Source organism: Arvicanthis niloticus, chromosome 4 (genome assembly GCF_011762505.2).
Source record: "Arvicanthis niloticus isolate mArvNil1 chromosome 4, mArvNil1.pat.X, whole genome shotgun sequence".
Lineage (NCBI taxonomy): Eukaryota > Metazoa > Chordata > Mammalia > Rodentia > Muridae > Arvicanthis > Arvicanthis niloticus.
The window spans coordinates 25409394-25470341 of NC_047661.1; the positions used below are offsets into that span (position 1 = coordinate 25409394).

At 42.2% G+C, this 60948-nt stretch overlaps 1 protein-coding gene across 1 annotated transcript; it reads left to right on the plus strand.

Moving 5' to 3' along the window:
* The first annotated feature begins 572 nt into the window (after positions 1-572).
* Intu (inturned planar cell polarity protein) lies at positions 573-60499 on the plus strand. The gene is made up of 16 exons (XM_034499357.2): positions 573-805; positions 10241-10788; positions 20869-20954; positions 29463-29666; positions 31870-31988; positions 33960-34049; positions 34522-34599; positions 38252-38441; positions 42815-42868; positions 46650-46712; positions 47626-47847; positions 48517-48987; positions 50153-50250; positions 53509-53698; positions 55687-55844; positions 57417-60499. The coding sequence occupies exons 1-16, from the start codon at positions 660-662 to the stop codon at positions 57526-57528; spliced, it is 2829 nt and encodes a 942-aa protein (XP_034355248.1). The 5' UTR covers positions 573-659; the 3' UTR covers positions 57529-60499.
* The last annotated feature ends 449 nt before the right edge of the window (positions 60500-60948 follow it).

Consider the following 60948-nt stretch of genomic DNA (forward strand, 5'->3'; position numbering starts at 1 on the left):
TGTAACCCATTCTTAATTCACTGAGCCCCAGTTTTTTAATTTAAATACAGAGAACTATTTACTTCTTTGTATGCAAATATTTAGAATGGTATTTGAAAAGAGACGGAATGTAATCGAGTTAGCAACGGATGACTCAATGATAGCTATTATGTACCTTAAACATACTTTATGTAACTATTCACAAATCACAAATACACTTAACAAAAAAGAATTGAGGGATTTGCATTAGCACCTAGAGGTGCATGGATGCAGAGGGTCTTTACCACTGTTTGTCAAAATAAAACAAATAAAAAACTAGCCAAATGGAACCTATCCTTTTGGATCACGATTTTAAAACATAATAGAAAAAAGAAAACAAGACAGTGTACAAACTGTCAATACGGGAAAAAAAGGAAAAGGGAAAAAAATCTCTGCCTGACTCGTTGCGTGGAAGAGCGTAGGGAAATGCCAAATAGCGAAGTCTGCACAGCCTCTCAAAAAAATACTCCGCGTCTGCACCGGGAAGCTTCCCCATCTCCCAGGCAACCTGCGCCCCAGCCAATCGCAGCTGAGTACCGGGGTCACGTGGCCCGGCCTGGCAAAATGGCGGCGCTGCTGGAGGCGGGGCTGGCGGGCTCTGGAGTCTGAGTTTTTCCCCAGGAGCTCTCGCGACAGAGAGGATGGCGGACCCTGCGAGGGGAGACTCGCGTGGGCGCCCGCCCGAGCTCCCTGAAGACCTGTCCTCACAGGAAGAGGAAGAGGAGGAAGGCGACTCCGACGCCGGGGCCAGCAGCTTGGGCTCCTACTCCTCAGCCGGCAGTGACACGTAAGGCTCCAGGAGATTGCGGGTCCTGTGTCCTGAGCACGCACGCACGGGGAGCGGGGCGCTGGCCCGCTTGCTGCGGTTTCTGGATAAGAGAGTCCCTGCCTTCTGATGGATTCTGTGCCGGTGAAGGATCTCTTTGGTGCTCCTGAACCTTACCCTGTAGCACTACCTTCTTACGTCACCTGTGTCTTAGACTCCAGAGCATTCTTTAACATTTATTCTTACTATTTTTTTATTATATGTATCTGTGTGTCTTTGTGTGGGTATCTGCACATGAGTGCAGGTGCCCACAGAGGCCAGCAGAGGGCATTGGATCCCTGGAACTAGAGTTTCCTGGGTTGTGAGCCACCTTGTTGGTGCCTGGAACTGAACTCCAGTCTTCTCCAAGAGCAGCAAAGGCACCTAACCTATGAAGCCCCTCTGCACCCTCAGACTCCTAAGTATTTACTGGGGAAAGATACCATACACACACTTTATAAGGCAACTATTTTATATTGAGGAGATTTTTTTTCTCTCTCTCTTGTGGAAATGATAGCAGAAAGAGGAGCCTCACTATCAAGACATCTTCTCTGGCTTTAGGATATTCATGCTGTATTTTTCTATTGAGCCCCAGAGTTTTTTATTTCAAGCCAGAATCATTGGTAATACTATAAATGAGTTATTTCAAGTCACAATATTTCAATTCTTAAGGAATCTATCCCTGTTGCTATGGATTAAGGACTTCTTGGAAAAGCTACTGGTAACTTACAGTGAATGATTGCCAGTGAAAGGGTTCAGGCCACTGTGTACCCAAAGGCCATCCATAGATTTAGGAGAACATTTTATGTGCAGTTAGAACTAGCAGTTATGAATAATTGTGACCATCTTCAACCAACAGTATGTAACATGTTCTTTGGTTTTGTCACTAAAAGTAAGGGAAAACCCTGCTTAAATGCACTCTAGAAGCTTACTACAGAGGGATTGTATTCTTAAAACTTTGAACAGATGTAAGAATATCAACTTTGTAAGCTGTTGTTGTCATCTTAAAAAATGATGTAAAAATTTGTCGTTTATTCTAGATTCACGTCCACTGCTGTAATAAGAAATTATGAGCAAAGGCAACTTAGATCCCAGGTCAGGGTCCATTATGAGTGAAGGACTTCAAGGCAGGATCTTGAAGCAGGCCTGCTTTGCCATTCTACATAGCAGTACTTCCAATCAGAGGACTCACTTCACAGCCAAAGCTGCAAGGCAGAAAACATGGAGGGCAATGCAGGCTGGCAGACAGGCAAGCTTAAGCCCAGCTGGCTTTTTTAAGTAGTTTCAGGACCACAGTGGCTTGGGACCTACACCAATTATCAATCAAGACAATCCCTTATATGCCCACAGATCCATCTGACTTAGGGCACTTCCTCAATTGAGATTGTCTTCCTAGCTAATTCTAGGTTGTATCAAGTTGACAGCTAGTGCTAACCAGGACATGGCTGTTTCACCAGTTTCCTGGAGGGAAATGGACATTACAGAACATTATTGTGCTATGGAAGCCTTAGACTGAGGTTCTCATGCTTGATTTCTCCACGTCTTAGTCACACACTTTTATTCTAGAAATGATTTGTACTGTTACCATGGACACAGAAACACCAACCTAACTCCTGACAGAGCATCCAGCATCCAGTGGCATTTTCTTGAGAAGCTTGTAGGAAAACCTGTATTTCATGGCCTAGAATACATGTGTCTATGTCTTTATCAGTCATTTACCAATCACTCCAAATATTGACGTGTTCTTGTCCTGATAATACACCCTTATTGCAAAGTGTTCAGCTGGTTGGTTGTTTCCTTCGAAAATTCAGATTTTTTTTTTTTTTTTTTTTGGTCTGTTTCTCATTGGTATGTGTAACTTGAAGGGGAGATTGCGGACCTGCCTTGGGAAAGTTTTGTTCAAATATTTTGTTATAATATTAGATATTTACTACCATAAGCTACAGTTACAGTGCAAGCTGGGTCATCCCGCTTTGGGAAGAACCACTCTGGTGGAAGGCTTCGGACTGAATCTGAACCTTTCAAATCAGAGATATGCGAATTGCCTGTTACCCCTGTGATCTCCATGAAGTGTAGAGAGAAAGGCATATTCCATATCCTGGACTTTCAAGATTCTTGTTACTGAGTCTTCTTTTTTTGCAAGTTATTATTTCATGCATGTTTGTAATCAAAATGTAGTTTGTCCTGCATATGATCGTGTTAGTAAGTTTATTATTTTTGAGATGAAATTGCCTTAGGATAACATTCTGGTAAGGTTTTAAAAATGTTTAATGTGTGCCTATATGAGTCTGTGTGTATATTTACATGTATGTGTGTATGTGTGCACATGTGTATATGTGCTTGCTTACAGTTGCCATAACAAAAGTTTGGAGGTCAGAAGACAACTTGGAAGAGTTTATTCTCTCCTCCCTACCATGTGGGTTCAGGGCATCACATACAGGTCATACAACAGCAAATGCCCTGACTTGCTGAGGCATTTCTCTGTCCCTGGGTCATTCTCTTAGTAGATTTATTTTTGGCTTGTTTTAGAGGGAAGTTTTAGATGGGAGATACCGTTATGTCTAAACCTGGTACATGGGCTTCAGAGACAAAACTGGCGAGAGAACTGAGTTAAGGGATTCACTGATTGCTTCAGGACTAAGATAATAAACCAGGCATTTCCTTGTGTGCAGTTACCAGTTCATTGACACTACATTGATTATCAATTTAATGATATCGATTTTTAATTTTTTAAGTGTTTTTTTTCCCTGTCATTGTTAGTTTTATAACTAGGACTGAGGGGCAAGAAGAGGGGTGGCTGTAAAATAGATTCTAGCTGAGAAACTTCTATTTAAACTAAAGTTGGCTAGAGAAGAAAGGAAATACTGCCTTGACATGCCTGAGGCTTTCAGTCAGTTTATGGAGGCATATGTGGAAACCTGCACTTCCATCCATCAGCCTAGCACACTGTATCTCACCCAGATGTTTCTCCACGTGTCTGAGACCATGCATTCCCTCTCTCCCTGTGACCACTCGCTTTCTGCCACTGCAGGTGGCTTTGTATTTTCCAGAGTTTTGAAAAAAAACAAAAACAAAAAACGCCGTTTAGTCTCTGTTTTATCTTTTTTATTTTGTTACTATAGTAGTTCTCTCCCCCTCCCCCCCCCCCCCGCACCCTCTGAATAGGATTCCATTCATTGCCCATCCAGATAAGTATTTACCTTTTTCTTGGGTTTTGACATGGACATGAGTGACTTGAGTGACTTATGGGATCATATTCATGGTGCCATATTTTCTCCTGTTCTGAACCCTGGCTTTTCTTTTAATTAGTTCTTTTATAAACTCATGTAGTTTAATACAGAAAGGAACATGGAAGTGGGCCAATGCTAAGAAGGGTAATTCCCAGCTGCCACCTCACACCACTGGTAGTTCAGTGTGTTAAAGGGAATTCTCTTCCTTTCCTTTCTTCATCCTCTCTCCACCATCTTGGTTTACATCTTTAGACTTGGTTGTTGTGCTCACACCCTGGGCTCTCCCCTCTCCACACTGCCTCACTGCAGGGGCTTGCCTCTCCTCTCTCACACACTCCATGGGCCTCACCTCTAACAGATCCAGATACTCTGCCTCTATTTCCAGTCATTTGGCTGCAAGAACTTACTTTCTCAAACACAGTTCTAAAAACTGGAGAGATGAGCCAGGTATGATGGTGCACACTTTGATTTCCGAACTTAAAAGGCAGAGATAGGAGGATCTCTGTGAGTTTGAGGCCAGCCTGGTCTACAAAGAGAGTCCCAGGATATCTGGGCTACCCAGGGAGACCCTATCTTAAAAACCAAAAACAATAACAAAAAAGATTGAAGAAATGGTTCAATAATTAAGAGCATAGCATGTACTGTTTTAGGGGAAGACCTGGATTTCTAGTACACAAGAACACACACACAAACACACAAATTCTCCTCCCCATCAATGACCTCTTTCTGGTTTTCTGGATTCTATGGTCACTCCAAATTAAGCACACGGATTTAAGATTTGTCACTAAGATCCATAAGATCAAGCAAGTTAACGTTCCAGTCTGGAGGGGAAGAGGTTCATGAATTCCTACCTTTAACTGAGGTACTATGGACGGTTGGTGGTTTCTGAGAAAGGGTGTGGTTCCTAATAAGTGTACTATGCTTCAGTATGTCACCCCATATCCAGGAATGTGTAGTAGCACTACTGGTCTTGATGAATTCTTTAAATAATAATAAGACAAAGTTGTAGGTGGGGGTGAATCTGGAAGTTGTTAGTGGGAGAAGTTGGGTGAATATGATCAAAATACAGTTATGTGAAATTATCAAAGAATTAATAAAAGTATTTAAAATAAATCTTTAAAAGACAACACAGTTCTAAATCATGTTTCCTGTTCTTCTCAAAAGCTCAGTGGCTCCCCATCTTTAGGTTCCTTAGATAGCTTTGAAAGTTCTTTTCCTGGCTTAGCTCATCTTTGTTAGGTGTGTAATATATATATATATATATACATATATATATATATATGTATATATGTGTGTGTGTGTGTGTGTGTGTGTGTGTGTGTGTGTGTGTGTGCGTGCGTGCCCGTGTACTCATTGAGACCAGTGGTGGATGTTTGCTGTCCTCACCTATCAGAAAGGGTCTCTCACTGAACCTGGAGGTAGGCTGACAGTCAAGAAACTCCAGTAATTCTCCTGTTTATTCCTTATGGTGCTGAGATTCTGTGGTGGGTTGAAAAGAAATGGCCCATATAGCCTAGTGTGTTTGAATTCTTGGCCCATAGAGAGGGGCACTGTTAGGAGGTGTGGCCTTGTTGGAGGAAATATGTCAGTGTGAGGTGGGCTTTGAGTTCCTTTATGCTCAAGCTACACCCAGTGTAGCCCAGTTTCCTTCTGCTGCCTTCAGATCCAGATGTAGAACCCTCAGTTCCTTCTCCAGCACCATGTCTGCCTGTACTCTGACATGCTTCCTGCCATAATGATAAAGAATAAAAGTGCAATAAAGCCTAGCATACATGTGCGGCTGATCTATGATTTTTATTCTGCCCATATTGGGTTATAATCTAATTTAGCAATATATAGGTGTGCCCGTCGGCTGCAGGGTGAGCGGTGACAATGGGATCCTTAGGAGCATAGCTGCAGTTCTGGTACAGAAATTAGACTACATGTTGTGAGTACTTAGTCGTGGGTTCAGCCGCTCCCTCTGTCTTCTCTCACATGCTTTCTCTGACATGGTTTCTGTTGTTCCCATGGTGACTGAGGCTAGTAGAGCATCAGGCCACAGTATACCTGATACCATAAAGAAGGAAGGGTGTGTTTGGTTTATAGTTTGAAGGTGTAGTCCGTCATAAACAGGAAGTCACTGTAGCACACACTTGGGGCAGCTGGGCTCATTGCACACAGGGCCAAGGATCAGAGATCAGTGAATGTTCATCTGACTTCCTCCGATTTGTTCAGTCCTAGACCCCAGTTCATGGCATGGGGCCACCCACATTTACAGTAGACAGTTACTCAGAGGCATGCCCAGAGGCTAGTCCAATATAGTCAGTCACAGCCATGACAGAGACTTGTCCCCTATATGATTCTAGTTCCTGTTGTGTTTTGTATATGAAATGTCCCCTACAGGCTCATAGCTTTAAACACTTGATGCCCTGCTGGTGATGCTGTCTGGGGTGGTCAGAGAACCTTTAGGAAATGGAGCCCTGCTAGAGGAAGTACATCATTTGAGGTGGGATCCTGAGGGTTTATGGCATGACCCTGTTTGCTGTTCTCTCTCTGCTTCCTGTGTGCAAATGAAGTATGATCAACCAGCTCCCTGCTCCTGCCTCCATGCCTTCCTTCCTGTTGCCATGGCATCCTGTCTGATGGACTCTGTCCCTCTGGAACTGTGACCTTTATCCCCCTATGTTGTTTTTTGTCAGGGTGCTTTATCACAGCAACAGACTGAATCTAAGACTGACCCGCATCAAGCTGACAACTGAGATTAGCCATCACCCCATATCACCCCATCACTGTTTCGTTTTCTGCTGTGTGTAGTTTTTTTTTCTGTGCCTAAAATTATCCTACTGTTATACCTGTTAGTGTCACATAACTATTTGGTGACCACTTTGGTAAAATGCATTGTACTTTTTTCAAGAGGAGGAGGAGGATGTGATTACTTGGGGGTGGTGCAAATGTCTGTTTTCCTTAAATGAGGAAGTGTGATGGTCAGGCTACTGTGTGGCTCTTGCAGTGGTTGAGGAAATTGTCATGCTGTTTCCAATGAAACAAAAAAAATAATTCTGGCATTAATGCAAATGAAGACCTAAGAGAGTGATATAACTTTCAGAAAGGGAAAGTAAAAGGTTTCCTATGAACCTAAGGATTTTAGAACACATTTAAGAGTTGAGAGCTACTAACATTATCTTGCTACTAATATGTCCTTTTCCTTTGACATATTATGGTACAACTGTAAGTAAATGTGCTGATTTCCACATTGGCAACTCTTCCCCTGGGCAGGATGCTGCTCCCGGAGACATTATCACCGAGGGTCTTGGAAACCAATCAAAGCACCTTCAGACCTGTAAGCAGCTTGTAAACCTGAGGCTGTTTCTGATTAGAAAAAAAGGAAAATAAACAGCGGTGACTTTCACGGAAAACATTACACAGTGAGAACTTCCTGGCTTGTACCATGGAGTCTCAGAGGTGTTAAAAGTACACTACTGCTGACTCTTGAGATCCATGTGCTACAAAAATGTGAATTGAAACAGCTAGACTTCATTCCTTTTCTAAAAGAATTTTTTTAAAATTTGACTTAAGCTTTGACTTACAGAAAGATGCAAAGGTGCTGCTGTGCTCTGACATAAACATCCTGCACAGTTGTTAGTCGCTCACCAGGAGAAGTTAACGGTGCTCTGAGCTGACTCCACACTTGGTTTGGATGTTACCACTCGTCTATTACGGTCTGTTTTGGTTCCAGGATTCCACCCGGCATATCATGTTGCCACCCGTCATCAGTTCGTCTTAATCTCCTGTGGTTTGTGACAGTTTCTTAGCCCATGCCTGGTCTCCTAGCATCCATCTCTGTGTAAAGACGGTGTCTGCCCTGTACCCTGTTCTGTGCCCACCAATTGTGAAGTCCTCCTTTTCTTTTGCTCCCCAACCCTCTCCTGCCATTTATCCTTTATGCCTCTGTCTTGTACCTACCACATGCATCATCCTGGGTTCTCTCTCAGCTTCTCTTCCTCACAAAGCAAAGATACTTATTTTTTAACCTTGATTTTGTTTTGTTTATCACAGCATTGTGTGTATTTGCAAGTATGTGTCTGCAACTACATATGGGCAATAATAGGATATTGTATTTTGGGGACTCATTTTTATGGTATTCAGAAATCAGTGTTTGACAAAAATTTAAGTTAGAGAACCAGAGTTGCTAATAAATACTTAAGAAAGCAGAGAAGACTTTTCTATTTGGTTGAATGATTAGAACACAGATTACATGGCCGCTCTCAACCTGTGGCTTATGACCCTATCACAGGGGTCACTGAAAAAACCATTGAAAATCACAAATATTTACATTATAATTCATAACAGTAGCAACATTACAGTTATGAAGTAACAATGGAAATAATTTTATGGCTGAGGCGAGGACTCACAGCATGAGGAACTGTATTAAAGGGCCCCGGTACTAGAAGGTTGAGAACCCCTTTCTCATGGAGCTTTACAAGGAAACAATTGTCACTTTACAGAATGACAGCTCAGAAGGCAGACTATAACTCCAAACAGGATGGAGTGTGATCAGTTATTGCCCAGTATGGATGTTTTTGCGCTTTAATGCTGTTTCAATAGTTTTAATGGCCATAATTTGGGTTTTTAATAGTCAGCTTCCCTTCTGTGCTCTTCTATGGCCGCAGGATGAGTTATGTAAAGTGTTGGCTTTACTTTTCTTACTATTACTGCTAATGAGGAGCTGTGCAGAAATTATAGGTTACAGCTAGGCTCATTATGAACTATGATTATAGATGGTTTGATTCAGCCATGGTTGCAGTTATGAAAAAAGCAGCAGTTACTGCTGCTTTTTCTGAAAATTGTTATCTGGACAAAGTACATGATGCTTAGCCTCATTGTAGCCCGAAGCCGTCCTAAGTACTCACTGTGCAAATAGGCCGTTTTCCACACACCTGGCTACTATGCAGGTGATCACACTTCTAGTCGCTAATGTGAATTCTGAGATATCCAAAGTGAGCTATAACTACACAGGGGATGGATTTGTGATTTGTGGTATGAGAGAGAGGGGGAGAGAGAGAGAGAGAATTTGGACGTTTGTGAATGTGGGTGTGCACGGATTTGCACAGGGGAGGCTAGAGGTTAATGATGGTATTGTCCTTTATTGTATTCTACCTTATTTTGTGAGTCAGTGTCTTTCACCGAGCCTGGAGCTTACCCTTTGACTTAGATATGTGCTACCATGTTGTCGTGTGAGGCATTTTTCTGAGAAGACACACATGTACATCTCTACTCACCCCAGAAGGGGAACCCATGGTAGACTGGACAGCAGCATGTGACTTGGTGAATCAGTGAGGTTTTGTTGGGGTCACTAACAGGACTTAGGAAGGGGTTGATTACAAGGGGCAGGGACAACTCAAAAGCAAGTATGTCACCCCAGCACTCGTGAAGCTTCAAAGCCTTAGAACCCTCTGTACAGCTTGTGGGTGGTTCCACATGCCCAAGTGTCTGCTCTCTGCAGCTGCTGCTGAGGGTCCCTCCCCAGCAGCTCCTGCCTTTTCTGTAAATCTGGGCCTTCTAGAGTTTTCAGGTTTTTACTTCCCCAGACATGTGGCATTTTCTTTATCTCCGGTGAGATAGAAATCTTGTGAGCCTCCCCTTCCCTCCTAGAGGGAACATATCAGTTCAGAGGTCACTGCTCTATAGCTTACTCCCTCAGCCTGGCTTTCCTGCCTGTGCTCGGGATCTGAACCCACTTCTTCATGGTTCTGTGGCAAGTACTCTCCCACCTCTGAATGCAGCAAGCATCTTCCCAGACTCTGAAGCAGTGTTGGGGTTGTGGTTTTGCTTTATTTTTGTCTTTCAAGACAGCCTCACTCTGTAGCCTGGAACTCACTGTGTAGCCCAGGTTGGCCTTGAATTAATTCATGGCAGTCCCCCTGCCTTAGTCTCCTAAGTGCTAGAATTATAGGTTTGAGCCTGAATTAGTTTTACTTTTTAAAATACCTTATACATTATTTAAAAAGTTCTCCACCCCTCCCCCCTTCATTGTTTTCTTTGGTATCACTCTGCCCTTTTGCTTCCCTCTCCCCAGTCTTTAGAACTCCACACCCCACCACCCACATTCATCTCTGCTGTCAAGGCTGCTGCCCCTCCTACACAGGAAGGTGAAGCTGTCTTTCTCACCTTGGATGACCATTCAGGTGGCCTTTTCTCTCTTCCACAGTGATCTGGAGCCTGAGTGGCTGGACAGTGTGCAGAAGAATGGAGAACTCTTCTACCTGGAGCTGAGTGAGGATGAGGAAGAGAGCCTCCTTCCAGAGTCCCAGACTGGGAACCCTGTGAACCACGTCAGGTTCAGCGAGAAGGAGGTCATCATTGAAGAGGACGATTCCAAAGAAAGAAAGAAGTGTGAGCCCAAGCTCAGGCGCTTCACCAAGATCTTGAAAAGCAAGAGCCTTTTACCTAAGCGTCACCACAAGAAGAACAGCAATAACAATGGGCCTGTGTCCATTCTGAAGCATCAGTCCACCCAGAAGACCGGAGTCACCGTGCAGCAGCGGTTCAAGGATGTGACCATCTATATCAACCCCAAAAAGCTAACGGCCATCAAAGCCAGGGAACAGGTCAGACTCCTGGAAGTGCTGGTGGGAATCATCCACCAGACCAAGTGGAGCTGGAGAAGGAGCGGGAAGCAGGCAGATGGAGAGAGGCTCGTGGTGCATGGCCTGTTGCCAGGAGGCTCTGCTATGAAGAGTGGTCAGGTACTGGTTGGTAAGTGCTGCAGCCAGCTCTAGTCCTTGTTTACAGAGATACCTGGTTAAGAGTGGAGCCTGTGAGCCATGGGATAGAAGACAGAATTTTCAGTCTCCAAGTAAAGTTAGTACTATGGTGTCCCACATGCCCTGGTTTTAAAAGAACTGCTTCCAGGTACCAAAGACACATGCCGCTGGTTCAGACTGGCAAGCAATCTAGCCAGTCTTCAAGTTTTGAATAATATAATTTTATTTCATCTTGGTTATGTTTGCTACACGAAGAAAGTAAGTTGATTATACAGTGGTCATTTAGGCTGTAACAGCTGTATCCAATAACATGATACAAAATATGTAATTTATGAATAAAAATACTTTTAAATTGTATGTTTGCACTTGAGGACACCAAGTTCTTGGAGCGGCTGTAGACTGTTTTAGTTGACCCTCTCAAGGACAGTGCTTTTATACATAAGTTCCTTTGTAAAGGCACTTGTCTAAGTTATCCCACCAGTTTTGAGCAGAAAAAAAATACAAGTTATTTTGAACATAGCAAGTATTTTTGCAGTGCTGATTTTAAGCTATGTGATATAATGTATGAGCTAGTTAGCAACTTTATTCTATTTTATAAAGATAAGATATAATCAAATGTGAAAATATATTCTTTCTTGCAGTTATTTATTTATCTGTGTCTGAGTTCATGCTCCTGGACATGTGTGGAGGTCAGGGGACAACCTATTAGAGTGGCTTCTAGAACCTCAGTCAGGGGACAACCTATTGGAGTGGCTTCTAGAACCTCAACCCACCAAGCTTGTTGCCAAATGCCTTTACCTACTGAGAATCTCTCTGGCTCTGAAAACAAATTCTTAACAAAACTTCAAACTTTAATCATCCTAAAAGGTGCCAGTCTTCTCAGTGGACCCGGCTTAAGCAGGAATTTTAAAAACATTTTAAAATGTGTCTGACCTGAAGTCCAGATTTCATCATTTGTTTATTGATACAGAACACATCTGAGCACCTGCTAAGCGCCAGGCAAGCAAATGACAATATAACAACCTATGTAAGGGAGTTCACGTAATACATCAGAAATAGGCAATGTCACAGTGTGACAGACAGTCTGAAGGGTATCTGTCAGAGCATGGGCTCCAAAATGCATCTCCACATTGTACAGTGAGGTGTGGTCTAGCCAACGAAGCAAGCATCCGATCCAGTGGGAGACCCTGTCTCAGGGCAGGAAGGCAGAGGATGAACTCCTTGTTCTGGCCTCTGCATATACATAGGAACAACACCCCCCAACACACACACATGCTCATACACACACACACACACACACACACGTGAGCGCACGCACACATGCTCACATTCACATGGGGAAAAAAAAGCCACATAAGAAAGGTAGAATACTGAATTCTGGGGAAAGAATTTACCTTCCAATGTTTCCTTTGTCTGCACTGGTGTTCATTCTCACTGATGCAGTTCCAGGAGCTTTTAACTTATGAAAGCCTCCTCTCTTGAGGAAGCCAGCAAACTTACTGACTGCTTGTAGAGTGCATGACAGTATATAAAGACACAATAGTATGTAACGACACAATAGTGCCATCCCATCATCATTGCTGCTTGTGCCAGACGTGTGGTCTGGATGCAAGTGCATGTGGAATGGCTTTCCAGACACTCAAGGGAGAGCTGAAGATGGGAACATTTAATGCGGAATGTTCGTGTTGGTATATGCAGAATAGAGGAGCGTCAGGAAGAGCAGCCCCATGCAGAGACAGTATGTGAACTCCAAGCATTGTGCCCTAAAATAAGCTGCTATTCATGATTCAGAACCTTCAGATCGCTTGTGATCATGAGAGAGGGCCAGCTGCCAAGCTATGGTACATGATCTCTCCATGTAGAAAGCATACATGCCAGAGATTCTTTTTAGCTCTGGGGGCGTTTTGGTTTTTTTTAACTTTAGATTTTTTTCCTCTACTATTTTAAACTGTCAACAGTCTTTTGTATGATTTATTGGGTTCGGTTTCGTGGTGTGTGTGTGTGTGTGTGTGTGTGTGTGTGTGTGTTCCCCCTATACACACTTATCCATCATCTCTAATAATGGAGGTATGAAATTATATAAAACCTCTTACAAAGTCTCAATTCATTTTGTTTTTTTACCAATTTTCAGATTAGACTCCAAGTGAATGAACTGTTACTAAGTTAGCTTCGCATGCAAACTACGGAGTTCCTCACATATGTACCCAAGTGCTGGCCTTGATCTCCTGACTCTCCTGTCTCCACATCCCAAAAGCTAGGATTACAGACATGTGCCATAAAACCTGACTCAAATTTTCCTTAACAAATAAAAAGCTATCTTTTTCCTATGCTTGCTGCATTTGATGACTTGAGATTTCTCAAGATCTCAGCTCTGTCAGTAACAGATTGTTGGTCTCAGTATTTCAGTACAACCACACTTAGGACACTGCACAGCCACCGACTATAGCAATATGCCTGTGAACATCTCTCTTTGTGAGTGTGGATTGTCTGCTCACAGCTGTTAGAACTGTGCCTGCTGTTAATAGGACAGTCAGACCACTGATGTAAATCCTTTTACAACAACAGAGCCCAGCCTGCATTTTCTGTGCTTGGACCTTGGAGACTTGATGCTCTTGGGGGTGGTGCCAGTTTCTGGTGCTCCCATACCTTTCTCTTTCTGAGTATTTCCTTAAAGTTTGGCTGTCAGCTGAAAGCAGTACCCAGCTGGCATCTTCATCCCAAACAAACAGACTTTACTCTCTTACGTACGTGGTGGAAGCTGCCTAGTAGTTTGCGGGGCTTCTTTCTTTAGTGTTACTCATTTTTGGTCATCATAACTGGATATTTTTCTGGAGACTAAACTTGAATCTATTGGGCCGTAGCTACTTGTAGTCAGGTTCTCTAGAGTCACAGAACTTATGAAATGAATTTCTGTATATAGTATATAAAAGGGGAATTTATTGGGATGACTTACAGGCTGCCGTCCAGCTAATCCAACAATGGCTGCGGATGGAAAGTCCAAGAATCTAGTAGTTGCTGAGCCCCACACGGCTGGGTGTCTCATGCTGGAATCCTGTAGAAGCAGGCTTCAGTGCTAGTGCTGGCAAGGTGAGGGCAAGCAGTCAGAGAGAAAAGCTTCTGTCATCCATGTCCTTATTCAGACTTCCAGAAGAAGGTGTGGCCCAGATTGAAAGTGTGTCTTTTCCCCTCAAGATCTGGATTAACAATATGTGTCTTCAAAAGGCCATTCTATCTTTTGTCAGACTAGCTGCTTCAGGTTAGTGCAGATCATGGTAACACCAGCAGATTCATGATCATGGGCCCACTATCGTACTTCTTTGTCTGTGAAATGAGTTCCTTGGTCAGAAGCAATACTGCATGGAATATCATGATGGTGGATAAAATGTGCTGTATCCACAGATGGTGGTTTTAGCCGAAGCAGGAAAGGCAAATCCATAATCAGAATACATATCTATTCCAGTAAGGATGAAGAGTTGTTGTTTCCATGGAGGAAGTGACCCAATGTATTCAACCTGCCACCACGTCACTGGCTGATCACCCTGGGAAATGGTACCATATCTGGGTCTCAGTGTTGGTCTCTGCTCTTGGCAGATCTGACACTCAGCAGCAGCTGTAGCCGGGTCAGCCTTGGTGACTGGAAGTCCATGCTGTTGAGCCCATGCTTAACCCCATCTCTGCCACCATGGCCACTGTGTTCATGTGCCCTTTGAGCAATGACAGCGATGGCTGGGGAAAGAAGCTTACTATTCACAGAATGGGTCATCTCATCCACTTGACTATCGATGTCACTGTTTTGATGAGCATTTGCATGGGACACAAGTATCTTCATATTCTTCATCCACTTGGAGAGCTGTATCCACCCTCCTTTCACCAATTTTCCAATTGTTATCTTTCCAAGTCTCTGACCACCCAGCCAATCATTTGGCTACAGCCCAGGAATCAGTGAAAAGTCGCACATCTGGCCATTTCTCCTTCCAAGCAAACTGCAATACTATGTGTACGGTCTGAAGTTTTGCCCACTACGAAAATTTCCCTTTGCCATTATGTTTGAGGATTGTTTCAGAAAGGGGTTGTAATGCTGCAACTGTTCTTCTGCCTGCATAGCATATAAAAATATCAATAAACCAGGTCCTAATCTTCTCTTCCTCAGTCAACCAATCATAAGACACACCCCATCAGGCTATAGGTACACACTTGGCAGCAGGTGGCACTGTAATTGTAACAGGAGTGGAAACCATACACATTTGGGGAACTTCTTCATGTAACTTGCCTGTGCCTTCAGGACCTGCTCCTGATAGAGTAGACACCACTTCCCTCTGAAACTCCATAAGCCAAGCCTTCATCTTCTGCGCTGCTCTCAACATTCATCTTCCAAACTCCTAAAGGACATCCCGCTGAGATCACAGCACTCAATGGTTCTTCTAGCCCAAAGTTCCAAAGTTCTTCCAGGATCCTTCTAAAACCATGGTCAGGTCTGTCACAGCAATACCCCATGATACTAGTGCCAACTTGTTCTAGTTAGGGGTTTTGTTTGCTTTGACGAAACACCATGACTAAAAGCAAATTGGAGAAGAAAGAGTTTATTCAGCTTACACTTCCACACTGTCATCCATCACTGAAGGAAGTCAAACAAGACTGGAACCTGGAAGCAGGAACTGATACGGAAGCCATGGAGGGATGCTGTTTACTGTTGTGCTTCACCATGGTTTGTTCATCTGCTCTCTCTTATAGAATCCAGGACCAGCAGCCCAGGAAGGCTCTACCCACCACGGGCTGAGCCCTCCCCCACTGATCACTGAGCTGGATCATACAGGGCATTTACTCAACTGAGGCCTTCCTGGATGCTGTCTCTAGCTTGTTTCAAGTTGACACAAAAGCACCTCATACAAAGGGGATGGAGCAGGAGGAGTATGTAGCACTGATGCTGTGCTCACGGACGTGTAGGTGTTGGAGAACTCACCCAGGTAGTGGTCAGTCATCTCTAGCTTGATTTCCACCTGGACGAAGGCCTTACTGTTGTACACACCCCCCATACTGCCTACCATCCTGAGCGGGATGAGCAGGTCCTTCCAGCGGGTCTTCGACACTCTGGGCTCCTTCATTGGTGGTGCCTCCTTGAACTTTCTCAAGTGTTTGAGTAGTGAGTGCTGCTTCCAGTACAAGGTATGATTCAGTGCATGCTGTTCAACTGTTCCAGCTGCTCATAGGACGTGTTTTCTCTTCTGTTTCACTTCCACCGTCTTTTTTTTTTTAAGGTTAAGAATGGAGAAGGAACTCATACATTATCTAGCTAGCTAGCTATAAATAATGTTTATTTGCTTTTTGAGAAAATATTTCACTATATAGTCTACATGCTAGTCTCAAGCTTTTGATTCTCTTGCCTCTGCCTTCCAAATGTTGGGATTTTATGCACCATCAATCCCAATTCATATATTACTTCTCCGGATTACCCATCTGCAGACTATTTCTGATAAAGAGTAAAGATTTTAATTCTATTCTATGTTGTATAGTTTCTTACATCCTCAACTACAGATTTATTTTTTATTACACATGTAGTTTTTTACATTTTCCTTTAAAATGTTTGAAGATGTGTGCTCACTTTTCAGAAATATTTTTGAGGTATGACATCCATTCATAAGTGTACATTGGTCATTTTGATATGTGTGTTGTCCTGTTTAACAGCCTCCTTTGGTCGGAAATCAACCATTTTCTGTACCCAGAAGGCTCTGCTGCATTCCCAAGATCAGGCAGCAGGCAGCCTTGAGCCTTCTTCAAACAGAATTACTTTAGCTTATTATTCAACTTTGTGTGAATGGGAGTAAATGTCCGTGTGTGTGTGTGTGTGTGTGTGTGTGTGTGTGTGTGTGTGTTTATTCTCCCCTGTCTCATATATAATATATAATATGTAATATATATATATATATGTATACATATATATATGTATATATATAATATATTATATCTTTTCTTTATCTTAAACTATGAGAAATATTCCTATTGGGCTAGGGAGGGGATTTAGCGACTAAAGCTCCTGCTGCATGAGATCCCGTGTTCAGATCCCCAGCACCCACATAAACCCAGATCCAACAGTATGTATAGGCAGACTTTGTGCTCGTATGCAAGGAGGGGGCAGGGTGAGATAGGAATCCCTGGAGCCTCATGGGCCAGTGCTGAACAAGAGGCCCTGTCTCAAGCAAAGCAGAAGGTTAGGACCAATACCCAAATGTTGTCTTGTGACCTTCATGTGTATACTGTGGCTTGTGTACTGCCAACCCCCCCCACACACACACACACACAAAAGTGTCGTTTTTTTAAAGGAGAGAAAACAGAAGTTCCATGTGGCTGCCATGTAGACTTGCTTGTATTGTTTGTTCTTTGTATTTAGTTCTGGAGTTTTCCTGAGACTATTCTCACTGTGTAACTCAGGGTAACCTAGAATTCATTCTATAGCACAGGCTGATCTCAAACCCAATCCTCCTGCCTCAGCCCTCAAGTGCTGTGATTACAGGCATATCCACCACGCTTGGCTAATAGTATATCTTATATAGACACTTTTTTCATTCCATTGTTGTTGAATTGTTTTTATAAATGAAGTACTTGAAATGTTTTTTTTTTTTTAAAGATGGTTTGGATTTTTATGAACACCTAGTTTATTGTTCTCTATGCATTTCTGTTCCTTTTCGGAATATGTTTTTATTTCCCCATTTGTATTCCTTGTGCCTTCCTGACTTCCTCATGGACAGTGTCTGCCACATTCTCTGCCAGCATGCTCCCTTTTCACGCTCTTCTCCTCTCAGAAAGAGGCTGGAACCCAGTGTTTGTTGGAAGGACAGAATTTCAGAGCTTCCTCTCTAGGAAGCCGCTGGGCAGTTATTTCCTTCTGCAGAGGTGAACAGAGGCATTAACAGCAACTACTTGGGGGCAAATTGCTCATCACCAGTGGACCTGGATCTGTGCATTCTGATTCCCACTCGAGACTCTCTGACCTGCTGCGTTGGTTACGTCAGTAGACGGAGACAGCACCGAAGGGTTTATTCCACATTGATGGAAAAAAAAAAAAAAAAAAAGAGGAAAAGAAATTATTTATTTACTCAATTCAAAATATAATTTAGATACAAGTATCACTGCAGCAGTGTATTATTTAAACCAATCAATTCATTTTTGAACATTTATCTTAAAAACCATCCAGAACAGATAGGCAAATTAGAGCTGGCAGGCCACATCAGCTTACTACCTGTGTCTATATAGCCTGTCTAAAAGGGTTAAATAATTTATAGCATAGGAATAGTATTTAGAACCCAAGTAAAATATTATTGTACACAGCCTTCATCTGTTTATCTGTTGTCTGGCTGAGTTCAAGATGGATCAGGTGGCGAGAGCTGAGCATTGAACACAGAGCATTTATCCACCAAAGCATGGACTGTTTCTGTGTGGCCCTTAACAGAAAGTTTGCTAAGCACAGATCAGAATGGGGGGAAAAGCAGGGAGTGGTTGGGGACATGAGCACCTGAGTTCAAATATCCAGTATCCGTGTGTGTGTGTGTGTGTGTGTGTGTGTGTGTGTGTGTGTCTGTCTGTCTGTCTGTCTGTCTGTCTGTCTGTCTGTTTATCCAGAGGTGGTCCCACATATGCTTTTAACCCCATTGGTATGGGACAGAGACAGGAGGACATAAGGGTTTGCTGGTTCCAAGTTGAGCTGTCACAAGGGAGTATAGCAGAGAGATCGAGCGGGACATCTGATTCCTTCCTCTGTCCTCTTGTTCACATGGGTACACAGACCAACATACATGTGTGCATATAACACACACAGAAATGGAGGAAGAAAAACTATGAGGATGAAAATGTTTATCGGGACATTTACAAGTCAGTGTCTTAAATATTTAAAGCATAAAAATGTCGAACAAGCTATGGCTATTTACACTATAAATTATATCATTTAACCAATAAAATTACAATTCCATAAACTATGTACCAGCACAAACATTTCTTCTACCTGAGAGGCTTAAAGTAATAAAACTGGTTTATTCTTCACTTGCTATGTTACTATGTGAACATAGTAAACACTAGACTTAGTGTTCAGTAGCTGGAGTGCTGAGCCGGTTCTGAGCGTTTCTGCAGTACTCTTCTAACCTCCTGCGGAGCAAAGTTGTGCACTGGTAGGCCACAGATTTCATGCAAGCATCTTCTCAACTTTCCACAGTAGAGGCTTTCTTTTTAACATTTTGTATTTCATAGAGACAGTGTGTGTGTCCTTGTCACTGTACAGTAAGTAGACTTGAGCTATGCTCAAAACAGACATTTTGTCTTGACATTGAAGCTGTTCACTGTACAGATATTCTAGAAGAGACAGCAGAATGTGGGCCCAGTGCCTTGATTCGTAAGACATGCAGAAACCCGAGCAACCTGTGGAGAAGCGTGTGCCATGTTGTGTTTACTCACATGCATGCTTATTGCTCCCCTCGGAGAGTAGAGAGTTAGTCTTCCTTAAACTTTCCTTGATTCTCTACTGCAGTGGTTTACAGCAAGGCTTGACTTATAGTTTAGTTACAAGAAAGTACCCTAGATATATTCATGTTAACACAGATCACCAGGGTTTTTGACAGTACTTTTTAATTATGTTCTTGTAAACCGAAGGTCCCAAGAAAAAAGCTTGACCCTAGGCTGAAGAGTCTACAAGGCCCAAGGCCGAGTGACAGGTTAGAATTTCATGACTGAGTAGATTTGGGGTGTTGCAGATGCAGCCTGTCTTAGGGTTTTATTGCTGTGAAGAGACACCATGACCAAGGCAACTTTTATAAAGGAAAACATTTAATTGGCCTGATTTACAGTTTCAGAGGTTCAGTCCATTTTCATCATAGTAGGAAGCATGGCATTATCCAGGCAGACTTGGTGCTGGAAAAGGAGCTGAGAGGTCTACATCTTGATCCATGGCAGCCAGCAGGAGGGTCTCTTCCACACTGGGTGGACCCCCACAGTGACACACTTCCTCCAACAAGGCCACACCTATTCCAACAAGGACACACCTCTTAGTGGTGTCACTCCCTGTGGGCCAAGCATCAAACACATTAGTCTATGGGTGTCATTCCTATTCAAACCACTACACAGACTCAAGTTATCTTAGTCTGTTGTTAGCCCTGGTCATCGCCCATGAAGTGTTTGTCTTTTAGGTTCACATAACTTCCCACTCACAGCCTTTTAACAGTCGGGTAAGACTTTTAAAGTATATTCTTAGCAAAGCATGAGCTTCCACCAACCCCACAGTTCAGAGTATTCCCAGAAAACATCTAATACTTATGGAAGCTTCCCATGGTGTGCTAGCCTACCTACCTGGGATCCTCACCAGTAAATTTGGTCACTGCTGACTTACAAATTCCTTTTACTCTGAGTCATGTAACCACTTCCATAGAAGAACATGTTTGGGGCTCCCAGAATCTCTTTTTTCCTGTGCTATGATCACTCATTTAACTCAAGGATAAATTGACTCTTAATTTCTTTTGGGTAAGAGCCATATTTTGAGTCAATAGTTTGAAAGTAATTTCATCTTAATAGTGATCTTGGTTTTGAAATGGGATAAGTACAAGCATTTGGAGAACAGTCATGGGAAAGATTTTGCTTGACATGAGCGGGCCACATTGACACTGTCAGAGCTGTGTGTGGACATCAGGGAGTGACGGCAGCAAACATCACAGAGCATTGAGATGTACCACGTGGGCTTAATTAACATTTCAGCTGGATTTTTTTTTTTTAATTATGGGTCTGAGTAAGTTTAATACTTAACAAAATTTCCATTTGTCCTTTTGGTTCACATATCTCACCCAGTTATACCAAGACTAAAAATATTCATATTCATGGGTTGCTGTGAATTCTGGTGCAGTGTTGGGCAGCACAAGAGATGAGTTGGGAGATTGACTATGTCACTAATGTGCGGTATAACCTTGGATAAGTCCCCGAATGCACCACATTTTCCATTATGCCCTTGAGGAAGTCTGGATAGCTATTTTCTCATGTTGCAGTCCTGGAGCTTTTTGGTTTGGAATATTCACACAGTCGTCTTTTGTTTTTCTGTTTTTAGGCGATGTCCTTGTTGCTGTGAATGATGTAGATGTGACTTCTGAAAACATAGAAAGAGTTCTGTCCTGCATCCCTGGGCCAATGCAGGTGTGGACGCCCTTCCCATGCTGTGTACAGTGTTGCGTAAAGTGCATGCGTCTGTGCTGTTTCCCTTGTGAGATGCTGGCGTTTCCCTTCCGTGTCATGGGCAGTAATAGAAGTAAACACAATCGCCTCAGAGCACTGCGTTTGCCAGTGACAGCCCAGCTCTGAGAAGATTATCTTAAAAGCTGTGGGCCAGGTTTGATGGTGCAAGCCTTTAATCCCAGCTCTGCCAAGGCAAAGGCAGGTATATGAGTGAATTAGAGGCCAGCCTAATCTACATAGCAAGTTCTGGGATAGCCAGGACTATGTAGAAACCCTGTATCAAAAAAAAAAAAAAAGTAAATAAATAAATAAGTTGTAAGCTTATCTCTTAAGTTATAGAAGTACATAGAAACTATGTAGCTGTCCTGGAACTCACAGAGATCTGCCTGCCTCTGCCTCTCAAGTACTGAGATTAAGTGTAGGTGCCACCATGCCCAACTAGAACTGTTTTTTGTTGTTTTGAATATGACTTTGTCTCAGTTGGGGTTTCCATTACTATGAAGAGACACCATGACCAGGGCAACCCTTAAAAGGAAAATGTTTAATTAGGGCTGGCTTACAGGGTTCATCATAGCAGAAAGCATGACAACGTGCAGGCAGACTTAGTGCTGGAGGAGCCAAGAGTTCTACATCATGATCCACAGGCAGCAGAAGGGGACTGTGTCCCACATTGGACAGAGCTTAAGCATAAGAGACCTCAAAGCCCACCCCCGCAGTGACACACTTCCTCCAACAAGGCCACACCTTCTAATAGTGCCACTCCCCATGGGCCAAGCATTCAGACATACAAGTCTCAGGGGTCCATATCTTTTCAAACCACCACAAAACCTAACTATAGTATTTTCTCTTAGGCCTTGTAGCTAGGAGTTTATGGCAGGCAGGAGAGTAGTAGGAGCTCGTGCTGCCCTGTGACAGTCAGCTGACCATGTGCACTGCTAATACCACTTTCCTTAAGCTCTCTACCACTGTGAGACAGGCAGAGCCGTATTGTAAGTGATAGCTATAGAACAAAGTGGCTTACTTCCTTATAGCCAAGAAGCAAGGTGTGGGGGAAGACTCTGGATCCAAATGTCTTCCTCAAGAGCATTCCTCCAGTAACCCCACTTCTCCCCGTGCTCTTACAGGCTCTACTAACCCCCAGTGGTGTCACATGCTAGCAACCAAGTCTTCAACATGTGGGCTCTCTGCTGGCATTTAAGACCCAATACATAGATAGCATTGACGTCCAGCATTCACAGGCATGTGCCTATATTACAGTGAAAGAGCATTTTGTTCATCCATAAGAATTTCCAAAGCTGTAACAGGTCCTCATTGCTCAAATGCATGAGTCCACAGACTCCTCAAGACTTAATGAAAACTCAGTTGTGAACATCCATCAAAATGAGAATAAACTGCACATTTCCCAGGTGATGCCATGGACATTCTCATTACATAGGAAGAAACAGGGAGAGAACGAGGAAGAGTCAGACCCAAGCAAGACTAAAGCCAAGCAGCCAGGTCTGCCACCTGAAACATACAGTAGAATGAGGTGCTTCAGAAGCGTTGGCAGTCCTGCCCCTGTGGCCCTGCTGGCTGAAGCCCACATGGCAGCTACCTTAGGCTGGCTCCGCTTACCATCTGCAGCTGCAGCTTCCCTTAGTCAATGCTCCAAGTTCCTGGTGTTTCTGACTTTCTAGGTTTTCCATTTCAGCTTCAGGTTCACTCTCATAACTTCATACACAACTAACTGATAGGATCTGCCTACAGAGACTACAAACCTGCTACACGCTTTATGAACTCCTACACTTTCCTTTGAGATTTCTTTTTTTTTTTTTTTTTTTTTTTTTTTTTTTTTTTTTTTTTTTTTTTTTTTTTTGGTTTTTCGAGACAGAGTTTCTCTGTGTAGCCCTGGCTGTCCTGGAACTCACTCTGTAGACCAGGCTGGCCTCGAACTCGGAAATCCTCCTGCCTCTGCCTCCCAAGTGCTGGGATTAAAGGTGTGTGCCACCACCGCCCGGCTTCCTTTGAGATTTCTGTTGGAGCCTCCCAGGCCCTAGCATTCCGCATGCCTGCAAAAGGATCATCACATGGTCTGCCATTTGTCAACATCTTGGTAGCCCCGCCTGAGCCATGGCTACAATGGCTCCCTTAGCTTTACCAGCCAGACAAGATGAAGGATCCTAGACAAGCAGTTCCCTAAACATACCTTGAAATCTGGGTTTTCAGAGCTGTCCTCTTGAAAGGAGTTACAATCTTACTATAATTTTGCTTTTGAGCTAAGGGGTGGGATATGGAGCTGGGAAGGGGTGCTGAGATGCCCTCAGAATGTTTTACTGTCCCAGTGCAAAGTCCTTGGCCTCTTTAACAGTACCAGTCTCTCTATATTTATTGGCATCTGGCAGCAACTTTAAACATACTCAATTTCTGGCTAAAATGCAAGTTTTTCAAATGTTTCTGTACTGTTTCTTGCTTTCGATTCCCACTGTTAACCTGGCTAAAATCAGCAATCAATACCCATGCCTGGATGCTGTATGGTGTTTAGATTTCCTGTTAGATTAATGAGTCTGTCCCCTTTGCCTCTCACAGAGTTTGGGTGCATAGGTAAAATGCATTCACGTTCTTTCCTGTCACGTAAAGAGGTTGAGGTGACACCCAATTACCACTAGAGTCTTAATTTATGTCTGAAACCTAATGAGCCTGGTCTTTGCTGCCTGCATTTTACATTTCTGTCAGGCTTCTGGTTTTCTCAGTCCTTAGCCGAACTGCCCCATCAAGCTGCTTATAAAAACCAGTCTTCTCTGTCCCTCAGACAGTTCCTGCAAACCAACTCCCCAGGCTCCTGAACCACATCAGGTATAGATGTCACAGCAACAAACTACTTCTTTTTAAAGTTGCTTAATTTAACAAGAAAAAAACCTATTATTTAATAATTTCATGGATAAACACAGTGCTTTTCATCCTGTCCACCCCATCTCCTCCCTCTCCAGGCTTCCTGGACTGCCCTCCCAGGATACCCTCTCCCAGTTCATTTAGAGCTGCTTGCATGTGCATGGGTGTGGAACATGGTCAACCCACCATGACACCATGAGCCTCCTCCCTCAGTGGCCATCAGCTGCCTGTAACTCCTCAGGGTGGAGTGGCTCCTCACCCCTCCATGCTGCAATGCAGATTGGCTTGATCCTCTGCAGGTCTTGTGCAGGCAACCACAGTGGCTGTGAGTTCCAGAGTACAGTTTCTTGTCCAGAAGCCACTTAGTTGCAGATCCTTCTCTGCTTTCCAGCCTTGCTGCCCGCCACCTCTTCTGCAGCACTCCCGGGTGCGTCTTCATTTCTTTATGCAGATTTTCTCACATCTTAGGTCTCAATCGTAAGGTACCTGTTAGATTCCAATTGTTAGTCTTCCTATTTTATACCTAAAGAAAGGGAATCTGGAGCACCCAGCAGGCTGAGGCAGGAGGGTTGTGTGCTATACTAGCCTGTTTAATGAGATCCTAAGAAAGAGAGAGAATTTAGAAATTGCTTATTGGTTTTTCCTAAGTTGCAGAATCAGTTATTCAAAGTACTAAATTTTTTCAAACTAACTCAAAGCACGCTCCTTCCTATTATTTTAACCTGTGTGGATCCTGACATCTTGGTTCCAGACCCGACTGAGATAGACCTGCCCGAGGCCTTTTGTTTTACTGGTTTGTGACAGTGCCCTGTGTAACAGCAACAGGGAAAAGGATCGCAGTTTTACAAATAATCCCACTAGAGACTTAACCCAAACATACCAAGCAGGGACATGTTAAACATGCCCTCGGGGTATGGAGTGTTCTGCAGCTTCTTGTCCTCTAATAGACACGTCAGACCTCCATGTAACATCTCATGGAGGTTCCAGATCTGCAGCTTTCCCAGCTGTAATCAGAGCGGGTCTAAAGGGATGTCTTAGAATCTAGTTCCAGCTCTACTAGTGTGTGCTGGTGTGAGATCCAGACGTACACAAAAACCCATTTTAACATTTCAAGACCTGTTCCCCCCCACCAGGTACTTCCAGAGTGTTACTAGCATGAGGGTGTTGGGTTGTAAGATGATAAAACATGTGCTTAGCATGTGTGAAGCTTAGAAAGCGCAGCACACACACAGCATCATGAAAAAGAGGCCGGAAAACTACTACATTAAGACAAACTGAACCATGTGTATGATTGCATTGATGTACTAAATAGTATAAGCTCAGTATTCCTTACCAGAAATGCTTGCAATGAAGAGTGGGTGAGTTCTGGACAAGGAAGAAAGGGAGGGAGACAGGGAGGGAGGGAGACAGGGAGGGAGGGAGGGAGGGAGGGAGGGGGAGAAGGAGAGAGGGAGAGAGACAGAGACAGCAGGATCATGAGAGCAAGACTGACTCAATTTGGGGATATTACATGGCTCAACCCACCCTATGTAGAGCAACCTGAAACCCCAAAAACCTAAAATGCAAAACTTTTAAAGCACCACATTGATGCTTAAAACATGTGGAATTTTACAGCACTTCAGATTTAGAGAGACCCGGGAACTTTCCAGGTTTTACCTTGGAAAAATAGGCTCACAACTCAGTGAGATTGCCCAAAGGTGGAAAGAGGCTGGAGGAGAGTTTGCTGAGCCAATTAGACTATTTCCTTAAGTATTATTCATGAGGAGTTTTGAAAGTGCCAGCTGAAAGCATGACTAAGATAGCAGAGAGCCTTGGAGCTCTGAGAAGGGCCCATACTGACAGGTGCAAGGCAGGCCAGTTTTGCCTGCATCAGGCATGAGGCCTTCACAGCCCTGCAGTGTGCACCTGCAGAGAGGATGTAGCTATTAAAGTGGGAAGATTTTTTTGGTAGAGGCGAAAGAGGAATTGCTTCTCACATAGCATGGGTTGAAGACAGAAGTGGGGAGGAGATAACCAAAGCCACGAGGTTCAGAAAGGAACCATGGGTTATAGAAATTTCATCCATGGACCCGAGGGAACCAGAGCATCATTACTGAGCCTGGAGGGGAGGAGGATAGGCTGGGCACATTGCACAAGTAAGGAAGCAGGAGATGTAGGATGCTTGCATGTCTGTAGAAGAACATCAGTACACTAAAAGGAGTTTCAAATCAAGGTTATTAGATACTGCTTAAGAAAAGGTTATCCCTGTAACCACATAGTGCCTTAAGGTTCATTAACCTTTGTTTTTAAATGGTGCTTATCTTTTTATTTAGTTATAAATTGCCCCTTATATTATACCAAGGCAGCTGAATTTATCAGCATTTATTGTTGCTTATCATATTGGACTTTAGACATCTTTCTGAAGTGTAAGTATCTTTGCATGCTGCAACTGACCTTTCTAAAATCCGCGTGGTGCTAAGACAGTTCCTTAAAGACTTCTAATGTGGGACCCTGGGATGTGTTTCTCTTTGGATTGGTGTCATGGCAAGTCGTAAAGGCTCCCGCACCACAGAAAAGAGGTGATGGCGTTTACAAAATAGACTAGCAAAGTTAGTTTTAAAGCACACATGTCACTCTCCACTAGCATAGTGAAGTGGTATTAAATGTTAAGTTATTGCTGCTTCCTATAAATTAGCAAATTTTTGAGTTTACCAACTCATTTCTCTGTTGTCATTTTTTGTGGGGGAGGGGGAGAATCACTCCCAATCTTTAAACCTTCCCACCCAGCTGGAGAAGATGCCCAGCCATGCTATGAGCCATGGATCTTTCTCTGAGGTTCTTTTCTGTGTGTCCTCCTACTATGTGTACCCACACACACACACACCGAACATGCACACACACACACTGCAGAATGGCCATCATCTTTGACACTAAATACTACTTACTTGTGTAGCCTGTTTGTGTCTAAACCACAGACCAAGTCATATTTTTGTAACATTTATTTATTATGTACATTTGTTGGAGGTCAGCAGATGACCTTCAGGAATTGGTGCCCTCTTTCTGTCATGTGGATCTAAAAGATCAAACTCGGGTCATCAGGCATGGAGGCAAGTGTGCTTACCCACAGAGTCCCCTAACATTCAGTTCACATCTAAAATTCCTAAAACTGGATGCACTCAACTCTTTCTCACTTTAATTATATGTTAATTTTCATCAGTTTAAAAATTAAAAAAAAAAAAACTTAATTCTTACTGTAGGGTTTCTAATTTTTTTTGTTTAGTTTGTTTTTCACCAACCATACATTAATTTTCTACTCAGACTTTTTTGTTACAGTGTCCAGATACCAAGAACCCATGTTTCCTCATTGTGTTTACAGAAAACCTTTTTAAAAAAAAAAAAAAAAAAATCCATAGACACGGGCTTTCCCACTTGGAGTTTCCCTTCCTGATCTCCATGTAGGCTCCCCCTTTAGTGTTAGCACATTTCATCTTCACTAAGTGTGTGCATCTAGATGAATTTGAACAATAGGTTAGCATCCACCACTGTAGTAAGTATCGTAGACATTGGCTGACAGAGGGGTTCATTCTGTGTGCAGTTTTAGAGGTTCTCAGCTGTGATCAGCTGTATTTGTTACTCATCTCATAGTTGGGACCACACACCTGACCTAACGCAGCTTACAGGAGAGAGGTTCACATTGGCTCTTGGTTTGAAAGGACAAAGTCTGTCACAGCAGGAAATGAATGGCAGAGCCCATGGCCACAGGAGCCTATGAAGAGACTCTTCCCTCTGGGCAGTCCAGGAAATGGGAATGCAGGGCTCAGGCTGTTTTTCTTCTTTTCCCTTTTGATTCAGTCTGGGACCCCATGCCATGGAATGGTGTCTCCCTCCCACATCCAGGATTCGTCCTCCCCTCAGTAAACTCAAAGGAACAGGGGTCAGTCTCCTTCAATTCCCCCAGGCCCCCACTCACAGGAAAACCTTCCAGCCATTGGCACTACACCATGGAACAGGCCTTTATCATGTGAATTTTTGAGAACACTTTTCAAACAAAAGAAACTTGCTTATACAATAAATACTGAGTCTTAGAAAAAAATGTGTGTGTCTAACTTAGTTCACTTTGGTAAAAGCCACTACCATCTCCAGAGAAGCAAATTGAACACAACCCCAAACACTTACTTCTTTACCAGCAAAAAAGGAATACCTAATGTTTTTCTCTTTTGGAAGAGTTTTTCAATATGTTTTATATTGTTTTCCTTTTAAACAATGTAATACTTGTAGCAGTTAGGTAGGTAGGTTAGGGTTGGAGGGGATTTTGTTTGTTTTGTTTTAACAGATTTAATACTTTAAATGAAAGTACATAAAAGTTATTTTTTAAAAGTAATCAAAATGTGTTAGTACTTACCACATACTTGGAATTAGAATGGTACTTCCTAATAAAGTACTAAAATAAGAATTATTTAGAATTGTTTCTAGTCTTTAAGTGTTTTGCTCAAACGTAACTTGCTGCCTTAATACAATGTTATGTGCTTTCAAGCACTGGCTAGTCTTCTTTATTCTTGTTCAAATATTAATTAACTATTAGTTAATTAAGTAATTAATTGATTAGCGAGAGTCTCACTGTATAGTCCTGACTGGCTTGGAACTTTTTGTGTAGACCAACCTGACCTTGAACTCACAGAGCTCAACCTGCACTTGCAGGGATTAAAGGGAACAGCCATCGTGCCCAGCTTACTCTTATTTTGAAAGACACCGTTTGGCTCTAAACTTTATGAATTGTTTCCTTTAAGGGAACAGGTTTTAACTGTAAAGACTCAGAGCACTGTGTGGCTACTGAGTTCATGATGTCAGCAGCAGTGTCCATCGTATGCTCGCGCTGGTGCGTCTCTGAAATGGGGGGGCTGCTGCCGGCCAGCTGGCACTGGGTCTCTGTTTCCGAGGGGAGGTACCTGAGAAGTGGAAGGTGCCTTTCAGCCACTGGAAAACAGCCACATGCTGGATTCTGACCAATCTTCACATCAGGCTGTGAAATTAAAACTATCCCTGATAATGGTGACAGCCAATCCTCCTAGTGGTGCAGAGTGCCACATGCCACTGACTGACTGTTTGATACTTTGGTCCTTTAAAAGCTGTCTTTGGTCCTTTAAAGGATTGTAGGACTGTCTGAGAGAAGACTATTTGGAACCTGTTGAATTTAGAAGGAAAGACAACTCCCAGCGTGTGAGGTTGCCCTTGAGCCCCAGGCTCTCCCTTCTAACCACATTTAAGGAGTCAGAGTCATTAGCATTGAAGATGTACAGTGAAACCTACACTCAGATGATGTGGATTTCTGTTCTTCTGTGGTACTTCTTTGTGTGGTCAGTGACTGCATTCGAATGAATGAAGTTTTGTATGGAACACTGTACACACACACACACACACACACACACACACCACTGTGTGAGGAGCTAGCAAGGGAACTGACTCACTGTCCTCACTGTTTGACCTTGTTCTGAAGTGCCATCTTCACCCTGTGCACTCCTGGCTATCTATACCTGTCAGTGCATGTCTTCCTTTGTTAAAATAAATAAATAAAATGATATTTGCCTTGTTGAAAACATAAACATTTTGTTTTCTTCTTTTCAGGTGAAGCTGACATTTGAAAATGCATATGCTGTGAAAAAGGAAACAGCCCAACCAAAAAAGAAAAAGGCACAGTCGAGCACAAATGATTTGGTGAAACTCCTCTGCAGGTCAGAGGCTGATGTGGTCCAGCACAGTACCCTGAGCATCCCACACATCACCATGTACCTCACGCTGCAGCTCCAGTCAGAGGCAGCCAGGGAGGAGGTGAGTGTCTGCTCACCTATGCCGAGGGAGCGGGAGACCTTCCATCCTGCAACCGTACACTTAAAGAAGAAACAGAAGGGAGTTAGCTGTGCCTTGTGGCTGTCTGCATATCACGTGCTATGCTGTGCATATAATATGACTTAGCTGTGCCTTATCACTGTCCTCTATGTATCACATGTTACAATAGGTGTGTTAAAATAAACAAGAGAAAGGTGGCTGTACCATTCAGGAATTCTAAGCACGGGGAAGAACCAAAAGCTCCCTTTGTGCCCTTCTGTGGCTTGTAACGTGATGCATGCATTTTCCTTGTGTTGTTTTTCTGTCTGTTTAATGAGAAATTGAAAATGGTAAAGATCAGCGTAAGGTGTAGATGTACTGTTTGGCATGTTCTGTGCTCTGGGAAATACACAGACACCCAGGGATAAGAATTCTAATTTCCTACCCCTTGCTGGAGCCTTGTATCTTTAGAATAAATGAGACTTTTAGGCATTTATTCTTTTAATCCTCCTAAGTTTTGAGATGCTGTCCTGAACCTTTCTGAGCCCACACATCATTGCCTATCTCTCCCTGGGAAAATGTGCAGATGCCTTACAAATAAGCAGGTTCCTGAATGTGGCCAGTTCTGTATCAATACCGTAATTAGAAGAGGCTCTTTATTCTTACCATGCAGAGTGGAAGCATCTGTAAGTGCAGGCTCCTAACAAGGGCTTTAAAAACACAACTAATTAAATTGGCTGGGCACTGCAGAGCCTGCCAGCCCTTCGATACCAAGGCTTTTAAGACTGCTATGGAGACTTCTTTAAATGGCCCTTTTTACGAGTCTGATACTTTACAACAAAATGTCATAGGGTCATTTCTTTCCCTGAGAGTTACATAATTGATACAGAGCTTGTCTTTAAATTACAAGATGGAAACTTGTAAAAAGCTAGTCAAAGACTATTTAAAGCAGCGTTTGGTATTTTGACGAAACAGAATGGAAGTATTTGTTGGACGTGGTTTAAATTTATTACATCTACATCACAGAAGATTTAAATTCATTTGACTTAACTTCCAGAAATAAATAATGGAATTATAAGAAAACACTTTGTAGTTATTTCCATTAATGAAAATCACAAAAACATTTGAACCATTGTTATTCAGTGTATTTGACAAACATATCCCATAGCATATATTGAATAATTTACATATCTTAGGCATTCTTAATAAATATAAACAGTAGGTATGCACAGTGTGTCATCATCATATCTGTGATAATGTAAAAGTGTGAATACATGGACCCTACACCAGGTAACTATTTCTCGAATAGACGTCTAACAGTCTTTAGAGAGAGAGCCAAGGAAAGCTAAGCCAGTGCGATCTGCAGGAGTGTGCACTTCCTGTCCTAGCGGTCGTAGCCATTAGAGCAACTGGAGGTTACTCTGAATTCTTTATGCTTTCTATTTAGAAGTTTTATTTTTGTCTGATTTTTAACTTGCTGTGTGAGAAAATTAGATGCTGCCTACGACTCAGCAGGAAGCGAGGCTCCCACTGCCCACCTCTGCTTTTGGAGCCCCAGCACACTGGAGCTCCTACTTGGAGAGCCTTATTCTATTTCTGTTAAAGCTCTCTGTTTCCTGGAAATAGGTTCTCACCGAAAACAGAAAAATATTCAGCATTTTGTAAATTATCCTGTAAATTAGCATTTTCTGTAATTTAAAATAAAACATGCCTTGTCATATAGATTCATTTGTGCTAGTTAAACCCTCTCAGATTTAAGACAGAGATTTATAATCCTGTGATACTTTTTTCTTCCTGTTTGAATTCTTCAGTTTTGCATTCTCACTTTGTAAATTAAGCAAATATTTAATAACATCACCAAAAAAAGATGATTATCTTTTAAGGTTCAGTATGAGAGAAATGAAAGAGACCTATGGGTTTCCTGTGGGGATTAAAGCTTAAAGCACTATTTGAAATAAGTAATTTTAATTAACTATGTAGAGTTTGGTCTGTGTAGTCTCTAACCTGACTTTCAAGTAGCGTTTGAAATGCTTGTTGAAGTGTTAACATACCAGGCATAGCTCTGTCCTTGTGTCTGAATGAAACTCTGACTAAAGCTGAAGCTGAAAGGACTCCTGTTTTGTCCTTAATACAAAATCTGAACTTTCGGGCCAAGTGTTGGTTGGAGTGTCTGGTAGGCTGATCATCTGCTTCCTTTCCCCAACAGCAGGAAATTCTTTACCATTATCCAGTGTCTGAAGCATCTCAGAAACTCAAGAGCGTGAGGGGGATTTTTCTCACACTCTGTGACATGCTGGAAAGTGTAACTGGGACACAAGTCACTAGGTAATAATGTTTATCTCCTTCTTCATGTCCTCACCTTTATCTCTGATAAAAAAAAAAACCTTTTCCATCTGTTTTGGCCAAACATTGATTTTATCTTCTTCTTCATCTGAAGGCTGCTATTGGAAGACTGGTTTCCAGGCAGCCAGAATGAGGGTCTTAAAGCCCAAGCCCACAGTGACACACCTACTCCAACAGGGCTACACCTCCTAATAGTGCCACTCCCTGGGCCAAGCATATATAAACCATGACATATATTCGAGATATTGGCCATGATCAATATCAGAACATTTTATTCACCTTAAAAAGAAGCCCTGTGCCCCTTGTCATCCTGGACATCACAGTTCAAGCCCCAGGTACCCACTGGCTTGCCTGGTAGAATTCCTACAGGAGACATTTGAAATGTATGGAGTTATAAAATGAATTCTCATTTGTTTCTTAAAAATACTTTTTAAATTGTCTGCATGTGTGTCTGTGTGTGCCTCTGCAAATATGAGTATAGTTGCCTACAGAAGCCAAAAGTATCAGATTCCCTGAAGCTGGAGTTACAGGCATCCATGTGTACCTGACGTGAGTGCTGGGAACAAAACTTGTCCCCTGGAAGAGCAGCAAGTGCTCTTAACTACCAAGCTGTCCTCCAGCTCTGGAGCAATGTTCTTAAACAAGATGTAAGGTTTTTCATGTAGGTTTGTTCTTTGTCTGTCTCTGCTGTGTACGATGGATGCTATTTCACCTACTAGTTAGATCTTGTCAGTAATGATAAGACATGAGGTAACCTGTGCAAGCAATAAGGACAACTAGGAAAACCTTTTTGAGGAAACAATAAATGTGAAATGTCTTCAGGGCTTTTTAACAATACCTGTTTCTTGTTGTACATTCTTTTTTTAAAAATTAGCCGGGCAGTGGTGGCGCACGCCTTTAATCCCAGCACTTGGGAGGCAGAGGCAGGTGGATTTCTGAGTTCAAGGCCAGCCTGGTCTACAAAGTGAGTTCCAGGACAGCCAGGGCTACACAGAGAAACCCTGTCTTGAAAAAAACCGAAAAAAAAATTGTAATAATATTAGTATGATATAAAAGAGACTGATATTTGCCTAAAAGTATATATACCTTTAAACTTTAGCATAAAAACAATATTCTGTGTGCAAAATTTTTTTTAATAGTTCATATTTAAAGCACACACACTTGTGTTCTCTGTTTCCATAGTTGGTTACTGTATTTCTTTTGAGAAGTTATCTAATCGTTAGCATTGGGTGAAGTATAATTAAGAAGACATTGCCCGTGCATGAAATGCATATACCAACAGCTTCTGACAGAAGTGGCCCTCGGCAGCTACCACATAGTGTGCACATGCTCCGTCCAGGAGTTCCCTTCAGCTCTTGTGTGCACCGACTCTCATTCCATCACTTGCTTCTAAGCCGTATCTCATAGTGGGCTGTCATCCTCCAGGTTCAATCACTGCTTTGTTTTCTGTATAATCTCCTTACCGATTATGCCCATACATGGGCAATCCCAAAGGGTCTATGAAATTAATGAGCTAGGATGCAAAGTCTCTTAAAAATATCCTAAACTATGTGTAGCTACCTTGTGTCAACAAAACATTTCACACATACCCCAAGTTTCAGACAGGGTCTCACTCTGTAGCCCTGCTGGCCTGGGACTCACTGTGTCACTCAAACTGGCTTCAAATTCATAGCAATCCTTCAGCCACAGCCTCGGCCTCCTGACAGCCAGGATTATGGACATGCAATGATTCTACATTTGTGTGTCCTGGAGGTTTGGAGATAATTCCAAATGTATTTTTGTTGTCACAAACCCCTGCCTTTTCTGTGTGACAGTTAGGTATGTGGCAAGAAATTTGCTTATTAAGCAATTCAGTTCTTAAATTATACCATGTGTACCCTATTAAGGATATTTTTATAACTTCATAACAGTTAAAGATATTCTAACCACATCTTGAATTTATGTTTTTCTTAGCTCATCCCTCCATTTAAATGGGAAACAAATTCATGTTGCTTACTTGAAAGAGTCTGACAAGTTGCTGTTAATTGGCCTGCCTGCTGAACAGTGAGTTGGGACCTTTCTGTTTCCCTTTAAACAACAGTTCTGAAACTATGGCAACAACAACAAAGTAAAATAATGTAACAAGGCCTGCCTCATTACAATCATGGCCTTTTTGTCAAAAAGCAAACTCCTTGTGATGGGTTCATGACCCCGAGGCTGCACTGGGAACGTATTATTACCCGAGCTTTGGGGCTGTCAGTATTGACAACACAGAGGTAATGGGGTGGGGTGTTTTCTTCCACTCAGACTTCACAAGAATGTGCTTTGGATTTAGTGCGCTCCCATTTTATTCATGCTGGAGAATATGGGGGGGGGGGGTGGATCGGGGCTCAGCACAAGCCAAAGTGACTTTCTACCTCTGAGTGACCTCACTAGTGGGTGAACCCTACAGATATACATGTGTAGACATATTGCTTCTTTGGGGGTTGGTGTCATCAGATTATGTCACAATGAGTAACTGCATTTTTCTTTTAAGAGTTCCTCTTCCCCAGCTAAGGAACATGATAGAGGACGCCGCCCAAACCTTGAAGTTCATGTATGGCTCTTTAGACAGGTGAGTGTTTCTCTAGAGTCTGTGTCTTTCTCTGTGCCTGACAGTCTCTTGCTTAAGAAGCAGACTTTTTTGGTTTATTCCGTGTCTTGTGACAGTTCCCTCAGGTTTGTTTGTTTGTTTGTTTGTTTGTTTTTTCATTTTTATTTAATTCAACTATGAATGAATTTCTGAGACAGGGTCTTGCTATGTAGCTCAGACTGGCCTGGGCCTTGCTCTGTAGCCTGAGGTGGGAAGAGCTCATGCTTCTGTTACCTGAGCCTTCCAGTGCTGGGGCTGTAGGTATGAACCGCCACATCTGCCTTAGTGAGCCATGATGCTGTTTCTCCTTCCACATTATAGCTTGTAATGAACAATGCAGAAACTCATATAAACTACTAGTTAGTACAGGATCTAGTGACTACAACAAGTCCTATATTATATAGTGACCAGTACATACTGGTTCTTTTGTTTAGAGGCAAATATATAGCACACGTCTGTGTAGCATATGGACAAGAGTAAGATTTTCAGTATATTTTTGTGTTTTCTTTGTTATTATACTGCCCCAAAATGTTTCTTAACTCAAAAATGTAATCAGAAATGTGCATTTAGCTAGGCATAGTGGCTCACATCTGTAAACTCAGCATTTGTGAGTCTGAGGCAGGAGGATTACTGTAAGTTCAAGGCTGACCTAGGATATGTAAGTAGTTTTCAGGCCAGTCTGAGTTATAGACCTTGTCTCAAAAAACAAAATAAACAAACGAAGCACAGTTAGCAGGAATCGGGTGCACAATATGGAGTGTTAAGGTGCAGTGTGTATTCCTTCATGTATTCTCTGTAAAACACAAGCATGCATTCCATTTCATGCTTATGTTCTGCTTCTCTTATCTCATGAGTCTGTAGTCATGTTCACTCTTCATGATCCTCTGTCACCTCCTTCTCTTCCTACTGAAACCCTCTTTCCTCCCAGCAAGCCCCCTCCTGCTTGGATGTCTTTCATGTAACCCACTGAGTTTATTAGGGTTGCTTACTCAAGCTTGAACGTTGTCAGGGACTGTTTACTAGAGCAGTGGCTACCCCACTAAAGCAGCCATCACCTGCCATGGTCCCTCAGGGTCCCTTCCCATTCCATGACGAAATGCCTACAGGTGCGTTCTTCTACAGGTCTTGTGCAGATAATCATAGCTGTAGTGAGTTCAGTGTGCAAAGGCCCTGCTGGATCCAGAGGACACCTCTGTGCTGCACATCTCCCTCCACACCTCTGGGTCTCACCTTCTCCTGAGATATCACCTGAGCCCTGGAGGGGGTGATATAGATATCCTATAGGGTCAAGCACTCAACCATTGCTCGCTCTTGGCACTGTGGCCTGTTGTAGGTGCTTTTGAGTTTTAGCTTTATAGTTTAATGTGATACATATTTCTTGATTTGAAGGGAAAAACTGAGGTAACTTAACCATTTGAACGTATAGAACTATGCCTGGAAAACATTTTTCTCCAGTGGGATCTCTAGTGCCTCTGGGGATGAAAGTGATACCTCTGCTCTGAACACCAGAGTATACCAGTACAGAAACTGAAAGATAGTTTATGCATTTTTCCAAACATGGTGGTATCTCTCTCTCTCTGATTATCTCTGGAGAAACTTTACTGGAACTGTGCTCAAGGCATCAGGGATGAACTTCTGTGATTGTGTTAATATGTGGAGATCATTTTTTTATATCACAATCTCTGGTAGAGGAACCTGTTAGGAGACACACCCCCCCAAACTTGATTACTTATGAGGAACTTCCAAATAAATGAGGTGCAGAAGGCTGGTCATCCAAACACAGTACCTTTTCCCTTTGCTAATATGATTTAATCAATGGAATGAGACCGTGGTGTTAACAGCCTTTTTAAAGGTCTGTTAGAGTGGCAGACTTTGCTGTATTATACCCTAGTTGAGCTGTTTGCACAAACTGAGAGATCATCAAGGATCAAGTTTCTTCGATGGATTTCATGCATGTCAACAAACTTCCTGAAGTTGTTGTGTGGTCCACAGAGTAGGTCAAGGGCAGAGGGGCCTAGTTTCTCTGCACTTCACCTTCTATTTCTGATATGAAAGTTTCTCTAGAGTAGCAGCAAATGTAATTAATTTTTTCTTGTTCAAACAGGAATTTGAAGGGCAAACTAAGAAAACAAATGGGGATATGTCTGTGTTCTTTAAGAAACACATAGACATAGCAGTTACTAATAGACTTTTTGTAACAATTCTTGATTAAGCTTTTTTTTCTATAAAAAGATTTCATAAAGGTTTTTTAAAGATCCAAAGACTTAATGTTCATTAAAGTTGTGAGCAAGTTCCTATTAGTGTCATGATGGAATTAAAGCTGTATTTCCTTGCTCTGTCCCCTCCACCATTCTCCTGCCTAACAGCTGCTCTGTGGTACTACAGTAGCTGTTTCTGGGTCTTCATCTTTATTGCTGCTCCACTAATTAATTTCCATAAAGCAGTTAGAATGGCCAGCATTACTGCCTGAGTCCCACTACCTCCCTGTCTGATCAGATCTCAAACCATGCCCACCCTGCTTATACACTGGCCACATTTGCCCCACCACAGACTCTGCCCTCTTCCCTCCTGCTGGGTCTTCTTCATGCAGGGATATCAACTTAAATGGCCTATTTTCAGAGTGTTTCTTAATCAACAGCAAACTGACTAGGTAGGAAGTTGCATGCTTACAGTCAATTTGGGAAGCTGAAGGGACATGTGACCTCACACATTCAGGCAGATCCTCTCTTTAAAATAAAACACGTGAATGAAACACCTGACCGTCGTCCTGCCAGCCATCCGCCATCTCCTTGCCTTACTCCATCAACTTGTGCGCTCAGTGGGCGATCATTGTCTTTTGTCTGATTCTATTGCTGTACTCCTGGCAAAGAGAATGGTGGCTGGAATAAAGTAGGCACTTAAATATTTGCAGGATGAGTCAGTGGATGTTACTTCTGTGGGATCATCTTATGAGCTGGTCCAAGGAACAGTCATGACTAACACTGGGCTGCTCTTGCTTGTCTAAAATCAGCTGTTTAATCTCTCCAGTCCCCTCTATTTCTCTGTATCCCTTCCTTTCTCCTTCCCTTTCTCCCTCCAATGCTGAGCCTCAGTTGAGGAGAAAATAACACAGCTCCGCATTTCGTATTTCCCGTATACTCATAATAAGCACCAGAAGAAGTTGTGTAGTGGTGAGTGCTAGGTGATTTGAAGGTGAGTTGGATCACATTAACCCCAGTTTTAGCTTGGAAAGCAGAATTCAGAGAGAGGCCTGTTGATTGGCTCTATGAGAGTAAGAGCAATTCAAAGCCAAATCTGTTGTACTTCAGAGTGCAGAATCTCTTTCTTATCCTCCATTACCTGAAAGTCACAGGGAGTTGTAAATGGTTGGAAGACAGAGAGGAAGGAAGTGTGTACTTTGGCCCTTTTTCTTGTGCACATGACCCTGTGTTGGCCCAACAGTTCTTACCAGGTGTCCTCTTGCTAAATGCAGAAAGTATATTAATGCCCTCCTTCAGTCACCCCACAGTAGTGGCTGTAACTATAGGAACAGGAGGCGGGAGCATCAGTGCTGGGGCAGAGCCAGTCCCCTGAGATAGTGCAGGTCATGGACCTCTCCACAGCTTGGGCTCACTTCCAGCTCCTGCTTCTCCAGCGCCTTCTGCCAGGTTGAGAACGCGCCCCGTCTGGATCATTTCTTCAGCTTGTTCTTTGAACGAGCTCTTCGGCCGGGTAAATTGCATCTCAGCACCAGCCCCAGCGCCCAGCAGTACGATGCAGCCAGTGCTGTGCTTTTGGACAACCTTCCTGGAGTCCGTTGGCTCATACTTCCACAGGAGCTCAAGGTAATCTTAGGGGTCCACAAGAATCAGAATCATCCACTTAGTTGTAAGCCTGGAGCATTCTTGTTTCCTTTGTAAAATAATTTTTAAATTTATACTTGCGGCACACCTGCCACCATGGTATGTGCAGGTCATAGGATAGGTTAGTATTCTTGGTCCCCCCCCCCCCCATTCACCTCTGTCTAGGTTCCAGGACTGAGCTGGCCCTCTTCTCCCTTTCTCTTTGGTGTGTGTGTGTGTGTGTGTGTGTGTGTGTGTGTGTGTGTTCCAGGATTATAGGTGACAAGTGAAGAAACTGCTGAAGTAGGAGATCCAGTGACATAAACTTCAACAAATGATCCTTAAAAATAGAAATTGGTTCTCTCATCATATTTTATATTTAAGCTTTCCAAACTCAGAATTCTTGTCAGAAATCTAGAACGTCTTACTTGCAATTTTGTGGCTCTGATTATACAACACAAGGTCAGCTTTTGTTTCTGTCTGGATTAAAGCTGTGGAGGATTACTTCCTTGGCACTGGTAAGACACTGTGACTACACAAATCCTTTGGTGGTCTGCATTCACTACACATTATTCTTGAGAATATAAGGTCCGCTGACAGCAAATAATTCTTTATTTGTTTTTGATTCTGAGGGTTAAACCCTTAGCCTCTTGCATCCAAAAATCACGTTGTACCTTTGAACCACATTTCCAGTTCCCTTCTATGAACATATGTGTTCAGGTATTGATTTGTTCCATATACAGCTAAACAACACAAGGCTTCTCGATGTTTAGGTATTTTCAGTATGACTTCATAACTATCCATCATAAGTAACTTTATACAACTGACAAGACCAATTCAGAAACCTTTAGTGTAGACCACCGTTTAATTCCTTTACTTAGCATGTTCTCAGTATTAAATGAGGTGACATCGTATGGCCACCTCTCTGCCCATGAAGAAACCCAGACTGTGTTACTGGAACGATACCCAAGATTCTGTTCTTCATGAGGTTCCTCGGCGTATACCCAAGTGACTGACAGTTTACTACTAATCCTTTAAGTGGTATGTGGGGATGGGAGAGCACTCGACTGTGAAGTAGGGAAGGGCTCACTGTGACTGCAGTAACAGCTGTGGAGGCTCCGTTACATGGGTCTTAGCTGAAGTTGGGGGTGTCAGTTCATATATACAGGACATTTACCTGCTGGTCTTCTGTTTTGTCCTGGTTCTGTGAGTTGACATTCTCAGACTAAAATGACCATCTTCTTTTCTTTTTCTTGTCCTACTACTTGATCCTAGGAGCAAGCCCATGCATGCTGGCCAAGTGTTCTACCTCTGAGCTACATCCCCTTACAAGTGTCAGACATATCAGTTGGCTGCAGTAAAACTACTTTAAGCTTATCCCCGACTACCTTACGAGTATATGAGACTCAGACTGTGGTTACTTTACCTGGCTTTGACAGTTACTTTTCTGACTGCTGACCTGGCTATACCTCCCTGTGGTGTGGCCCAGCCACTTGCTGTTTCTCCTGGCCACGTGCTCATGGTCCATCTCCATTCATGGCAGCTTCCTCCTCTCCATCCATTCTTCCTCCTCCTCCTCCCGGGCTGTTCTCTCTCTTCTTGTCTGTCTCTCCCTCTCCCTGTCTCTGTCTCTCTCTGTCTCTGTCTCCTTCTCTACCCCTAACCAGCCCCTAATCCCTCCAGTCATTGGGGGTAGCCCATTTTATTTAACCAGTAGTTTTATATCAAGGAGCAAGGTTTGCACAAGTAAAGCTTGTCAGTGTGAGAAGTGACTCTAGGCCCAGACTTCCTTCAGAATTTAATATTGCAATACATAGCGGCAGACCAACCCTCAGCAGTTGGCCACACTAGTACTTTTAGGAGAAAACACAACTTTTTGACATAGGAAATAACTAGATAATGTTGCCTTTAAGATAGAAGGACCCTGGCTTCAAAGCCTATCTCATGTTCACTGTGAGTCTTTTTACCTTGGAGAGATACAAGCCTGCCAGATCCCTTTATAATCCCAAGGTACCAGTGAGAGCTGACTTTCTGGCTAAGAGTCACCCCAGACTCTTGCCCCTGACTCATAATTGGTTCTTTCTTAGGAACTCCATCTCAGCTTACCTTGTCTTCTTTTTCTTGTACAGTGTCTCAGTCATTTTATTTTACATTTTCTGGCTGTTGATTCCAACATCTTAGCCATGTCTAGCTTTAGCCACATCTTAGCTGACTCTTTCTACCCTGAATTTGTGGGCTTGCTGTTTGATGCCCTGTGGTCCTTTTTTCTTGATAGTTGACATGTTGTATATGTGAAAGGATCATCAGACGTAGGCCCTGCTAATGAAGTGACCAAGTATTAGGAGGGGAAGCACTCTTAGTCTGTAGTTAGGGCTCAGCCAGCCAGCCAGCCTGCAAGTTGTTGAACTGTGGACCTTAGCATTGTTTGTCCGGTTTCCTCTCCCCTCTGCTGGGGCAGGCTGGCTGGCTAGCTAGTGTGAGCTGGACTTGGGCATTTCCCTCTTCCCACATAGGAGGTTACATGGTCCTCTTCTGCACTGAGGAAGGCTATTGCTAACTGTATTCACCCCTAGTTCTGCCACATCACATGGGGTTGTTCTATAGTTAACTAGTTTCTCCATGGGACATGCTTTGTTAAAGAAAGCCCAGTGCTCTAGAGTATGACTCCCTGGTTCCCTTTCTTTCCTAGCGTTTCCTAGAGTCAGGAGAGCATTCACTATGGCAACCTGATTAGGCTCCTGATGAGAAAACTCACAAAAGCTTGGGGGACCCAGAGGCCTGGGTTTCCATGAGTTACAACTATGGAAATTGTCCACATGGAGCCTCTGGCAGCTTGCCGACTACAGTGCAGGTTTTGCTGTGCCAGCCCTGACTGTGATGATGGTTTCTGCAGCTGTGAATGTCTGTCTGTCTGTCTGTCTGTCTGGTTTGGGAGCCAGCAGTTTGCTGTGTTCTTACCCATCTTTCAGACACAGAAGAGTTGACTGGTATTCTGTTGAGCCTTTGACTTGTTTGAGCTGAGTACCTACTTCAGGCTTTCTGCACGTGTGACCAGGAACCAGAAGCCCCAAAGCTTTTGTGTTTTACCAAAAAGCTGGAAGAATCCTTTCTTCTTTTCTTTGAGATTTTTCACTGTCTTAGATTAGTAGCTTTTATTGACAACCTATCTTCCAATGAAAATAGGAAGGAACTTAATCCCATTTAGAAAAAAAAAAAACAAAACTCAGGTATAAAAAGTAGTTGTGAGTCAGATTGGCGGATGCCCAGTGGAAGTATTTGGTTTCAATTTGGGAACAGTTTTGTGTTTAGTATTTGATGCGATCTCCCTTCGGTTTTCTTTCCCAGGTATTTGAGAACTTTTCAGTCATGTTTCCCTTGGGAACACTGGCATTGTTAGAGGGACAGTATTTCACCTATGTTAATAGAAACAGTTTATTAGTCTCATATCAGCCCAGAGACCAAGTAAAGGGAAATTCAAAAATCACAAGTATTTGGTCTCTTTGTCTGACAGTTTTTTTCAAGGTGCAAGGTTCTCACCAAACAAGAGAACACAAAGTATTTGCCAGATGCAGGAAGACATGGGTCACAAATGAGTAATAAGTCACACTGTGTGAGCGTGTTGAAAGGCATGACTAATGGCTCCGTATAACACAGTGTGAGACTGCCCCACAGAGAATGCCTTAGCCTGTGAGAGAAAGGGGGTCAGGGAGAAAACGGGGATTCTTATTATACATCATGTGTATGCTACATATTTAAGTAACTATTTTTGTATGTATACACATTTGTGCATTACAGGTTAATTTTACTCTGTTTTTAAGTTGTGGGTGCTTTAAAAAAAGTTTCAGCAATTTCCATAGAAACAAAAGCCAAATCCTATGTAAAGATTTTTGCCTAATAACTCTGTGGGGAAGTTCAGCTCTGGCAGATCCCAGGAGAACTCCTGCCTTGATGTTTTAATCTGAATAAGGATAGGCAATGCTTTTATTCAAAACATTGTTTCCAGGAGCGAGACAGGGAAGAATGTTGGTATTTTCCAAGAATCAAAAAATACACAAAAAGCAGAAAAACTACCTAAAATAGGTTAGTCACATTAATAGTGATCTTTCATTTTTCTTTGAGAAGTTAAAAAAAATTAAAATAAGAAAGTGTTATTTTTAATCTCATAAATTGTTTTGTGTTGATCATTGGGTTTTTAACATTTTTGCAGCAACTTTTAATAAAAGAAAAACCACTTATGTTAAATAGGTTACTGTTTTATATTTGCAAAGCTTAAAAATAACATGTTCCCTGTTGTGATATTTCTTAAATATTGTTACAGAGAGGGATGTGTGTTTAATCCTTCAAGGAGTTCAGTGCTCCTTCTTGTGTTCACATAGGTGGAACTGGACACAGCACTGAGTGACCTTGAGGCCGCCGACTTCGAAGAACTGGTAAGAGGAAGGGGATTTCTACAGAGGCACAACATGGAACTCCAGTTTGTAGTCAGTCATTCTGAGCGATTAACAAGTGGACTTAGAGCATTCAGCCTCTGGTTTGACAATGGCAAATGTCTACTTGCCCCAAGGCTTTGTATTCAGCTGCAGACATTGGCTGCACCCTGATTACCTAACAAGTGCTGGGACTTCATGAGGACAGAGATGGAGACAGTTTGATGATTTGAGAACACTGTACCTGTGAATTTAACTTAGACCTGGAAACGTGGTTTTCACCTTTTTAAATTTCTAGTTCCTTGGTCCCCTGATGAAAAGACCAGCAGATAAGTAGTTGTTAATAAACAGCATCACCAAAAGGGGCTAGGTTCTTCAAGGTGACATAGAGAAGACAGAAAGACAACAGGCAGCACATTGCCTGTACTTGCCTCAACTTCTTTATCTGTCACTGTGATAAAATACTCTGACAAAAGAGAGGGTTTACTGGCTCATAGATCAGGTTGCAGCCATCATGGAGGAGAGTGCCAGCAGCAGGAGCCTTGGGGACTGGTTGCACCGTGACCCAGTCAGATGGCAGGTAGAACATGTATGCACACAGTGCTCAGCCTGCTCTCTATTAATATGGTTCTAGACCCCTGCGTCCTGCCCACTATTAAGATGGGTCTCCATATGCCAATTAAGATACTCGAGAAAATCCCCCCAAGCATGCCTCCTACACAATCACATGATTTAGATTCCTAAGTTGGCAATAAGCACTGTCCACAGCGTGGAAGCACACAGTCCACCCAGGAAATGCTTGGATGAAGCATTAACTCATCTAACGCCTTTAAGTAAAGGGCAGATCAAGACTATCTGTGGAAGGGAAGTTATAACCAGTCAACTCCAGACTGGAAAACATGGAAATCCCAGAAAGATGTTTGGAGGCAGAGGCAAGAAGAGAAAGATCCTGAAAGAGACTTAACCATGTGACCCAAATCCAGTGTGCAGTCTTCCTTGGCTTCTCATCAAGCAAGTTTGTTTAAAATATCCATGAGGCAGGGCACGGTGGCACATACCTTTAATCCCAGCACCAAGGAGACAGAGACAGTTGAATCTCAAGTTAAAGACGGACCTCGGTTACACACTGAGCCCTGTCTCTAAGTAATGAATATATAAATAGACATCCGTGAGACAGTTAAGGAAATGTAGTGCTAATGGCTGCATATAAGACAAGAATAAATCTTTAAATGGCATTATGGATATAGACAGACAGACAGACAGACAGACAGACAGAGATTTCTTCTGTTTTAGAGTTCTTTTTTTGTTGTTGTTGTTTTTATTTTTCAAGACAGGGTTTCTGTTTCTCTGTGTAGCCATGGCTATCCTGGAACTTACTCTGTAGACCAGGCTAGTCTCAAACTCAGAGATAGCCTCCTGTCTCTGCCTTCCAAGTGCTGGATTAAAGATGTGTGCCACTACTACCCAGCCAAGTACATTTTTTTAAATTTATTTTATTTTATGTGTGTATCTGAGTGTATGTCTGTGTAACATGAACATGTTTGATCCCATAGAAGCCAGAAGAGGGCATATGATTCCATGGAACTGGGCTTGTAGGTGGTTGTGCTCCAATTCTGTGTATTGAGAACTGAACCTGGGTCCTCTATGGGAGCAGTAAGCTCCCTTAACCACTGAGCCATCTCTCCAGCCCCTTAGAGTACAGTCTGAAGTTACTTACTGAAAACGCGTGTTTGGGATTGGTTAGAAATAATTTAGTAAGAGAGAGGGAAAGAGGAAGATATGAGGAAGCAATATGAACCTGTTTTGTGAAATAAAAATGGGCATTGTCCCACACTATTGCAGGCTACTCTCTGGCCCTGACGGTCTCGCCACCTCCGTGGCTAGCCCCATGCAGCAACTGCCCATCTTCTGGTTCTCTTGCTGCAGATTGTGCTCACATTCCCAGCCCATCCCCTGTGGTTAGCTGTCACAGATCCCTGTAACCCAGTAAAATCAAAACTCTAGAGGCTTGTAATTTATCAGTCAGATTTATATCAGTAAATTCTCAACCCACAAAACAGCTACACAATGAACTCAAAACTCAATAGATGTAAACATTGCTGCACACCTAGATGGGGCAAAGCACCCTACTTATTATTTAACCGACTAAGAAATCACCAATCCTTATGGCTCCCAGGACTGTGTGGTTCTGGCTCCTCTTCCTATAGGTCCCATCTTATCTCCTCCCCTCTGTCCGTACCTCCCTCTTTCTGTACTTTCTGTACTTGTCTCTAAAATTCTCAGCCCCCCTTCCTTTTCCACTGCCCAATCACAGGCCTTATCTTGTGCCTGTCCTCACCTGCATGTAGGGTGGACGGGAGCATGGAGGCCAAAATGTAGGTAGTGGAGGAGTCCCCGGGTCCAGGTGGCAGATCCATTCGGATCTGCTACCGGAGTATTTAACTTAGAATGGCTTACAAATCAGGATGCTAGTTGTTGCACCCAGCAATTGTGTTACCTGTTGATCCTAAATTAAGTTTGTGTGGTATTTTCCTTCACAAGGCGACTCAACTGGGTTCCAGAGAGAAAGGTATGGAGGCAAAGCATGGGTTTGCAAGTACACCCCAAAATGCCATGGGAATTTGGAAGCTTGGGGCTGGCATGGCAGTGACCCACCATGGGGACTTGCCAGTGCCTTGCCGGCATAGCGTGGATTGCATTTTTAATATTTCATGCTACATGAATCCATACTCACCTACTCAAATTCAGGTAGTGACAGACACGAAGGAGCTGAGGACGCCGGTCTTGTTCATCCGACTTACAGTGCCCCTGCCTCAGCCTCCTGAGCTCTGTGCTTACAGACATGTGCCACAGTGCTTGGCTCCATTCAGTCCTCTTGTTGCTGAGTATCAGTGCATCATATGGATGTAACAGTTTCAAAGACTTAGGTTGTTTCTGATTTTTTTTCATTTCCTCTTCGTTCAGTATAAAATTAGAAGATGCATGTTACAGGAAGAGACAAAGACAAATATATCTCTTCATCTTTTCCCACTGGCATCACAGGTGTAACTCCTCTCAGAGTTTGAAATAGATGTTTCTAAACCTTTCTGTATCCTTACACAAAACCCCACATGTATAGTTATAGATATTACAGGTAGCTGTGGGAAGGTATATACCCTTTGTTCTGGAACTTCCATTTTCCACATCCTGTAACTTGTACGCCTACACTATTCTAAGACCTGTGCTATTCTTTGACATGAATCAAACATAGATGACCATCCCTCCATCACTGCATGTGGTGTTAGCTATAACTTCTCTGTATTCCAAATAATTCACTTTCTACCTTTACAAAAATGTCTTGATTCACTCGGTCATCTTGTGGATCTCTGGAAGAGAGATTACTCAAAAAGTAGATGTATGTTCAGAGTTTTTTGAATACCACTCACTCTCCCACAGAGGGTGATAATTTTTGCTTTCAGAAGTAGTGCATGGTAATATCGGATATTGTGGATTGTAATGGGAGCTTTCCTGTCACAGCAGTTATTTTCAAAGTCCCTCATGGAATAGCAAATGCTGTGTGCTCTCCCATGTTGTAGGACCACAGATAAAGCTGTCTGACAAGTAAACACATGGGTCTTTTATCTCAGTCCTCTAGCACTGATGTCATAGGTACCAGAACAAGTTGTTTTTAATGAAGATAATCTTTACCTCAACTATTGCAGCTCAACTAGAATATTTTTTTTATCTTCTGCATAAAATGAGTAAATAAGTACTAATTATAAATCAACTGTGAATTTTCCCCCAGTCTGAGGATTACTATGACATGAGACGGCTGTATACAATTTTGGGGTCTTCTCTGTTTTACAAGGTAAGTTGAAGCTTAAAAGATTTGTCACTATCCAACTGCTACATACATAGAGCTAAAGTAGATTTTCTCAAACTTTTACACACATGGAAGAAATGCTACCACTTTGCAGACAAGACTGTGATCTGGAAATAAGACCTCAGAGATTTGTAAATACAGTAAATATTCATGTTTTACTGTATGCTTAGGCATTTCCAAGAGTACAGAAGTGAAAGAGTACTTAAAATAAGATATATAAGACAGAAGAGCACTATGTTCCTTTCTTCAGAATTTTAAAACTTATCTTTATTTAATGTGTGTGTGTGTATGTGAGCCCCACGGAGCATATGTGAAGGCCAAGGTCAACTTGAAGGAGTTGTTCTCTCCTTCTATGTGGGGCTCCTGGGATCAAACTCGGGTTGTCAGGTTTGGTAGCCAGTGCCTGCGGAGCTGTCTCCAGCAGTGTATTGTTAATATCCTCTTGCAGTGGTGTTCTTGCTCCTTTAATCTCTTCTTCAGAGATGAAGTACATTGCGTCTTGTAGCATTGAGTAACTACTTCCTTTAAAGGAATCAAGACAGTTAAGTATTTCACTTAAAAATATCATTAAAAACAGTATATAACATATTTAACAGAGTTGGGTGATTCCGGAGGCACACAGAAAAGAACGTCTGTGCTGACCTAGACCCCGATTCTCTTTCTAGTTTAACCAAACATTCAAGATAATCAGTCCTACTTGAGGTGATATCACTTTGTGTAGTAGTCTGTCTGCTAAGTCCCTTCAGTTGTCAAACTTGGTCTGCAGCTTGACTCAGACCAATAGCATGGACTGCTGACAAATCTTAGCTTCGTTCCTTTAAAACTGCATTATTTTAAGCCTACTATTGAGGTGTTTATGCAACTTTTAGAACTTAGGCTCTCTTTGATCAAATCCCAGGGTTATATGGTGTGCAGCCATCTGCCTAAGGACGATGTTGTTGAGATCGCTGCATACTGTCGCCAGTACTGTGTGCTGCCTTTAGCAGCAAAGCAAAGGATTGGCCAGCTGATAATATGGAGAGAGGTGTTTCCACAACACCATCTCCAGCCCCCTTCAGACTCAGACCCTGAGGCCTTCCAGGAACCTGAAGGGAGATATTTCTTACTAATTGTCGGACTGGTGAGTTATGGACTTCTTTCTTGAATTTCATTTTATATTTTTTAAACCTATTTGCTGAAGAGCACAAACATACTCAGTTACAGTATGAATATGTTAATTACTCATTCAAGAAAATGTTAAATGCTTCTCTATTCCCTTCCTTCTGTATCTGTTTAATACTCATGAAGAAATATTAGTAAAATCCAGTGTAGGATTTTGGCAGTCCGAAGATGTTTTGTTCCCTTCCTATAGTGATTTTAGCCTTTCATGAAACAGTTTAGAGCCGAGCCCAGCATGTTAACCAGCCCTAGGATTCCAGCACTTGGAAGGCGGAGGCAAGAGGACTGCACATTTGAGTCTGAAGGCAGCCTGGGCTGTACATAAGTCCTGTCTGGATGCGGGTGGCAATAAAAGAGGCTATTTGAGAGTTGTCTCAGGAACTTCTCAGGACTAAGAAAACTAGTTGATGGTGAATTGTTGCTTTATCAAAATAAAGCTATGTAGGATTGTTTCCGTTGATTGTTTCCATAGTGGGTCAGGGAGCTTTGAAGATGGGGAAACAAGAAAGAAGAGATTTTCAGAACTTACCGAGTATGTGCAAATGCCCATATGTCTTTAGTATTTACATGCATATACATACAGACTGTATTAAATCTTTTCAGTTGAACCTGTATCGATCTTCCTTTACAGCGACATTACATGTTGTGTGTGCTGTTAGAAGCTGGGGGCTGTGCATCTAAAGCTACTGGGAACCCTGATCCAGATTGCATCTATGTAGATCAGGTCAGAGCAACCCTTCATCAGCTGGAAGGAGTAGAGTCCCGCATAGAGGAGCAGCTAGCCACATCCCCGGGGCCCTGCTTGTCCTGTGCTGACTGGTTCCTTGCTGCACCACGTGAAAAGGCAGATAGTTTGACCACTTCGCCTATCCTTGGTAGGCTGCAGGGGCCTTCCAAAACTGCAACGTCTCCAACATGCAGAAGAACCTTTTTCAGTGACTATTCCTTCAAGGTACGAAAGCCCAGTCCCTCCAGGATCAGTGGAGGACGTGAGCCTGGTGAAGGGGAAGAAGGTGTTGGTCTGAGCCCACACACTACCCCAGATGCAGTACGGAAGCAAAGAGAATCCGAAGGCTCAGACGACAATGTGGCCTTGCTTAAGGTGTGTGTTCATTCCAATGTCTGCACTATGAACAATAACTGAGAGAAATTTTTTTAATTGGGAGAGCATTCCTTGTTTGAAATGGTGGATGTTTTAGTCATTAAGGAAAAGACTTAGAATTGAAAAGAGAAAGAAATACCAAGTGCCAAGACATAAGCCCTGTGGCACTTAGGACACTTTTTTCACAGTGCTTGCAGGTAGAGAAGCTTCAACCACACTGGCCTTTCTTCTGCATTGATAGGGGTGTCAGAGCGTCCTAGTTGTGGGGCAGACTTGGTGTCAGTCTGACTAAGTCGCCAGTACAACATTTAACAGAAGCAGATGATCTGAAGGGGGAAGAGGAAATACCTATTTGTAATAAGCTAAGGTGCTTAACCTGTGTTCAAGAATTGAATGTCACAACATTAAAAATGTGAATGTGGAGCAGAAAATGTTCCTCCTTGAGGTTATGACTTCCCTTGACATTTTCCCACACACACTATAAGATACCTCCACATTTGTCAAAGTCATCACCACCCTTGGGAGCCTTGTACTTACTCCTGAGAGGCTGATGTCTCTCCACACAGTTTTTAAACTTGCCATCAGGAGGATGGAGGTGATGCCAGACAAGGCAGAAGAAAGGCTGAGTCTGAATGGGCTCCAGTGCTTCTGAGTGTGCTGACATGCACAAGCATAGCTCTCCCCTCTCCTATACAAAAACAGTGGGATGCTGTTGGAACCAGAACAGAATGTTTGTTCCATGTATGTTTTGCATCTTACTTTTAGCCAGTTGTATCACTTGGTAAAATTAATAGGAAACAGAGATCAAGAGGATTTGGATAATTTATGTATAGCCAAGCTCTAGTCAGCTTCCATGAATAAGACTGAGATCTGTGTGACCTTGAGTTCAGACAGCATCAAGACAGACAAGCACACGCGCTCGCGAACAAACACACACACACACACACACACACACACACACATATTCATTCAGTAATGGAACTGGTGAGGAGTTTTCACTGTGACTTGACCTTGGAAACCTCCTTAGCAAAGAATAAGAGATGCAGCTTGGCACTGAAAATATTTAAGGGGAGCGGCACAAAAATAGTGTTCTTAGGTTTTAAATTTTGAGTCATTTCTGCTGTGATCCTATTCTTAGATACAAACTGACATACTTATCTTCCAGCTTGCTAGGAAGAAGTCAACACTTCCAAATCCGTTTCATTTGGGAACTTTGAAAAAGGAACTTTCAGAAAAGGAATTGGAAGTCTATAACATGATGAAGTAAGAAACGTCTAGCATGCCTTTTCATCTAAACTCCCTGTCTTTGAGAAAGTACAGAGATGATTCAATGAGTGTGGTTATGATATAGCACAGATGTGAGGTCATATCTATAGTGTTTCTGTAATCATTCATTACATATTTAGGGAAATGAACATATTTGTACTCTAATGAAAACACCAAAAGTAGTATTTTAAAACATGAGAGTCACTCTTTACCTCTTTCCCACAGATAACATACTTTTTGGATGTCTTCTTTTTAAATAAGAGTTTAAAGACTAATTTTACACTCAAGTAGATGCCTGGTTATCCTTAGTCCTGTGCCTGGGAGTGGTATCCGCTAATGCCGTACAGCTTAGAATGCTCACTTCTAGAGAACAAAGGGTTGGCCATTTGCCCAAATTCAAGACAACTGGGCAAGGCCATGCACACTTCCTGGTTCCAGGTGGTACATGAAGGCCTGTGTGGCAGCTGCAGCACAGGTCAGCTTTTCTCTCTGCGGTATTCTGCTTCCTTCACTCACTCCTCTTCCGTGGTTCCATAGAACACATCCCACTGACTTCTCCCCATGTGTCTCCCTCTCAGAATTTGAATCCTAAAATCTGATCCTGAGCAAACAGGTAAAGCTCCAACTTATATTGCAAAAGGAATTCTGAAGTTAAAAAAAAAAAAAAAAAACTAAACAAAGAGTTATGAAGTGTTATATAGTCAGTGTGTGTGTGTGTGTGTGTGTGTGTGTGTGTGTGTGTGTACACGCAGATGCACTTGTGTATGCTGATTTGTGGAAGTTAGAGGATTACCTTAATTGTCATCTCAGGATCTGCCTCGCTTGTCTTTTGAGACAAGGTCTCTCACTGCCTGGTGCTAACTAAGCATGCTAGGTTGGCTTCCTAGTGAGCTCCAGGGCTCTGTCTCTGCCTCTCCACAGCTGAAGTTGCAAAGGTATACCAACATGCCCAGTTTTTTGCATGGTTGCTGTGATTTGAACTCTGTTCCTCATGTTTGTAAGGCACTTTACTGACCGAGCTAAATCTTCTTTTATGTTTATTGTGTGGTTAGCTACCTAGTCAGCCAGAATAGTTTTGCCTGGTGTTTAATGTTGATGTCATGTGTGAGACCAGCTGGAAAAACAACACTAGTTGCAGTTAAGCAATGAAACCTGTAGAATGAGAATTCACTTACACAGGAAGAGTGGGTACATGACCACAAGCTTCTTAGTCATGGAAATATTTCCTAAGTGCCGGTGTGTTCCTAAGTACAATAGCAGTTGCCAAGAAGTGTTTTTTATATGACATTAGGGCAAAAGTATGATAACTTATCCTATTAAAGTAGTGCTCTGAAAATATGTTAAAATTTGGTATTCAATACCTCCATGTTTTAGTGTTTAATTTTAATAGTTAAAATACCTTTAAGCAAATAAATACAAATTCAACCTTCTATGGTAAGCTGAAATCCTTTTGAAAACCCCAGTCTTCCATTTAGCAGTTAGCTGCCAAATTTGATGCCATTTCATTACTGCCATACCATATTTTTAAAATACATACATTGTTTTGACATTGTGTCCAGTAAAAGGAAACTTTTAAGTTTAATAGCTTATTCAAATCCACATGTATAAATAACAGGGCTTTTTCCTTTAAAAGATGCCAAATATGTACAACTTATTCATTAAAGATGTGGAGAGTTCATTTTAAAAGCATGTTATTAGATAAATGTATTATATAACTCAAACTTGTATGTACCTTTGTAAATATATGACATAAAAATACATCTTTTACACCAAGCATTTTATTCAGTGGCATAGTTACATCCACTCTCTATTTCAACAATCCCAGCTGACCGCTGTCCCCATGATACCGCTTTGCATGAAGGTCGCCAGTCTCACTGTATTGGCCTCCCAAGTCCTGACACTCAGCAGTGGAGAGTAAAAGACAGGGTACAGAAAGAACAGGCTGCAGGGTCAGGCAAACCCTAGGTGACAGTGCATCTGAAGTCAGGCACATCCCAGTGCTGGATACGTCTCCATGGCTAAGAGGACCACAATAACATGTAATATCATGCATGGCCATTATGGAAAATGAGCTGAGTTACTTTCAAACACACACTGTGGCACATAGAAGACACTCATGATAACTGTTGTTGTTTCTTGCCTCTTTGTTATTCTTTTGACCCTTCTTCCTTCAGGGAAACATAAACATTTTTTATAGGTTCTGCCTACCTATCTGAGATTAAATACAGGGGGATGAGGAAGAGATAGGAAAGAAAAGAAAAACTGAAAACAGTAAGCAAACATTGTTGGAACAGGATCTAAGAAGGGAGTTGTGTGAGATTTCTGAATACTTGTGAGAAAACTTCAAGAAACCAAAACAAGAATCTTACAACCTCAGCTTCTTCAAAAACGTGCAGTTGTTCTTGGAATGTTCTTCTCATGCCCATCCCAGGTGTAGCAGTTAAGAGTGAGTTTACTTTAGATTGTTCATTGCATCTGGCTATTACTATTTGTTTAGATGCCTCTATGGGAAAACATGTTTTTGTTGCATGCAGTTTACCTGCTGCATGAAGCTTATCCTCAAGAATGTACACTTTACTCGTGTGACTTCTCTTAACCATCAGAGTATAAACTGTCTGATGCTTTGAATAAAGTCGACTGTTGCATGAGACCTTTATCAGCCTCATTTTAAAGGTTCTACCTCCTTTAAGCAGAATATAAATGAGAAGAAGGTTGTAGTAGTGTAGAAGAATACTATCAACTGTTGGCACAGTGATAAGCTACTAGTCTAACTTTGTAATTGCTAATAATTTTATATTTCTTCAGAATCATCATTATTGTTGCCATGGCAAAGAAGTTTGATGCTGCTGGTTTCAATGAGTGCTTGGTGGGCGATGATGCTGTGTGTGCCCTACTCTAAATGATACCATGTTTATGGCTAGTTGCGATCTGTGCCAAACATGAGCTCAGTTATTTATCACAAACCATAGCAAAAGAGGCCTTAGCCATTTGGTTGTTTAGTGAAGAGACTTTAAGCTACTTACAAATGAACTGGTGTTTATCCATCCATAGCTGGCACTGTTTGTCTCTATTAAGGAACTAACAATAGCCTAACATGTACTTTAGTTAAGGACAGAAATTTAAACATGTGGCTCAGATTTCTATCTATAACCATACTGCTAATATTATTTCAAATAGTCTTGTGAGAACTCTACAAAATTCAAAATTAAATATTCTTTGATTTACTTTAATTTCCTTCTCTCTCTCTTTTTCAAGATTGACCTCTGGTCCTGAGAATACACTCTTCCACTATGTTGCCTTAGAAACAGTGCAAGGCATCTTCATCACCCCCACCCATGAAGAGGTGGCTCAGCTAGGTGGTTCCGTCCACTCTCAACTAATAAAGAATTTCCATCAATGTTGTCTCTCTATCCGTGCAGTTTTCCAGCAGACATTGAAGGGGGAGGTAAGCAAATATCAGCTCTCTGTTCTCTTTAATCAGCATGGTCAGCAGTATTCAGTTCTGTTCAGTTCTGTGGCCTGGAATCTTACCTCTGGAAATGATGGACCGAGTTTTTCATGGCAAAGTACAAAACAGTAGTTTATAATACCAACTAGCCACTCATATCTAATATTTGTGGATTAACCCCTTGTTAGTTGGCGGCTACTATTTCAATTTTGGATAAAATTTCATTTAATGTTGCACCCCATGTTTGAGTAGTAATATTATATATACTTAAAGGATCAATCAAATTCTTGTGGTGACAGGGGAACTGGTGTTGAACTGTCATTATAGAAAAATATTGAGAGATTTATGGCTAGGACTGCAGCTATCAGCTTAGTTGGTAAAGTGCTTATGTCATCCAGGAAGCTCTGGGTTCCATCTCCTATTGTGAATAAACTGGTGCACATCTATAATCCCAGTACTCCTGATGTGGAGGCAGGAGGATGAGAAATTCAAAAAAATCATCTCCAGACTCATAGTAAGTCTGAAGTATCCTGAGCTGTATGGGACTCTGTCTCAGAAAAGGAGAACTATACAGGTGGCTCAGCAGTTAAGACCACCTTCTGCTCTGGCAGAGGACCTGGAGTTTGGTTCCCAGCACCACGTTAGACAGCTCTCAACCACCTGTAATTTCATCCCCAGGGGACCTGATGGTCACTGGCCTCCTTAAGCACCTGCACATAGGTGGTGCATGTAAACTCACATGGGCACACACATATACTCATAAATACATAAATCTTTAAAAAACAAAAGAAGGGAAGGGAGGAAGAAGAGGAGGGGTTTGTACCCCATCTATCAACCGTCCAGGAGCACCCCTCTAAAAACACTTGGGATATATGCAGCATACCCATTTTGTGAACAACACTGGGCTGGGGATAAGCAGCCCTGACTCTTTGGATTATATCACTTCTCAGGGCCCATTCAACAGTAGAGTTCTGTCTTCCACACTTTTGGGTTCTTAGAAACTATTAAAACAAGGTTCTGATTGACCAGGGAGCCCTTCCTGCTTTCAATGCTTGGGCTCTCTTCTCCCATATTGCCATAGCAGTGGACGCTCTGGGAATGTCCTCACCTTGCTTGGTCATATTCAACAACAGAAACTGGCCTTTCTCATTACATGTCAAGGTACCTGCTCTGCACCAGACACTATTCTAGGTACTATGAAAGAAAACAGACTAAAGCTTTTCCCTGAAACCTGCCTCCTAATGATGGAGCCGAACAAAGAAATAGTAAATCCAGGAGAGCCAGTGTAAGAGTTACTTTAATCATAGGCTGAGTGGTGTAGGTCACTGTTTGACAGATTTCCTCTGATCGTGTCAAGCAAGCTTGGAACAGGCATGAGTGGACAGGAGAGGGCTGTGTGGCTATTTGGGGAACACAGCATTTAGGAGGACAGCTGGCCACTGTGAGCACACACCAGCATGGAAACTTATACAGACACACACACATCTTCAAAAAGGAAAAAAGTATAAACCAAACATGATGATACCTGTCTAACCCAACCACTTGAGACAGTAGGACAGAATGAGACAGTAGGAGTGCCCCAAGCTTAGGACCAGCTCCAGCCAGCCAGAGATAAATGGTGAGAGCTTGTCTTGAAAAAAACAGAAACAAGAATAGAGAGAGAACAGTACTTGCTCTCTGCCTTTGGTAAAAGCTTGTAATCTATCTTAGGAGATAATGTTTAAAGCAAGAATTGAGGAAGAATAGGGATTTTCTGCAGGTTAACAGGGAGAATAACATTGTAGACTCTTAGTACCAAGTCAGCCAACATCATCATCATTGATATTTATGTGAACCATTTTCTTTTTCTAGTTCCCAGGATTAAACCCTGGGGCTCTGTGCACGCTAGACAAGCGCTCTACTACTGAACTACGTTCCCAGGTCCGAAGATTTTAAAATAACACTGTCAATACTAGTTGATACTCATAATCGATGCTCATTTGCAGAAAAAGAAAGTGTTGAGTGGTGGAGATCATTCGGAGTCTGCAGCTTCAGTGTCTTCTCTGAGCCCTGTGAAAGAACATGGTGTGCTGTTTGAATGCTCACCTGAAAACTGGACTGATCAGAAAAAGACACCACCAGTCATGTCGTACTGGGTGGTAGGGTAAGTGTGGGGAAAGTATGTGAATGGGAAAATAGGGCCAGAGTGAGAGGGAAAGCAGAGGTGTCGCCAAACCTCAGCTTGTTGTCAAGCTTAAATCTTTTAATTTATTCTAGAGCCTTGATTTTTTATTTTGGGTTTTTTCCCTAATACCTCCCTTGTGTCCTTCCAGTGGAGATAAGAGAGAATGATTGGGGAGGGATTTGATCAAAGAACATCGAGGTTGTGAAAGAAAGAGAGGGGGGAGGGAAGATGAGAGATAGGAAGGAAGGAAGAAAGAAAGAGAGAGGAGAGAGAGAGAGAGAAATCAGGATCAGGGCTGCTCAGAGACCTCCACAACCCTTACTCTTCCCCATTGCCTCTTCCTTTATTTTCTCTTTCTCCTTTCCCTCTTCTTTTATTCCTCAGTTCCATGTACTCCTCCAAGACCCTTCTGTCTATGTCACCCTGTCTGTCCACTGTGGGCCAGCCTCATTGCCACTGGGCAGCTGTTTCTGTGTTCTTTCTATAGAGGCCCCCCTTTACATCCATCAACACTGACAGGTTATCTTCTCAAAAGGACCCATGAAGAGCTTCCTTCCCCCACTTCCTTCCTGATTGTTTTCTCTCTCTCTCTCTCTCTCTCTCTCTCTCTCTTTCTCTCTTTCTTTCTTTCTCTCTCCCCTCTCTCTTTCTTTCTTCCTTCCTTCCTTTCTTCCCCACTCTGCCTTTCTCTGCACTGTCCCCTTTACTGTTTTGGGAGGGTTGCCTACTGGCTTTCTTGTCTAGTGCCTTGGTACAGAGACAAGAATGCCAGCTGCATGAAATCAGGATTCCTACTTGTCTTTTCCACTATTGATTTCTGTCTGTAATTGGCCCTGGCACTCAATAGCAACTTGATAACATTTGAAAGTGTAGTAGATGGAGTTGTATTGGACAAACAGAGTGGATGGATGAGTGAGTAGCATGGTGAACCAGAGGCAAAGAAAGTCATCATCCCTAACCTTACATCTTATAGAGGAAATCTGAAACACACACCCTCACTGTGTGTTATAGATACAATATTGATTTATATCTATATATTTGTATTTAAATATGAATATGTGTATGTACACATCATAGATTAGACCATACAGCATACTACAGGAATCCTGAAGAAGAGAAATATAGTGTTTGCCAAATTTTATCTGCAAATGAGTTGTCACTGTTACAATGTTTTAACAATAATAGAGCAGTTTAAAATATAAGTGGCAATAGAATATTTAATGGCTACTGTGCTTAAAATGATATGGACAGTATTGCCTAGATGGTAATGAACAGGTTTAATATTCAGGACTGAGGGGCACGGTAATGGGCATGGATTAAATAGGAGTTCTTACACTCTAAGACAATAGCATTAAGACATGGATTATTTATTTTAAAACTGGGCTGTGTTTTATTTTCTGTAGATTTAGATTCATGAGTTTTTGATGGCAATGGTGTTTTTTGGTTTTGTTTTCAGTTTATTACTGATTCTCCCAAAACTGAAAGAAAACAAACAGAAGGGATTGTATCACCCTTAATAGCTGAAATGACCATGTGTTTTTCTTTCTGCAGGAGGCTCTTCCTTAACCCAAAACCTCAGGAACTATATGTCTGTTTTCACGACTCAGTCTCAGAGATTGCCATTGAAATGGCGTTTAAATTGTTCTTTGGGTTAACATTGTAGCTGTGTTTGAAAGATACAAAGTGACACACAGATGGACCACAGGACAGCATCAGAATGGCCGAAATCATCATACAGAGATGAAGCTCAGTGCAGTCATTGTTCAGTATTGTACTTGTTAGATACTGAGATGCAGTACTATTGGGTTACTGCATCAGTTCTTGTGTTGTATTATATAAGACATCTGAGCTGATATTCAATCAAAATATAGAGACAAGATTGCTAATTTATTGCCATTTTGGTACACCATGCTAATTTATTGAATAGTTTTAAATAATGTGAATTCTTTAATAAAAATTAATATAGGAAATGTTTATTTGGGGGGGTCATATTTAAATCATTGTTTGTTTTCATAAAACCCAATACTGACTGACTGATACCTGGTGAAGGAATCATGAGTTGAAGAGATGACAAGGTTGTGTAGTCAGTGCTGTGCCGTGAGCGAGTTTTCTATCAGTCAGACCTCAGTGTACATGGGGTTAATCACATTATTATTGCATTAGGATTTTGAAATGCCCAATTAAGAAAAATGTGCTGTTTGCTTATTGGTCAGTATCTAAACTTACAATACCTGTGTTCTGGTTTCTTAGCAAATCAAAAGCCTCTGCATTGGTTTAAGTATTTTAGTAGATACCCCACTACAGAGGCAGAGGGGAGGATGACAGTTAAAGTTAATTTGTATTTATTTGTTTCTCTTTATTCTTTGTGGTAAACTTTATTTGGATTAGGATATATATTGCCAATCATCTGTAAACTTCCATTACTTCCTTTCTGGTTCACAGACATTTATATCAACTCTGTCAGGTCATGTTAAAAACACTGAAGTGGGGCTGGAGCTCGGGAACAAGTACTTCATTGGAAGAGACCTCAGTTCAGCTCCCAGCACCCACGTTAGGCAACTCAAAACCACCTGTAACTCCAGGGAAAAACAGGCTAGAGCTACCTACCATATGTAACTGCTTTTATAAAATACTAATTTTTGTCAGCATCAGTCTGTATTGGGTTTTCCCAAAGGAATGGGCTTGCTTTCCTTGACTGTAGCTGACGTGAGCATCAGCAGTACAGAAGGCTGACATGTCAGATTTTCTTTGGCTGTGAGAATTTGATGTGTTGAGAAGTATAGTAAATGCTGAATTTATTATTACCATCTACCCAGATGGACATCCAGAGGCTCAGTATCTGCCCACATTTTACAGTCCTGGGTAATTTCTCCTTCAGGGATTGTATATGTTGGAAGGCAAGCTATTTAAATCCCATCTAAAGTTTGTCCCTACATTTTCTCTCCCTCAAACATGAGCCTTCCAGCTTAAAACTAGAAAACATACGAGTCATCCCTGATTCATTTGGTCTTATAAAAAATGCTGTTACCTCGGGCATCAGTGAAAGATTCTCATCAAGGCATGGGTGACAGATACCAGCTGTTTATATCACCAGTGACTTCTGGGCCTTACTATCAGCTTTCAAGTCATATAAGAAAATTATGCACCTTAAAATGTAGAAAACAGTTTGAAGTATCTCACCACTTAACTGAGTCAAATTAGTTAAGACTCTTCTATCTTAGACTGCCTGTGTGCAGATATATGCATTCTAGCATTTCTAAAACTGTATTTATTAAATGTCTTGAATTTCTGGGTATACCCTCAAGTCCTGAGCTGTTTCTAGTGCTGATCATTATGATGAATGGAGCTGTTAATCACCTCAGTGTTCAAACAGAACAAACTAAGACTAGAGGGAACTTTTTTATCCCATTTAAATTTTGATCTGTTGGTGCTTTCTTTGGGTCATATACCCACGAGCACACTATTCAAACTGTGATGTAAAAGACAAACACAGCACAGATGGTAAAGATGGGCCATTGGTGGTGTGATACATGTGCACCATAAGTCCATGTTGAGGAGACATTGCATTTTTAAGGAATGAATATTGTCTTCCTTTTCATTTCCAAGTGAATATTGAAGGCAAACTTAGCTGACCATGTCTGTAAATAACATGTCTGACTCACATCTGAAAGTCAATCAGTCTGACTGTTGGTCAGTAGATTTCTTGTCTGTCTCGTTTTCAGGGAGGGGACAAAGTGTCAAGTACAGATCCCATAATGATGGGCCTCAGAGAAACCTCCATGAGTCAGGTTTTGTTCACATCCTGGTACTAAAGAACACTACTGTATGAAAGTAAAATGCATTGTCTGCCTAACATGCTTAGAACTGTTATGTATGGCTTGGTGGCACATGCCTAGAGTCCAGTATTCAGGAGGCTGAGGCAGAGGGCAGGCTGGGCTACATAACAAGACCCTATCTGTAACAAACAATAAACCACAAGTACTTTCTTACTACTATCTCGTGCTTCTTAGCCCCAAAGAAACTCTAGACTCTTACTTTTCTTTTCCTCTTCTCTCTCTCCTCCCTTTCAGTAGCTTTCTCTGTTTTTGTCTTATCAAAGAACTATACCTAGGAGGGTAGGTAGTGTCTCACTTTTCATGCCAAGGGACTATACATAATGATAAATACCTAACAAAATGGTTATTGTAAAATAATCTCTTTTAAATATTTTTGACACAAATTGAAAAGACCGAGAAACCAGTATACTAAGTTTTGTCTGCCTTAACCATTCTTCGTCTCTTTATGCTCTCCCTAGACCATGGTTTTCACATGTTGTCAACTATGAAGCATAAGCTGTGGATACCATTTATGGTCAATAAGTGGCCACTGTTTGAGAATCAAAAGGGCACAGTTAAGTCATACCCATTACTGCACAACATGGCAGCAATGATCTGATAAAATTACTTCACACTATAGTTTTGAGAATAAGGATTTATATCTTGGATTTTTTTTTTAAATGGTAAGTTCTGTTAAAACTTGAACCTACACACCAAACCATATGAACTAATTTAATTATGAAGAGTTTTATTTCTGTATGTAATTAAAGCTATTTTTCTACATCATCCAGAGTTTTCAATAAAAATGTTTTGGAGGTTCGTTTGCAGTATTATGTTTGCCTTTAAAAATTATCTGTGTGTGTGTGTGTGTGTGTGTGTGTGTGTGTGTGTGTGTGTGTGTACATGCATGTGTGTATGCTTGTGCTCACACCCAGCACTATGACTCAGTGGCAAGGCGCATATAAGGTCAGTGCACAACTCGAGTTTGTTTCTTCCTACTCTCTGGATCCTAGGGACAGAACTGTGTTATCTTGCTTGGCAGTAGTTACCTTGACCTGTGGGGCCGTGTAGGGTGTCTTAGTTTTTGGTGTGGCATAGGCCTCGAACCCAAATCCCAATGGGGCAACGGCAGGTGTTCGGCTACGCCCCCAGAACCCAGGGCCCTGACACTCGGGCTAAGACCTCCATTTGATCTGCACCATTCAGTCACATAGGCTATGCAGCCCCTCCCAAAGAGGTGTCACCTACACGGGACTTTCTCATATTAT

Excerpts from the sequence above, each read along its gene's own strand:
- Intu (XM_034499357.2), top strand. The coding sequence starts at position 660 with ATGGCGGACCCTGCGAGGGGAGACTCGCGTGGGCGCCCGCCCGAGCTC. Across the intron at positions 20,955-29,462 it reads GCATCCCTGGGCCAATGCAG|GTGAAGCTGACATTTGAAAA; the intron begins GTGTGGACGCCC and ends TCTTCTTTTCAG. Across the intron at positions 34,050-34,521 it reads ATTGGCCTGCCTGCTGAACA|AGTTCCTCTTCCCCAGCTAA; the intron begins GTGAGTTGGGAC and ends TTTTCTTTTAAG.